This window comes from Urocitellus parryii, chromosome 4 (assembly GCF_045843805.1).
Source record: "Urocitellus parryii isolate mUroPar1 chromosome 4, mUroPar1.hap1, whole genome shotgun sequence".
NCBI lineage: Eukaryota > Metazoa > Chordata > Mammalia > Rodentia > Sciuridae > Urocitellus > Urocitellus parryii.
In genome coordinates, this window is record NC_135534.1 from 12386561 (window position 1) to 12455150 (window position 68590).

Genomic DNA, 68590 nt, shown 5'->3' on the forward strand with positions numbered 1-68590 from the left:
GTTCGAAACCCATTGTTACTGGGTTGGAAGTCCAGAGCCAAGAGCCCATTGTTTGCCTTCTTTCTCCCTAGGGTTTGTTATTCCATATCCTTCAGAATGTAGCTATAATCGGGGTGTAAGATCCAATCATAGCCATTTAAAGTACAGCCCTTTCCTTTGCCCTCCCCAGTTTTAAAATTAGCCAATTGCATAGATTGTAACCCCAAGCTCCTCCTATCAGAGCAAGGGGTAGTGCTGAGTGAGGGATCAAAACAGGTGAACGGCCCACCTAAGTATGTTTGCTTGCCAGACTTTGTTTGGTAGCACACCCTTCTAAAGAGGTAAAGTTTGCCTTGCCAAGTAACTTTTGAGCCCATGCCTGATTTCTTGCAGCACTCTGATATTTCTAACAAAAGGAAAGAAAAACACCCCCAAGAATGGACTTTGGCAAGCTGAGTGCTCTAAATTAAAAATGATTACAAGACCTCAAGGCAGCCTCAGAGCCCAGGTCTCACTGACCTTCTCCAGGCCCTCCCGTCTCTCGCCCCTTCTTCCTGCCGCCACCACCAAAAGCAGGAAGGGGCTTTCTCTGAAGTTCCCTTTTCTGTCTAAAGATAGACCCTCCAAAAGGAACTAAGTTGTCATGAGTCCCCTGCTGGGCATCACATCAACCATGGAAGATCAACTCATAGGGAAGAAGGCAGACTTTGTTTTAGACTATTATTTGTTCTTCTGAGGACTGCCCTGAGACAGCCAAAACAACACTCTACCATGTGATTCCTCCCCAACCCTCTCACCTCTCATGACCACCTTCCCCCTCAGCCCTAAGCCCCTATCCCTTTAGCCCTTTATAAAAGCTTCAGCCATCTGGCCCTTTTGGAGTCAGAGTCTTGTATTTTGTGGGACTCCAGTGCATATGTATCTAATTAAAAAGGATTTTCTTCTACAATTTTGTCTACTATCAGTTTATTTTGTAATTCAGTTATCAGACTTCAGAGGAATAGAGAAAGTTTTTTTTTTCCCCCTCTCTTTTCTATACCCAAATCCTTTCTATTTGCAGACTGACTGGCCTTTGAAACTGAAAGGCCTTGAAAGGGGCTCCCTTTACCCTATTCACTGTCACAGCCATAAGTGTCCCAGACTAGGGACACCTCTGGTTTTGCTCAAGTACAGGGTCTTCCTGGCACACAGTGCCAATAATTAATTACTGAGTATCTTAATCTATTTTATCTTCCTTCTTCCTTCCATCCATCTTTCCTTCCTTCCTTTCCTCCCATGTCCTGGACAATTGATTGAACCTAGGGCTTTGCAAATGCTACTCAAGTACTCTTCCAGTAAGTTAAATTCCCAGCCCTTTTTGTTTTATTCTGAGACAGAGTATCACTAAATTGCCCAGCCTGGCCTTGAACTTGCAATCCTCCCGCCTCAGCCTCCACAGAGGCTGTGATAACAGGTATGGGCTATCATGCCCAATTTCTTCCTTTGTCTTCTATTGCTGAATACAGGGTAATTTATAGAGAAGACGTTTACTTAGCTCACAGTTCTGGAGATTGGGAAGTCCAAGAACATGGCTTTGGTGTCTGGCGAGGGCAACCTCATAACATAGCAGAAGGCATCATACGACAAGAGAGAATAAATGTGCCAGAGAAAGGGAGCTTTTATAACAAAATCATTCCCTCCATAACCCATTAACCCACTAACCCACTGATCCTGAGGACAGTGTTCTCATGACCCTATCACCTCCCAGTGGTCCCACCCCTCACCACTGTTGCACTGAGGACCAAGTTTGCAACACACTGAGGAAATTTCTAGAAATGTAGAAATGTGTTTATCATCCCCTAGCTCAAATGCTATTCTGTTGCCAGGTCATTCAAGTGTAACCACCTCAGGTTCAAGGTCCCGTCTGAACAGATTCATTTTATTTTCCACCACATATCAAATACTTGAGGTGTCTGGCCTGTCAGGCAGCCTGTCACTCAACCCACAAGAGTTAGAAGTTCCGGCTCTGTGCCAGGTTCTGTGTGATACTACTGGACTCTGAGAGCGAGAGTAACCAGAACAACTGTGGTTTCTGAATCATGAAATTCACAATCTAGCAGAGAACCCGGATACCAAACAGTTATTTGTAAGTAAATAATTAAACAACAACAGCTATTCATAGTGGCTTGGAGAAGAATGACAGGGTGCTGTGGAGATTGGACCTCAGTCAAGAAGAGTCTGAGACGAAAACCTCATCCCATTCAAGATAGGGACTGCAGGAGAAGTGACACCTAAGGTGGGACTGAAGTTAACATTAGAGGGGTTGGCCGGGGAGGGTGATGGCGTGCTCGAGGAATTGAAAAGCCAGAGTGAGCCGGGCATGGTGGCAAATGCTTGTAATCTCAGCAGCTTGGAATCCTGAGGCAGGAGGCTTGCAAGTTCAAGGCCAGTTTGGGCAACTTAGTGGGACCCTGTCTTGAAATAAAAAGGAAAAATAAATATGGCTGGGAATGTAGCTCAGGAGTAGAGCACCCCTGGGTTCAGTCCCAATAGTGGGGCTGAAGAGAAGGTGAGGTGAGGCTGAAGGGCTGGCATGAGCCTGGTAGTACAAGACCTTGGGCAAATTTCCTCTGTCAGAAGCACTTCCCCTTATTTGTGGTCTCAAAACTCTTTCCCCTCATTTAGATATCATCAAAATGTCACCTCCTCAGAGACAGACCCCCTGAATATGATGCCTACAGTAGCCATCCCTCTAACCCTCTGTACCTCCTACTCACCCTACTCTGATTTCTCTTATATTCATAGCACTTACCACCTTCTGGAATTTTTTTGGAGGGGTGGTACTGGGAATTGAACCCAGGGGCACTTAACCACCACATTCCCAGCCCTTTTTATCTTTTATTTTGAGATAGGGTCTGGCTAAGTTGCCTAAGGCCTTGCTAAGTTGCTGAGGCTGGCCCAGAACTTGTGATCCTCCTGTCTCAGCCTCCTGAGTTGCTGGGGTTACAGGTGTGCACCACCACACCCAGCTCATCCATCTTTTGTATCTCTAGTTATCAGGACAGAGACTGGTATGCAGGAAGTACCCAATCAATATTGAATGAATGCATGACAAGCCTGGGGAAGAGTGTGAATAGATTTTTCATTGAAAGCAGATCACTGACTCTTCCATGGAGAGTGGACCAGAGCCAGGCCAGGCTGGAAATAGGATCCATTAGGATGCTATTTTATTGGTGCAGGGGAGAGATGCACTTTTGTGCATATTAACTCTTCATAATAGTTCTACAAATCAAATGACAAAACCACAACAATTCAGTTTAAAGGTGTTAAGGACTTTTGCTCTTCTAGAATCAGGTGACACTTCATTCCATAAAACAGAATAAGTGCTCCGTTGGGCTGAGCACAGGAGGCAAGTTTTATAGACAGAAAAGGACTGAAGAAAGCAAAAGCAAACCAAAATGTGGATGGATCATCTGCTTTTCTTTCAGGCTAGGACAGAGATACAGAACAATAATGATAACTGATTGGTTAACATCAGATTGCTTTAGGTCACTTTTTTTAAGGATTAAAGCAGATAGAACTCTATTATCCTGTAGGATGAAACTGTTCTGTTTAGGAAACTTAGCTATTTTCTCTTTGAATTTCTTGGAAGATCAGATAATAATTTAGCTTTGGTTTGGTGACATGGAATCTTAGCATGAGTGACTCCATTTTATTCTGGTGTGCTGGGACATAGGAGTTAATCCAAAGAGATGGCCTCCTGTAATTTAATTTTATTTAACATACCCTTGTGTCAATTCCCCTATTTTGCAGGTGAGAAAAGCAAGGCATAGAGAAGTTCATACACCTAATTATCTGTGTGGAGCCGGGGTTTGGCACACTTCCTGACTTCAGTGTCCATGGTCTTGGCCCCTATGCCACACTGCCCTTCATACCTGGAACATTTGTTCTTCTCTTCCAGTCTTTGTTTATGCTATTCCTCCTCCTGGAATTCTCTTTATTATCCTCCTTTTTTATCTGAATATAACCCACCTGTTGAATTTCAGCCCATCCACATATCTTCAGTGAAGAACACACCTATCCATCCTGCTATTTTGTTTGGATATCTTATAGGCCACAACAGTGCTCTCTATGTGATCCTGAGAATGAATAAAAAACATGAATGAATGAAAATATATATATATGTATATATGTGTGTGTGTGTGTGTGTGTGTGTGTGTGTGTGCAAGAGAGAGAGAGAGAGAGAGAGAGAGAGAGAGTTAGTTAGTTGTTAGGTGCAGGACAGGCTGAGTAAGCTGTCTGCAGGGCATGCCAAATATGTCTGCAGGATGACCTGGCCACTCAAACCCTCTGTCTGGTCCTTTATCACCTGTTTGCTTCAAGCCCAAACGCCCAAGCCCCCGCTCAAGGCTGAACACTCAACCCGCTGCTCAAAGCCAAACACTTAACCCCCTTGTGTGTCAATAAGGCAGCTTGCAGACCCAGAGACCCCATTAGATTTGGGCTATAAAAACTCCCTCCTGCCAGGCCCCCTTCTCTCTTGCTCTCTCTCTTGCGCTCTCTCTCTCTCTCTCTCTCTCTCTCTCTCTCTCTCTTGCACTCTCTCTCTCTCTCTCCTTCTCTTTCTCTCTTTTCTCCTGTGTTGCACTGCTGCAATAAAGATCTCTTGGTCGCTCGGAGTGTTGTGGTCACTTTCCTTTCATTAGTGCCGAAATCCGGGAAGAGGGTTAAAACCCACTTTTGGGTCCCTCTTCCTTCGGAAGTGCCACTCACCGACGGCCTGAACTCCATCCACCACTGGCCTTCGATTGGTGAGTTTCCCCTTCCTGGAGTCCTAAACCCAATGGTGGTGTCAGGAGGATTGACCGTTGATTGTCCGGCAAACCTCTTTGCCCACCTGCAGGGAGGAAAGCACCCCACCACAGCCTTCAAGGCCACGGTGGCCCTCAGGGACTCCTTCCTCGGGCAGATTAGACTCTTGGGTTCAAAATGATTCCCTTCCCTTCTCAGCTGGTAGTTTCCTAGCATAGGCTTTGTAGGTCTCCCTCAAAGGACTGTGGAACCTTCTGGAACTCTAGACAGAGAACTGAACATCACCCCACCCAGACCTTCAGGGTCTCGGTGGCTCTCATAAAGTTCTAGTCCTCACACCTTCAAGACTCGGCCACTAGAGAGATGCTTACCCTCCCCTTCCTCTCTCTTCCCCTGTCTCTCTCTTTCCCCTCTTTCTGGCCCTGGGAGTCTCCAGCCTCTCCAGGAGGGGTCCCGAAAAGCCTTGGCCAAGATCTCCCACTGCTCCGGCTCCATCCAGGATGACAGCTTCGACTGTCAGGATTCGGTGACGACCAATCTCTGCAGCTCGAACCTGCCACTTGGGCACTCCTGATTTTTGGCTCTAGCGGGGACGCCCCTTTTGCCAATAAATCAGTTTCCTCCTTCTCTCTTATACTATCTCTGCATCCTCTTCCCTCCTCTTTATACTACGTTTGCGACATGGGTAATGTGTCCTCTCTGCCGGTCGACTCTCCCCTACAATGCCTCTTGGATAACCTCAAAACCCTCTCCTTGACACCAGACATCAAACCCCCAAAATTGATCAATTATAGCACCCAGGCCTGGCCCACTTATCCCTTGGACAACCAAAGCAGATGGCCCCCTTTTGGGTCCCTGAATCCCCCCATTCTAAGGGATCTCTACAATTATTGTGAGCATTTGAAAAAATGGGTAGAGTTCGCTTATGTCCAGTTCCAATCCTGCTCTCTGCACCTCTTGCAAACCTCTACAAATTCTTCTAGCTTGCAAACCAACTCCCCCAACCACCGATACCCAACTTTCTTCTCCTCCAGACTCATCCACTACTTTTGACCCTGCTGATGAACCTCCACCCTATCACCAGGCTCCAACAGATCCTCACCCTCAGCCTTCTGCCCCAGACTCCATCCTCACCCCCACCTAAGCAACCTGATTTCTCCCTTCCAATTATTAGATAAAAAACCTACACCACCACCCTTCCTCAGACTGTTGCCCCTTTTCATGAGGCAGCAGGTACTGAAGGTACCCCTCCACCCACTCACTCCTCTCTTCTCCTGTCAGTGCCCACACCCGGTCCCATATTCATTCCCGTCTTCCCCTCTGCTCTACCTGTTCTGCTGCTCAAGTTTTCCTTGCTAGGAAAATCCCAAACCCCTTTCCCATTATTCTTTCACATCTCCTTCCTCATTCTCAGATCCACCAGAGCTGCTCTCAGCCCGGCCTACCGTCTTCCTCCTCCCTACCAGGCCCACAGAAAAGTCTTAACTGACCTTCTCCAGAATCTTCACCATGGCTGATTTTAGGACTTTCAGCAAAAGAATCTCTACAAAAGAGTTCAGTGTAGATGAACTTCCTCTTTTCATGTTGCCTGTTTTTACGTGGCCACTGTCTGGGAAAAATCAGCACTCCAGGTGCTGGACACCCCCTTACTAGTTTTTCACAAAAATATGTAAATAAGGCCTCTGGCCTTGAGCTGGGCTTCACAGAGATGACTACATTTCTAAGATAAGGGTGCTACCTACTGGGCTCCATAGTAACAGCTGGCAGGGGGAGGAAAGATAGGGAAGAAAAAGCTCTCCCCTTCCCAGGTGTCCTTGAAGGGTTAACTTGCCCAGAGCAGAAAAAAAAACCAAAAAACTGCTTTTTGTGAACTTCTGCAGACTGTGAACTTCAGAGCCCTTCCCCTTACATGCTTGGTGCAAAATTCTGAAACTACCTAAACTTGGGGTTCAGGGAATTAATTGATTACAGCAGAACCTGTGCCCTCTGAATCCAGCTGCAACCAAATAAAACTGTTTCCCTATGGCCTTGGCTCCTCCCCCTCGCTAGACCCCTTTTTATGTTTATGTCCTTTTTATGTTTCTCCTAATAGGACCATGTCTATTAAATTGCCTACAGAAGTTCCTGCAAGATCACATACACAAATTCACCAACCAGTCAGTCAATCAACTACTTCTTTAAGACTACCAGCCCCTGATGCCCAAGACGGAGACCTAGGACTCATGACCAACTCCTCTAACTCCAGAGACTGCCCCCACCTAAAACCCTCCCTAACCCCTTTTCCAGATTTTACAACCCCTCTTTCACGTCCTAGGAATGAGAACTACTCTCTGGCAGGTCCACTCTGCTTGTTCTGTCTGCTCTATAGTATCCCCACAAGGAAGCATCAAACCTAAACTCCCATACATCAGATGAGGAGCCACCACCCAGGCGAAGACTGGTAGATCAACTTCACTCATGTGCCTAGGCACGAAAGGCTTCACTACCTAGTTACTTTGGTTGATACTTTTTCAGGTTGTTGGATAGAAGCCTTCCCTACATCCAGGGAAATTGCCAAAACCATTGCCTCCATCCTCATTGAGGGGATCATTCCCAGGTTTGAACTTCCCGCCTCCATCCAGTCAGACAACAGTCCAGCCTTCACTTCTCAGGTTGTTCAACTAGTCTCCATAGGCCTCAACATCACTTGGAGGCTCCACATCCCCTACCAACCCCAATCCTCGGGTAAGGTTGAGAGGCCTAATAGCATTCTCAAGGTTGATCTCTCTAAACTTGCTGTTGAACTCAGGCTCTTCTGGCCGAATCTCCTGCCGTTGGCCCTCACCTGAATTCAGGCAGCCCCAAGGGCCCCCTCAGGCCTTAGCCCCTTTGAGCAACTCTATGGATGCCCTTTCTTAACACCCAAAGCTTTCCAATCACTCCTCCTCCCCTTGTGTCCTACCTGCCCTATCTCACACTTCTATGCAAACTCCTAAGGGAACATGCAGATCAGTGCCTTCCTGCGCCATTCATTGCCTCAATCCCAGCAAATGAATTGGACCCTCTTCAACTGAGTGACTCAGTCTTAATTCAGGAACTGCATTCTCAATCGTTGGAACCTCGACGGAGGTTCATACAGTGATACTTATTACCCCAATGGTGATCAAGCTTTTAGACACTCTCCCTGGTACCATGTCTCCCACCTTAAAAAGGCACCTGTTCCAAATATCCAGTCCTGGATTTCCACCACACCCACCAAACTCAAAATTTCTCGACAATCTTCTTTTTTTACTAATCATTATTCTCTCTCAAGTTTTTATCTCAAACCACAGATGCCACTTCTACATTCAAGAAACATGGCACCAGGATGACACCACCCACTCTCAGTTTATGAGTCAAAGTGTTTGTCCTTCTACTGGCTGCAGTCGGCCTGTCACCCTTTCCATTACTGAATTCAAGCCACCTCCGATACTTCCTAGAGCCCCTACGACAGGATCAATAGCTGATACCAAAGATCTCCTCCGCTCAGAAATGGTTTGATGCCTTTGACAACCTATGGCTTCAAGGAACCTTTATGGACTTTGCCCCTTCCAAGATAACTGTCTATAGCCACTGGATGTTATTTTTGGCTGCCCTGGTGTCCTCAGACCTGTCCTCTGAACATTCCTCCATTTTCCCTTCTAGGTTCCATGCCACCCATCATTAAGCAGGAAGTGGCTAGAGGACTTTACGCCGTCCCCCATGTCACTTAGAAAAACAAAAAGCAAGGAATGTTAGGTGCAGGACAGGCTGAGTAAGCTGTCTGCAGGGCATGCCAAATATGTCTGCAGGATGACCTGGCCACTCAAACCCTCTGTCTGGTTCTTTATCACCTGTTTGCTTCAAGCCCAAAGGCCCAAGCCCCCGCTCAAGGCTGAGTGCTTCGCCCCCCTGCTCAAGGCTGAACACTCAACTCCCTGCTCAAGGCGGAGCACTTAACCCCCTTGTGTGCCAACAAGGCAGCTTGCAAACCTGGAGACCCCATTAGATTTGCGCTATAAAAACTCCCTCCTGCCAGGCCCCCTTCTCTCTTGCTCTCTCTCTTGCTCTGTCTCTCGCTCTCTCTCTCTCTCCCCTTCTCTTTCTCTCTTTTCTCCTTTGTTGCACTGCTACAATAAAGATCTCTTGGTTGCTCCTAGTGTTGTGGTCACTTTCCTTTCATGTTTGTGTATTTCATATCCTCCCAGGGTTACATCCCCTGCAATCCTCCTGTCTCAGAACCAAGTTCCTGGGATTACAGCTGTGTGCCACCACACCCAGTTAACATCTTATAGATACACTATAATCATACACTATCTCAGCAGGAAGAAATCTAGAAGACAAAGTGGCAGCAAATTAGGCAGCTTTTCATTACCTTAACAAACTACCCAAGGCAAGCTACTATACATGTATATATATATGAGGCTTATTTTGGCTCATTGTTTTGGAGGTGCAAGGTCCAAACAGCATGGCACAGGCTCTGGTAAGGCTTCCCTCCTTGGGTACCACTTCATGGGTGGGAGCCAGCAAATATGTCTGCACCTCTGATCTCTCCTCCTTACAAAGAAAACAGATTTAATTATGGGGCTCCACCCTAATGATTTAATCTAATTTAACCAACTTTCCAAAGGCCTCACCTTCTTCTTTTTTCTTCTTCTTTTTTTTTTTTTTAAAGAGAGAGAGAGAATTTTTTAATATTTATTTTTTTTTAGTTTTTCAGCGGACACAACATATTTGTATGTGGTGCTGAGGATCGAACCCGGGCCGCACGCATGCCAGGCGAGCGCGCTACCGCTTGAGCCACATCCCCAGCCCTGGCCTCGCCTTCTTGACGTCGGACTTTGGGGCTTAAAATCTTGCATGAGTTTGTGAGTGTGCGCATGTATGAGAAATCATATTTCAAACATCGTGGGCAGAAAAGCCAATGACTTGCCCGAGCTGGCGGAGCAAACTGGTAGTAGAGGCAAGGCCAGAACTATTTCCTGGCTGGTGTTTGAAAGACTAGGTGTTTGAAAGACTAGGAGTTTGAAAGACTAAGAGCTCTGGCCCAGTGCAGCACGGCTCTTAAAACAAGCACTAGCGAATCGCTTTGGCTTTACGTTCCCTCTGCATTATGGGAAATGTAGTTTCCACTCTCCTTCCCGCCTCCTTCGTGCCCTGGGAGCGCTTTCCGAAAGTAGCCGAGTCAGTTCGGAAATAACCGGGCGTTCGGAGGCGGGCTTTTTCCTGTCCGGTTGCATTCTGGGAAAGGGCAGTTTCCGTTAGGTGCAGAGGGCTGAGGCGCGCCACCGGCCACATTCCCACGTGAAGCTCTACGCGCTCCTCGCTTCGTGGGGTAGCTCCCTGCTTGCTGCAGAGCGTCCCGGAAGCAGCGGGGAACCGGAAGTGGCCCGCGGAAGCTGAGGAACTAGTCCCAGAACCCAGTGTGAGGCGACTGGGAGCGCTGCGGCGGCGCCATGTCCCTGATCTGCTCTAGTGAGTATTGGCGGTGGCGGGGTCGTGTGTCGCCGAAGGCCGGAGAGCTGGTGAGAACAGGCCGCTGCGGCGCAGCTGTCGCGGCCGAGGCGGGAATGGGAGCCTGGAGGCCGAGCGCCGCCCGTCAGCAGGGTGGTCCTCCACTCACTGCGGACTGCATTTGCGCAGTGCTGCGCAGTTCACGTAGCTCCTCGGGTTTGTAGTCGCAGGGACTATTTGAGGCCAACGCCTCGTTTTACAGAGTCTGGACAGAAGGAGTTGTCGCAGGGGAAACAGATCTCGGTATAGGAAACCCGAGGACTTGTCTAGAATCCGGCTACGGTTGGCTTTGTGATCTGGATCAAGGCCCTGGACCTCAGTTTCCCCATCTGCAAAATTGAAGGCATTGCACTGGGTGTTGTCCGAGGTCACGCTCGGGTATTCGGGCTTCTGCAGTTTGCACAGATCGCCACAGCGAGCTAGAGACAGAGACAGGGCTCAGAGCCAGGTGTCTGGCTCCCAGCCTCATGCAGTATGACTAATAAAAACAGCGCACGTTTCTAAAACGCGTATTGGTTTACAACACACTTCCAAGTCTGTGGTCTCATTTTCTCTTCACAAGAATTCCCAAAGGGAGAAATAACGACCCAGGTTTTTACAAAGGAGGACAGGAAGAGGGAATTTTATCTAAGGATGCATAGCTAGTAAGTGGCGGAGCTGAGTGTTGGAGTAGGTTCTTTGACCGTGAATCCAAGCCTTTTTCACGCTGTTTGCTATTTTTCTCTCTGGTGTTTTATTGTGGCATGCGGCTGTTTTCCCTTGCTAGCTACCCATCCCTTTCTCTGTTCTCAGAATATCTCCATTAATCCAAAGAGGGGAAGGGAAACGATAAACAGAAAAGGGAATCTCATGTGTTGAAAAATGTACAGTTTGCAAAGTATTTTCACATGCATTGTTTTATTTCAGTCTTGAGGAATCTCATGGAATCTCATTTTTATATTCCCCAGCACCATCTTTTGTAAATAAGGGAACATTACCCTGGAGGGTTCATAGATTGACTCTATGAGATAATTGGACAGTAGGCAGATTAACAGGATTAAAAAAACATTTTTAATTACATACTTATTTACATATGCACAGGAGTCCCACAAAATATGAGACTCCAAGAAGTGAAGCTTATATAGCACCCTGAGCTACAAGAAAAGAAGAGGAGCTTGGGGCTTTGGGAAGGAGAACTATATGAATAAAGATTATCTTGCTGTGTAGGTAAAAATACTCAAGTAATAAAAGCTCTCTAAAGAATAGGTGACTGAGCATGGAGAAGGCCTTCGTTCACCTCTACTCATGTGATCCAGTCTTCCCTGGTTAAGGGAAGTTCAGAGAAAGACCCTCCCAGCATTTGCTAGGGAAAGGAAAAGGCTGGAAACTGGAGAGCCAGAGAAGGGCAGCAAAATGTTAGTTCTGAGCCTGCGTCTGAGGCCTTCCAATCTTCTTGAATCCAAAATACCAGCATACCAAAGCTCCGTACTTTGGGGTCTTGTTTTCTGAGCCCCAGCACTTGTGCACTCATTCACTCATCTGCTTAGATGTTTACTCAGTGTCTGCTGGGCATCTGCACTGTGCTGGAAGCCAGAGACCAGCTGTAATCACTATCCTTAAGGGGGTCACAAACTAATCTATGGAAAGGGCTGAAAATCATGATTGGCATATAGTAAACACCATGAAAATGCTTGCTCTTATTGTAGTTCTTATTGCATTACTTTGCGATATCCTTGATAATCTGTCAGAGTTCTAAACTGAGGTGAGTGGCAGAGATCTGAGTGACTTCATGTGTATCTTCATGTCATGTGCCTATCCATCTGTGTTGAAAAATGAGATGGGCAGAGCTTGTTGACTACTCCCTAGGTACCTGGCTCTTAGTACAATAATTATTTGTTGACTCTGTCAGGAGACTAACTGAACGGTTAGCAAATTGCTTCCTGTTGGCTGAGGGTGTGGATGCGGGGGTCTTATTGGGGCTAACAGCATGTGAGGAACCATAGCACATGATGAATCCCATAGGCCCAACATTCCTTTCACTCCAAGCTCACTGCCTGCCTCTCTCTACAGTCTCCAATGAAGTGCCAGAACACCCATGTGTGTCCCCTGTCTCTAATCATGTGTACGAGCGGCGGCTCATTGAGAAGTACATTGCAGAAAATGGTACAGATCCAATCAACAACCAGCCTCTCTCAGAGGAGCAGCTCATCGACATCAAAGGTGCCTGCTGACTCATCTTAGTGCAGGGCCATCTTAGCTTAGCTGGAGAGAGTAGGGTGGGGGAGCCAGCCTGGCGGAGGAAAAGATGGTAATTGTTCATGGCTAAAGGGAGAAGAGGTAAAGGAAGGGAAGAGTCCTTCACTTATGGTTCTTCATACCTGCTTTGCCTCTCTTGACAGTTGCTCACCCAATCCGTCCCAAGCCACCCTCAGCCACCAGCATCCCGGCCATTCTGAAAGCCTTACAAGATGAGTGGGTGAGTTTCTGGTTGAGAATCAATGCCTTCCCAACTTTGAAAGTATGCATCACTAGACTGGGACTTGGGGATTGGAAGGATGGCGGTATTTCTCCCAGGGCTTTAGGCACGCTAGGCGGGTGCTCCGTCATTGAGCTACACCCAGCCTTTCTTTCTTGAGGAGCAAGACGATAGCACAGTAATGGGCCTAGATTTTGTGAGGAGTAGAATAAAATTAAAGTATAAGCCTTATAACATCAGGGGCTTGTTTCTTTCGACACTAAGAGCACTAAGAACAGCACCTGGTATGTAGGTGCTGTGAAATATGAATGAGTGGCAAGTGAATGAGTGCAGCTTTGGGGGACTGTCTAGCTTATTGTCTCACACAAGGATGGTGATCAAAGTGGCAGCAGGTGACAACATTACATCTATGATTTGCTGGTAAATTAGAGAAGGTGGGGATGGGAAAGAGCTGGCTCCTTTTTCTATCCAGTATTTGGTGTGGGGCAGGAGCTCGTGTTTGTCTGCATGTTTAGGGTCACCGGATGTTGCTTAGGTCTCTTGTTTTGGTCTGTGTGGGATAGGAGGAGGTTCTCTTCTTGGGGTGACTGCTGCATGCTCCTGTTCCCTCCCACCCCTCACAGTGGCATTTCCCTCTCCCAGGATGCGGTCATGCTGCACAGCTTCACTCTGCGCCAGCAGCTGCAGACAACCCGCCAGGAGTTGTCCCATGCTCTGTACCAGCATGATGCTGCCTGCCGTGTCATTGCCCGTCTCACCAAGGAAGTCACTGCTGCCCGAGAAGGTGCAGCCTCTCCCTTGCCACCCCCCACTCTAGGCTGGTCCTGCTTTGTGCTATTCCGTTTCTAACTTTATCTTTTCTCCCAGCTCTGGCTACCCTGAAACCACAGGCTGGCCTCATTGTGCCCCAGACTGTGCCAAGCTCACAGCCAAGTGTTGTGGTGAGTGTCCCCTTTTCCTCACCAGCTGCCCGTTTGTCGTGGCAGCCCACTTAGCCTCCTTCTGTAGGTGTCTGGTGCTCTGTGCCTCTCTCACCTTCATCTTTCCTCTCTACAGGGTTCAGGTGAGCCCATGGATTTGGGCGAGCTGGTGGGAATGACCCCCGAGATTATCCAGAAGGTAAGTTGTGCTTTCTCTTGGTGGGAATGTTGATGGGCCCTCACTTTCACCATCTGCCTTGGGTGCAGTGTGAATGAAACCCCACACGTGTGGGAGTGGTGTGTAGTAGTGCAGAGCAGGGACTCTGAGCCCAGATCGCCTGGGCTTATTTTTGTTTTTTTTGCTGGAAATTGAACCCAGGGACACTTGACCATTGAGCTACATCCTTGGTCCTTTATAATTTTTATTTTGAGATGGGGTTTCTCTAAGTTACTGAGGCTAGTCTTGAACATGTGATCTTCTTGCCTCAGCTTCCCAGGTTGATAGACTTATAGGTGTGCACCACCACGCCTGACTTCTCTGGGCTTGTATTTTGATGCTGCCACTTGCAAGCTTTATAACCTTAGCTGACTTAGCCACTCTTTCTGTGTTTCATTTCCCTGGCTTCTCACCTAAGAATAATAGTACCTACTTCGGGACTTATGGTAGAAAAGATTTAATTTCTGATAAGTGTAAATTTTAGCTCTTGTTGTTATTGCAATTCTTTGTAGATATTAAACCACTTTGTGCCATGTTTCCTCCCCCCCCCCCCCCCCGTGAGGGAAACAGAACAAGGTTATCTTTATTTATACTTGAAGATCCTGAGATTCAGATTCAAAGACACAGCTCATAAGATGGATAGCTGGGCTCCTGATTCCAGTCCAGTGCTCTGTTGCACCCACAGTCCTTGTTTGTGGGGCTTGATAGTGTTTTTCCTAGTAGGTCAGCTTGTCAACATGCATCTTGAGTTCTCATCTTCATGGCACAGACCTGATCTGGGAGCTGTGCAGATCTGGTAACATGTCATTGTTCTGCCATTTATCACTTCTGTGACTTTGGCTAATGACATCACTTCTCTGAGACCCAGTTTCCTCATCTGTAAAATAAGGTCATTGACACCCACCTCATAAGGTTGGAGTGAAAGTGAAAGAGATCAGCTAGCCTTTCCCGTAGAACTGGCAGGTGGCACTTTCTTGGTGATGCTTGTGATTGAAATCCAGCATGTCCTTGTCCTGGCAAGGTCACTTATCTCACATTGAGCCTCTTCTCCTTTGTCTTCCCTAGCTGCAAGACAAGGCCACTGTGCTAACCACGGAGCGTAAGAAGGTGAGTCTTTTTCTGGAGCCAGGAGAGAGAGCTGGCCTGACATGAGGCCCTTGACTCCTTAGGGAAGGGGGTGCCTGAATCTTGCGCTTATAGCTGCTTTTCTTGGGCTTTTTCATTTTCTCAGAGAGGAAAAACCGTACCTGAGGAGCTGGTGAAACCAGAAGAGCTCAGCAAATACCGGCAGGTGGCTTCCCATGTGGTGAGTGGCTGAGGCCTTTCTAACTTGGAGATGGCCCCCCATTTGCTGTTTCTGGGGTGGGCCCACATGGGGACCAGTGAGTAGAAAGCTATTCAGACCACTGGCCCTGTATCTTGTTTGGCTGCTGAGTTGCCAGAGCTGCTTCTCCTGCCCAGATCTGGGTTTCCTAGTCATGCAGTTGAAGAGGTCGGCATCTAGGCAGAAGGCCAAGCTGAACAGATAAGGAATAGGAGTCACTCTTGATCCGCTGGCTGGGGAGGATGACTGGAGATGGGGATAGGCGAGCTGTGTGGCTTTGTGGCTTGCCTCCATTTGGCTATGACTGGATTTGATGTGGCTTTTTTTGTAAAGGGATTGCACAGTGCCAGCATTCCTGGGATTCTTGCCCTGGACCTCTGCCCCTCTGACACCAACAAGATCCTCACTGGTGAGTCTGGTCCTGGCCCAGCAGGCTGGAACTGGGAGCAGCAGCAGGAGAAGATACATGATCCTGGTCCTGTTCATGGCTCTGGGGACAGAAATACCTTCTTAGATCAAGGGATCTGAATAAATCTTACTCAGTTTTGGTCGTTGGGTCTTTTTCAGGTGGGGCGGATAAGAACGTTGTCGTTTTCGATAAGAGTTCAGAGCAAATCCTGGCCACCCTCAAAGGCCATACCAAGAAGGTCACCAGTGTGGTGTTTCACCCTTCCCAGGTAAGGGGTTCTCGTGACCATTCTTGGTCCCTCTTTCTTGAGCCATTTTCAGTGGTATGGGACCCCCTCACCCACACTATCTCCTTGGTGAAGTGGGGCTGAGGAGGGGCTCTGAATTAGAATGGGCATTAAGGGCCTGTGGAGTAGGAGATCGTTCTCTGCGTAGGACTAGCTGAAGCAGTGGTCTTCAAGCCATGGGCAGCAAGAAAATGCAGTTTTATAAAGCACGTTCACTGAAATATTTTACACTAGGAAAAGAAAAATTTTTTATGACATGCTCATAATACAAACTATGGAAAATAAAGCTCAAGACAGTCTTGACTCGGAGGTATCAGAGGAAGACAGATCAGTGTCCATGCTGCTTCATGTTGACTGTTAAAATTGGTGTGGGTTCAAACAGTTGAGAACCTTTGGATTAGAGGATAAAGGTCGCTCATGAGAGTGGATGAGTGGCAAATTGTTTATAAAACTAAACAATTCAAATTGAAAACACGTTTTTCTGCTTACTTGGTGTTAATATGTGTATCTTTTTTGAAAGTATGTTGTTAAAAGGTGGCACTTTTTTTTTTTAATGGTTGTAGATGGACAGAATGCCTTTATTTTATTTGTTTATTTTTATGTGGTGCTGAGGATCAAACCCAGTGCCTCACGCATTCTAGGCAAGCGCTCTGCCACTGAGCTACAGCCCCAGCCCGGCACTTGTTTTTATCTTATGGCTTCTAATGTCCTAAACTAAATCAAATTAATCTGTTAAGAGAGATCGTGTAAATCCTCCCCTTCTGCTGGAGAATTAACTTGGCCCTGCAATCCAAAAGTGAGGGCTACGCAGGAACATGGCCTTGCAATCCTTTCCAGATCCAGTAGCCATTAGTCACTCAGGGCAAAAGGGCAAATCAAACAAGTTCCTTTCCTCAGTGGCTCTAGCCACACTGTGATCCAGAAAGTGGAGTGGGAATCGCTCTCTGTTGCAGTTAACCTTCTTACCACTAGGTGGTGAGGCCTCCCAAAGGGCTGATGTTTGGCCTTTTACATAGTGTTAACGGTTGGTCCCCTGGAGCATCATTGTTGGGTGGATGGTTTTAGGCAGGGCAGGGCCAAGAGGAGAAGCAACTGTTGGTAGCTGTGCCAGTCTTGTCCATGGCCAAGATTGTTATGAGATATCTCTCTCTCTCTCTCTGACATTCTGCCTCTTGGCTTTCGTTTCAGGACCTGGTATTTTCTGCTTCCCCAGATGCCACCATCAGGATTTGGTCTGTCCCAAACACCTCTTGTGTGCAGGTTGTCCGGGCCCATGAAAGCGCTGTGACAGGCCTCAGCCTCCACGCCACTGGTGACTATCTCCTGAGCTCCTCTGATGACCAGGTGCGGTCTCAGCCAGTGCCCTGAAGAGGCCTGCTGGTCCCTGAGCTTGAATGTCCTGGGCGGAGAGGGCATCTTGCTAACTGCGGCCAGTTACCCAGAGCCCCAAGAATACTTCCTCAGCTGGGAGGAGCTAGCTTTGCCAGCACTTGCTGCACCAGGGTCTCTCCTCCTGAAGGACCACCAAACCCTGGGGAACCCATCTCTCATTGGCTTCTCTGTCTCTTTTCAGTACTGGGCCTTCTCTGACATCCAGACAGGGCGTGTGCTCACCAAGGTGACAGATGAGACCTCTGGCTGCTGTAAGTTGCCTCAGAGGCAGCAGGCTTTCTTATTTGCTGTTTAACATTGATTCTTAGGGTTTATTTAGTCACTCGCTCATTTGTTCTTTTAAAGACAACACTTCCCACTAACATCTGCCTAATGCCAGGCTTTACTATGCTGGGCACTTTAGAAATGTGGAGAACAGGCTCCTGACTTGCTGCTCTTAGTCTCCCCCCATGTGCTCTGACCATGTGTCCATCTCCCCTTCTTCATAGCTCTCACCTGTGCGCAGTTCCACCCTGATGGGCTCATTTTTGGAACAGGAACCATGGACTCTCAGATCAAGATCTGGGACTTGAAGGTAGGACATGGCAGGCCTCCATCTGGGGTATGGGTTTGGGGAGCTGAATGGGTGCATATGGCATCGGCCCTGGGAATGTCCTAGGGGTGGGAAAATAACTGGCTTTGGGCTAAGGTGTGATGCCTATGGTATGGAAACCCTGGGCTGGACCCTCTGCACCTGCTATACCTGCTGGCTGTCCTTCCCTAAAGGACAGAGGAGGATGTTTGAGAGGTAAGAGTTCAGTGGCCTCATTTTCTTCCTCTTGTATCCAGTGGGTGACGTATTTTAATATACCCCCAACTGTAGGAACGCACCAATGTGGCCAACTTCCCTGGCCACTCGGGCCCCATCACCAGCATCGCCTTCTCTGAGAACGGGTACTATCTGGCTACAGCAGCTGATGACTCCTCTGTCAAGTTGTGGGACTTGCGCAAGCTAAAGAACTTCAAGACGTTGCAGCTTGACAACAACTTTGAGGTGCGCCCCCTCCACAGTGCTCTTGGTTGCTTCTCATCCTCATTTATCGATTAATTATCAAACTAAGCTGCTTCTGTTTGTCCCTGGTTGCTCTATAGTTTATGTTCCCTTTACATAATCATTTTTTCTGGTTCTGGCAGGTGAAGTCTCTGATCTTTGACCAGAGCGGCACCTACCTGGCCCTCGGGGGCACAGATGTCCAGATCTTCATCTGTAAACAATGGACAGAAATTCTTCACTTTACAGGTACAGGCTGGCCCTGGGGTTCTGAGACCTTTGGGTGCCCAGGCCCAGAGGGAAGTTGGAAGCCTCCCTGGGGTGGGATCCTCTGGGTTTGTCATGAATGTGCCCAGGCAGCTTTTGAATCACTCCCTGAGGCAGGAGAGCATTGTTATCAGGGAAAGGACTTGACTGTAAGCATTAAAACTCACTCTCCCACTCCCCAGCTGCATGACTTTGGGCAAGTTACTTCCTAGAGCTATGGAAAAATTGGAATGATAATCATACACTCAAGTGGAATTGTTGAGGTTTACATGAGAATATACATAGACACAGGTTAGAACAGCGACTGGGACATGGTGAGGATTTGCTGCTGTTGTTCACTGTTGTGCCTTAGTCCATGTAGGATTTGAACAGTGAGTAAGAGAGATCTGGTCTTTGCAATAATGGAATGAGCAGTCAGTTAGGAAGGCAGGTTAGAGTGATTCCACAAGTCCTCATTAGTGGCAAGTACAGAGCCAGTGCACACTGGAGTTCCGACCTCCTCCTGGTCAGATGGCCCTGGCCTGAGACTTTCCTTCAGAGCTTAACTTAGTCATTTTTAAGAATGGGGATATTGGCATTGCTTTACAGAGTGTGCCAGCTGGTGACATGGAGGTGGCATGCATGGTAACAGGGTGCCCAGTGCTCACTTAAGTGCCGATTGAATGGTAGCTGCCATTATCTTTTTGGTGAAATTCTTGTCCTCATTAGCAGATAGTGGTCAAGAATTCAAGATACTGGCCCACACCTCACCTTCTCCTGAGCTGCTCAGTGTCTGTGCAAAGGGCTTTGAGGCCTGACGACCTGGGCCCCGTGTTTCCATTTGGAGCTCTTAGGAAGAAAGCAGGCTGGAAGCATAGAGCAGGTGTTTTAATGGAGAGTGGGTGGACGCTAAGTCTAGGGACAAGTCACTCATTACCATGAAGGTGAATTCTTGCTGGGTTTTAGGATGGATGGCCATGAGTTACCCCAGTTAGAATCAGACACACACCGGCAAACTGAACACAGTGAGTTGCCTAGAAAGCTTAGGTGAGAAGGCGGCTGGCCTTCCTTTATTCATTCATCCCAACTGAGGACGGAGTAAGTGGTGAGTAGATGAGAGCTGCCTGCCCCCGTGTCTCGTCAGCTGCCAAGAGCAGACCAGTAGTACCAGCCGGGTGATAAGGACCTGATGAAGTTATGTTGGAAGAATGTCACTAGGGGCTAGTGTTGAGGCCTGAAGAAGGAAAAGCCTTTTCATAGCTGCCTTGTGTCTCTCTCCTCAGAACACAGTGGCCTGACCACAGGGGTGGCCTTTGGGCACCACGCCAAGTTCATCGCTTCGACTGGCATGGATAGGAGCCTCAAGTTCTACAGCCTGTAGGCCCCACGCCTTCTCTGAGAAGCTGGGCCTCATATCAGTAGTGGGGTAGAATTTGGGGTGGGAGGGTGGGGGGAGGGGGCATCTGTGGGTGGGACATTCACATCATTTCACTCTGGTCTGGGTGGTGGCCTGAGAGCCATGGCAGCATGGACCACCCTCATCCATGTGCCTCTAAGCCCCACAGGAATGGACATAGGAGGAAGAGCTGTCACCCTGTAAAGGCTCAGGGTTGCAGCCCGGGGCCTCTCCCCTTGAGGTGGTGGCTGTTCTCCCCACTGTCTCAGTTCCTGTGAGACAGGGAGAGGCCGAGCCAAGGGCACTGTGAAGGGGATGGGCTTGAGGGAGCGCACAGGTTTTTGTAAGCAGTGATCTAGTTTCATTAAAAAAAGAAAACAATAAACATAGCCACCTCCTTGTGTCTGTCTGTAACAGAAGCACCCTCAGCTGGGAAGGTCGAGGGGCGGGGGGAGCACACGGCCCTGACTACCAAGAAGCCCGTCGTTCTTTCTTCTCTGCACTCTTCACTGCATAGTAGAAATAAAAAACTCTACAGCCGTTTTTCAGGCCTTGGCCTTGAGTCTCTTGTCTGCACGTGCCTGGGCTTGGCTTCCGCAGTCTAGAAGGGAGGGGTACCCAGGGAAGGCTAGCCTTAGGCTGCTGGTGAGGGGCTGAGCATCTCAGGAAGGATTTGTTTAGTTGCAGGTGATAGAAAACCTGTCCCCATTGGCTTGAGTGGGGAGAGGTTTTACTGACTGGCAGTTGGAAAGTTGTAAAGCTGCTTCTGGAAGAGATAGCAGTGAGCAGTAAGAATCAGAAGAGAAGCATGAATGGAGGGGATTAATGTAGGGTCCAGTGGCTGCTTCAGATCCAGAGGCCACAGGGGAGGAAGCCGGAAGGGGAGTTGTAGGTGAGGGAAGGAAGGGCCTGAGGCTGGAAAGACTCAGGAACAGGAAGGAGGCCACTGTTGGAGTGTGGTGACTGAAAGGAGTGGCCACCTGGTCCCTGGAGAGGGCCATCCTGATGGAGTGTTTGGGCTGGAAACTTGCTTAGAGTCGGGGAGAGAATGTGAGGGAGCCAGTGATGATGGACAAAAGGATTGTGCTGGAGGGGGAGCCAAGTAATGGGGTGTTCCCTGGAGGTTGTCCAAATTGTCGTTTCACTAGTCCTGCATCCATGTCTGCCTGGAGGGGCCAGAACGCTTAGTATATACTGAAAGCTCTGGAGAATCTTGGGAGTAAAGAAACTAATTTTTTAACCAAATTTTTTTAAAGTATTTGGCCAACTAAGCCTTTCGACTGTTTGGTCTGACTGCCTTCTCCAGTCATGACCCTAACATTCAGGCTCTGAGAGCCCAGAGGTATTGGAGCAGGTAGGAGACAGGGAAGGGGCCAGGGCTTGGCCTGGGGACACCTGGAGCTAAGCTGGACCCCAAAATTAGCACAGCACTAAAGCCATTGGATGATTTCTGGTGTTAGGTATTAATGTGCATTCTTAGGGTCTGCTTTAGTTTCCAGGAAAAGTAAGGAGGCTCTGGAGGACAGAGGTTCTTGGTAATCCCTAGGTTGGGGACACTGTGTTCACCCTAAGATTCTGAAGCCTGTGGTATGTCCATGCATAGAGAGAGGAAGCCTAGAATACATCTCTAAGGGACTGTAATGCCATCCCCCATCACAGCTGTCCTAGAAGAGTGGGGGTGTGTTGCCATTCTCCTGGCCTCTTGAGAACTTGATGTTTGTGACACAAGATACTGATGTATCTATCACCCGCCCTACAGCCGTCTGTCCACTCAAACAAGCTGCTCTCTGGACACTGCATGCACATTTTTTTTTGTAGTCTTGGGGGTGGAACCTAGGGCCTTGTGCATGCTAAGCAAGCGCTCTACCACTGAGCTAGGCCCCTGCCCCACACTGAATTTTTTTTTGTACTTGTGCTAATCAGTTATTTTGACACATACATCACTGGAGTCTAACTTCTCATTGTGGTTGTACCTGAGGTAGAGTCACACAGGCTGTGTCATCATATATGCCCCTGGGTAATGTCCAATTCATTCTCCACATTTAACCCTTAAACAACTGGCTGGGCTGTTCAGCCACCCTCAGCGGTTTCTTATTCCCAGCACACCACAGAGGGCTTTGTGCTTCTTCCTTTGCAGTACAGGGTAGAAGGCAGCAAACTGTGGAACCAGACTCCCTGGTTTAAATACAGCTCTGGCACTTAGTAGGCTGTAGATTAACCTTGGGCAGACAGGCTAGTTTGGGTTTCTTCATAAGGTGGGGCCATCATATGGACTGACTGAATGTAAGTGCTCGGAACATGCGGCACATAATAAATACTATGTTTTTATATTACTGCTGCTGCTACTGTATACTTTCTTCTCCCTGGAGTCTTCTCTCCCAAAGATGGGCTGTCCTCCAGGAAGCCTCTAGTGCCTGTTCCCACCCTGCCAGGTGAGTGACCTCTCTCTGAGGTCTGGCTCAGTCTCCAGCTGACTAAACATGTTACCATGAAGGTGTTTATGCAAGTCTCTAAACTTGATTTGATCTTAAGGATGGGACCCTGTATTTGTTGGTGTCTTTCAACGTCATGTCCCACAGCTGTTAACTGGCAGATTGAGACAGTCATCCCTGGCGGCTCAGTCTAAAGCCCAGCCTGTCTCCCTCCCTCTTTGACACATAAAAGCAGGGGGTTGGCAGACTAGTAGCAGTTTCAATTAAATGGAATGGAGAGCTGTCACCCCCTGCCACACATCTCACTTGGCTCAGCTGCCTTGGAGGTGGTTCTCTGTTGTGGGTTGGTGGGTCCTAAAAGGCTCGCCTTTTCTGAGCCCATATTGTCCAGTGAGCCGTAACAAGCTCTCTGTTCTGTATCCAAGAGCATTCAGAATTCTAGGCATTAAAGGAAGCATTAGGTGGCATAGTCAGTACTTCCTGTGTCCTAGGGGCACGTAAGTAGTCTTTGTATGCTCAAACCCCATGTCTCTCTGCTGTTGAAAGCAAGGGGCATCTGCATTGCTGTGCTTGAACTTGGAGCACTAACCAAGGAGGTCACCTGGGGGCGGTGTAGTTTCATCAGTCTCTGTGATTACCTGGAACCAGGACTCAGCTCCTCTGTCCCCCAGGACAACCCTGCCAGCAGATGGTGTCAGCTCTGTTCTGTAGATGAGAGAACACACTCAGAAGTGCCCTGGCCTAGGCAATCTTGTAAATAGTGGAGCTGGGATTTTAAGCCATCTGGCTTCCGGGACACAGTTTTTAATCCCTCCACAACCTTCTGAGAGAGCTGTGCAATGGTTAAGTGCGGGCTCTGGAATTGGAAGCCCAGGTTTGAACCCAGCTCTGCAGTGCTCAGTGATGTGTGTCTTTATGTCTCAGTTTCCATTCCTGAAAAATGAGCTCAGCTGCCCACTTGGTAGGCTGTTGAGGATTAAGTGAACTAGCACTCAGAGGCACTCGACAGTATTTATGCATCTCTCTACGCTGACCCTTGATGGCCCTCCGTGATTGACATCTGTAGTATAAAGGTTTGGCTTGACTGCCTTCTCCATTCATAACCCTAATATCCAGGCTCTGAGGACACAAGGTGGCTGGAACATATCCCAGACTAGGAAGCTGGTGTACACAGAACACAACCATGACACTCGAGTTCTCATAGGGGTGCCAACATAGGACAGGCGTACAACTGGTTTGAAAACCACGTAAATCTGGAGGGGAGCTGACAGCAGCACTTTGGAAAATCAGAAGTTCACTAGATGGACACAGGACAAAGGAACAGAATGGGGGTGACTGTTGGAAGCCAAGGAGCTGGCAGCCCGTGGCCTGTGGTGCAGAGAGAGGAGGCTTGAGATAGCAGGCTCACCAAGTCCAAGGTCCTACCTGCTGACTTTCAAAATTTGGAACAAATCCTTAACCCACATGTTGAGAGACTTACTGTGAAGCATTCACAATATCTAAGACATACCTGTACAGTTTAAAGAATAGTGAAGAACCTTGTATCCTCCAGCCAGACGAAAAATTAGCATCAGGATCCTGAGGGCGTTTCCTCAATGCATCTTTCCCTCCGTCCCCTACATAGAGGAGAAAACCAGAATTCTGAAATTGGTGTTACTAATTGCTTCATTGGGTTATTTTGTTGAGTTTTGAACTTTTTATAAATAAAATTATTCAACCTGCTTTCTTTTACTTCACTTTCTCAGTGTTTTTTTTTTTTTCCCCCGGTGGTGCTGGGGATCAGACACCTCACACCTGCTGGGCAAGTGCTCTACCACTGAGCCACACCCCAGCCCCCAGTGTTATTCTTGGTACTGTGATTACACATGTGCTCATTCACTGTTGCACAAACAAAGGCAGTGGCCTCAGAGGACACCAGGCTACTGGGACGTGCACACTGGCGATAGGAGCAGGTCCTGCGTGGCCCATTCATTCCAGGCCAGTGCCCTGGGAGGAGGGCCAGTGCGCTGTGGTGCTTTTAGGCTGCATGACCAGGAATCACAGCTCCTCCCCCTAGTGTGACCAGGGATCTAGGGTCCAAGTTTTGCTGCTGCAGTAATTTGGTGTGCCCGCCACAGCTGGATTACAGTGCATTTGGTCATGGTGGAGAAGCAGCAACCCTTCCTCTGATGGGGTCTAAGCCTGGTGGGCTGGGGTCTAAGCCTTACAAGAGGTCAGTCCCTGAGCCAGTTGGCGATGGCCGGACTCTTTGGAACCCTTGTAAGAGGCCAACTCTTTCTGGAGGGCAGACTACAAGGGATAAATCTTGGCAAGATAAGGTAAGGTTAACCCTTACCTCATTCATTATTATAAAAATAAAATCATAGGAATACACTACAATGCGTTTATATGTTGTTGATCATAGACACGAGTGTTTCTAGTTTAATTTTGTCTTTTTTGCTAAATGATAGTCTATTTTTCAGCATAGGTCTGGGTTACATTCTGACTAATGCTGATCAGTGTGTAGTGCTCCTGTCCTCGGACCCTCCCTGACACTTAGCATTTTCTGACTTTTTACTTTTTTGCCAGTCTGGGAGCTGTATAGCAGATTCTTGAAGTTTAATTTTTTGGGGGGTGGGGTGGGGTGGGGAACTGGGGATATAACTCAGGAGCACTCAACCTCTGAGCCACATCCCCAGCCCTATTTCGTATTTTGTTTAGAGACAGGGTCTCATGAGTTGCTTAGTGTTTTGCTGTTGATGAGGCTGGCTTTGAACTCTTGATCCTCCTGCCTCAGCCTCCCGGGCTGCTGGGATTATAGGTGTGGGCCATCGCATCCGGCTTGAAGTTTAATTTTAACATCCATGGTTCCAGTGAGTTTGAGCTTTTTTTTTTTTTTTTTTTTTGCAGTGCTGGGGATGATCCAGGGCCCCTCTACCCACTGAGCTAAGCCCCTAGCCCAAGGTCAAACATCTTTTCATCTACTTCTGGGCCAATTGAATTTATATTCTGTGATAGGCCTATTGGGACCCTTTGCCTATTTCTGTTTTTTTCCTTACTGATTTGTAGCATTTAAAAACAATACCTGTTTTGGATGGCAGCCCATTGTCAATAACGTGTTGCAACTGTCTTCTGGCTCATTTAGCACTTGTCATTTAGCACTCTACGATTTCTGAGGTGTTCATTTGATTCATAGTTTTATCCGAAAGAAATTTTTGAGTCTGGCTGAAATGACATCCTTTCAGATGGGATTTGCATTGGCTTCTGCCTGAAGCTAGGGATTACTTTAATGATCACCCTGGAATTGCTTTAAATTAGTCGTTGAGGTCTTTTTTTCCAGAGTGAACCTCTGAGGGTTCTCCTACCTCCTTTCCCCTTCAGTGGTGAATTGGACTGTACACGCAGGGAAGGGGAATTGTACTTCTAATTTGCCTGGTGTTTTTAAATTCATCAGCACCAAGATAGGCGAGATTCCTCGCTGCCCTCCTATTCGCTCTTACACTGAGGACTGAGCCCTCTGGATCCCAGCTTCCCCAGGAGCCTGCATCTGGACTCCCCAGCCTTTGGCAGGCTCCAGGCCTAATTTGCAGGCTCCTCCACTCAAGGAGCCAGAAGGTTAAGGTCTCTAGGATTCTGTAGAAATTCCCAAAATAGAAACTGGTTTTTCTTCCCAGGGTTCTTGCTTTTATTTCTGTCCTGTCTGCATGCTTTTTTTTTTTTTTCTATTTTCTCATGTTAGTTCACAATGGTTTAAACGCGTTTTAAAATGTTTACAACCTGGCATTTTAGTGTTTGCTTCAGAACATCGATCTAGCCCTGCTGCTGGAACAGAAGTGGGGCCTGGCCATGGAGCTGTGCTGCCAGGAGTTAATTCTGGGGGGTCGTGGGGGGTACTAGGGATTGAACTCGGGGGCACTCGACCACTGAGCCACATCCCCAGCCCCATTTTGTATATTTTATTTAGAGACAGGGTCTCACTGAGTTGCTTTAGTGCCTCCCTGTTGCCGAGGCTGGCTTTGAACTCATGATCCTCTTGCCTCAGCCTCCTGAGCCACTAGGACTACAGCGTGCGCCACCCACACCCCGCTTCAAGGAGTTCATTTTTATTGAAGTTGAGCAACAGATTGTGAAGCATTCTCTCCTCTTTATTTAAGACAAAGCACCTTTGGTGACATCAGTTTGATCCTAATGCAGAGTGTACATATGTGGGAGTCAGAGGTAGGGGAGGAGAAATAGGGGTCTACTCTAGTCTCTTAGCTGTGGCCCAAAAGTCAGGAAGAAGGAAAAAAAACGACAAAAGAAAATGAGCTTCCATGAGCAGCTCTGCTCCCTGCCACAAGTCAGCAAAAGCAGTTTGCTGTCCTCCCCGTCAGGTCTGACAGCTTGTCCCAAGGCCCAGATGCATGCTCCCTCCAGAGATGGTAACAGGGAAGTGAACAGTTTTAAGTTGGGAGATTCAGATTTTATTTTTTCTTCCCAGTACTAGGGATCGAACCCAGGGGTGCTCTACTACTGAGCTACCTCCCTAGCACTTTTCATTTTCTACTGAAACAGGGTCTGGCTGTTGTGTGGTTTTTCGCCCAGGCTGGTCTCTAATTTGCCATCCTCTTGCCCCAACTTCCCAGGTTGCTGGGCTTACAGGCGCACCACCACACCCCGCCTGGATTTTGATATCTAGGAAAGTCAGCTTAGATTGCCTCCCTTCAGCAAGAGCACAGGGAACCTGGTGCCACATAGATTTCCTGTCTTTCTGTAAATCCTGGTACAGAGGTGTTGACAAAACCTATTCATAATTTAGCTATCAATTACAAAGTTACCTGCCAAAAAATTTTGTACCTCCACACACTTGAAAGTAGAAAGCAACTGCACTGTCACAGGAGAATCACAACAAAGCAAATGAATACTTTTATGATTCTTTAGGTTGGGGGAAGGTCTTTGCTATATTCAAAGATACAAACAGGAGGGGAAAAAATTCACTGTTAGATAATCTTCTCAGTAAGATGAAAGGAAGAACCCCACAAAGAAAAGCCTGTGGGGCTGGGGAGGTGGCTCAGTGGTAGAGCACACGCCTGGTGTATCCAAGGCCCTGGTTCAGTTCCTAGAACTGGGAAAAACAAGAGCAATGGCCAATCAGTGGAAACTTTAAGAATAAGATGTTACCGCCTTGATTTGTGAATGCTCTTTACAGGCAAGGAAGGAAAGACAGACATGATAAAAGAGCAATTTGCAAGGTACAGTGGCTTAACTTCTTTATCAGAGCTCCATTTTAAGATAGCAATGCTATTTGCTTTCTGCTGCTCAGATAGGCAAAGATTTAGAGTGATACTGGTCTGTGGGGGAGCAGCCACCCACACAACCCCAGAGCCCTGCAGTCTTACGGGTGTGCATTTTTTTTAATGGTTTTTTGTTTTTTTTTTTAGATGTTGATGGACTTTTATTTTTATTCATTTTATTTATATGCAGTGCTGAAAATTGAACCCAGTGCCTCACACATGCTGGGCAAGTGCTCTGCTACTGAGCCACAACCCTAGACCCAACAGTTCCATCAGTGAATTTCTTCTGAGAAAAAAAGTATACAAAGATTGTGAGTTTATATCATTGCATTACCACTTGTTACCCAACTGTAGGTTTGGTTTCTTTCAAAAGGAGATCAGATATGTCATAGTTAAACCATCATTTAGGGGAAACATCTATTAAAAATGATAGGAAGCCAGGTGCTGTGGCATATGCTTGTAATCCCAGTGGCTTAGGGAGGTGGGTGGCTGAGGCAGGAGGATCTCATGTTCAAAGCCAGCCTTAGCAACTTAGCAAGGTCCTAAGCAATTCAGTGAGACCCTGTCTTTATTTTTAGTGTGGTGCTGAGGATCGAACCCAGTACCACTGAGCTACAATCCCAGCCCAAGAGACCCTGTCTGTAAATAAAATATAAAAAAAGGCTGGGGATGTGGTTCAGTGGTTAAGTGCCTATGGGTTCAATCCCCAGTAGCCCCCCCCCCCGACTAAAAAACTATAATTGGAAATGATGCAAGATATTTACTCTTCTGTTTTAAAAAAGTTAAGTCAGTTTGACTCCAGTTGGCACTGTGGAACAATGCTTTGTTTAAACAGAACCTCAGTGCCATTCCTCAATGCAGCTTCCTGTGTTGACTGAAATTCTGTAGAGACCTGTCGGATGAGGGGGAGGGAGAAGGAGCAGATGCTGGTGGCCCAGAACCCTGGCAGCCAGGCTCCTCCAGGCAACCAAGCCCAGAACCCTCGCTACTTCCACACTGACCCTGTAGAGTACGTCCTGGGCCCTCCTATACAAGAGGGAAGCTGGCAGGGCAGGACTGGCTGGCGCTATTCCCCAGCTGGGAAGACAAGTCCAGAGAATGAAGTTACCTAATTTCCGAGGCATGTGCCTGGCTTTCTGGTCCTCAGTGTGTCCCTGTTCTGCTGACACTGCCAGAAAAGCCCGAAGGCAGCAGTTTCCCAGCGCCGCCTCTTCTTGGCAAGCGAACCTGTTCTCCTATAGGGGGCGTGGGGTGGGGGCTAGGTGAGCCTTAGTTTGGGGTCAGGAAGAAGTTCTAGTTAGTAGCTAATAGCACTCAGTACCTGTTGGCTGTTACACACTGTTCCGAGCATTCTTAACTCATTTCATCCAATATTCCTGCGGGGATAGGTACGGTCTTCATTGTACAGGAGAAGGTGGACTCAGAAGTTCCGTAATGCACTTCATATCACACAGCTGGTAGGAAGCAGAGCTGTTACTCGGGTGGCCTGGCTTGGAATCCATTTGCCTGACCATGACCCTGAAGATGAAAAGATCAGGTAGGCCAGAGCCAGCCTGAGGTGGAGGGCCTGCGTAGAATCAAGGCCATTGCCCGACTTGAGCACTGGAGTGCCCTTTGTGCCAACTTTAAGCACATGTGCTACCAGAGGGCCCCCCAAAGCCTCTTCAGCCTTTGCTACCAGATTCTTCTCCCTATGCCCCAGCCTGAACCCACACCCTCCCCAGCCACTCCCCCTCTCCAGGTTCAGTCTGTCAGTCTCAGGGGGTCTTTGCTGGGATAAAGGCCCAAGTTATGCACAGGGAAGGGGGTTGGCAGCGTAGTCAGCATGGAGCTGACCTGTCTGGTGGCTGTGTCCAGGTGGCAGGGCCCAAAGGGAGTTAGGAGGCCACAGGAGTGAGACGGAGGTTAGCGGTCAGCAGCGTAGCCCAGCGTCCCTTAGTGCCAGGCTGGTAGACAGGGAGCTCCGGCATCCCCTTACCCTGGGGGACAGCTACACAGGTGCTCTGAGGCTGCCCCAGTCAGAACTCCTGAGGGCGATGGACAAGTCTTGTGGCCGTCAGTTCCCGCCAGGTTTCCCAGTCCCAGATCCGCTGTTTGGACTCCACCTTTCGATCTTCCTGTAACTTTGTGATGTTGTCTCTGGAATGCCACCTCTCCTTGCAGGGAGGCAGAGTCCCCTAAATTCAGGCCTGGGAGACAGTAGACACTGCCCAGGGCATGGAATATTAAGTGTTGTCATGGGGTGGTTAACCACGGGATACACTCCAGAACTGCGTCGTTAGGTGGTTTCCCAGTCACGTGAACATGAATGGTGTAGTGTCTACACCTAGTTGGGGCAGGTCAATTGCTGCACATTGCTAATGCTCCTGAGAGCATCAAGGAGCCAACTCGGAGAATCACCAGGCTGCGGTTGGAGTAACAGGGTGGGAAGCTGAGGTAGGAGGATTGCGAGTTCAAAGCCAGCCTCAGCAAAAGCAAAGTGCTAAGGTGAGCCCCTGTCTCTAAATACAAAATAGGACTGGGGATGTGGCTCAGGGGTCAAGTGCCCAAGTTCAATTCCCAGCATCCCCTCTTTCCCCCAAAAGAATTTTTCAGCTCTAGTATCTTATGGGACCCTGTCTATGTGGTCTGTTGTTGACTGAGTCATTATGCAATGCCCCCGACTTTCAAAATTGTGACCTCTGTGACAGCTGATGCTAAAAAACAGGTTTCCTCGGACAATTCTGTTCTAGATTTCGTGAGTCACTTCACACCAGCCTTTGGTAGGTTTGAAACAATGGTTTATTGGGTGCCTCTCAGACTGAGCCCAGGCCCCCCTCAGGCCCACAGACCCAGCAGCCTGCAAAACCAGGGCAGCAGCCAGCAGCAGAGGAGGACCCAGAGGAGTGGCCTTGGGTTGGAGTTCCTGCTGGAGCCTGCTGGAGAGAGGGGATGGCAAGGAGTGTGGGGCTGACCTTCCTTGACCTTGGCAATCCCACGCCTCTGCCACCACTACTGAAGCTGCCTTTCACAGATAAGGGGCCCAGGGCGAGCGGGGCTATTTCCTCACTGAGTGGAGTTACACCACGTCCTGCCTTCTCTAGGGAGAGCGCTTCCCCGTTTTGTCAGCATTTCGGGGGCCCGAGGCCTGAGGCCCCACCACAAGCCCTGGTACCTGTGGTCCTCCATCCATAAGAGTCCCAGAAGCCAATGGGTCCCGGAGAGCTCACGATGTCCACGGGCCTGGTGGTGCTATTGTGGTAACCTGAGGATCGTCGCTGTCCTGCCCAGGGAAAGAGCCATACCACGGGTTGGACTCTAGCTTCCCGGGGCCCGGCGTCAGACACAGGCCTGGCGTCGGATTAAAGAACTCTCCCTGCCCCTGGACTCACTTGCAGTCCCCGAGGCACACGTGGGGGAGCATGGCTGCAGCCTCGAGGGGTAGCAGGCAGAGGCGCTGCAGAAGAAGTAGACCTGGTGGGAGGAGAGAGACGTCAAGGCTTCGGGGCTACTGGGCAGGAAGTGCCAAGCAGGGAGGTGGTATTGGGTGTGGGGCCAAGTTTATGCTGCTGCCAGCCAGAGAAATCTGGGTGTGCTGAGTGCCACCGCTGCCCTGTGCCCACGAGGCTCAGGGTTGCATGTGTTGCTTCCCCAGTTGGGGTCCAGGCCTTTCTCCCGAGGGCCCAAGACTGCAGTAGAGGGCCCGCAGGCAGGGACCACTGCGCTGTTGGGTGGAGCCCCAGCCCTCGGCCACTCCACCACCCGCCTCTGGTGCTGAAGGGCTACAGGGCTGGATGGCTCCCTTCCAGAGGGGATTCCGAGATGGGGTTTGACCAGACAGCTGGAGAACGCATTTGCCATCCCATCTTCCTGGCCCCAGAGACTAGTAACTGAGAACAGAGGGGATGACCAGTTACCACCGCTTCCAGAAACGGGGTCAGGGGAAACACCCAAGAGGAGTAGAGGCAGGAAGTGACCTGACGCGGTGCCTATAGGCCCCACCTATGGGTGCCCCTCATCTAGCCTGGGAGCATCTCTTGGCTCAGGAGGCTGCATGCTGGCGAGACGAGAAGGCAGCCTGCCAAGGGTGCCTACCAGAGGGATTCGTCTGCTTCTGTTGTAGTAAGAGGCAGTGACGTAAAGCAATCTGTGCCTTCTGTGACAGATGTGTTGTGCAACAGCCCCAGAGTTGGAGAGTACTGTGCTGCTTTTGGTGCCATCTGTATATTAATATTCAGCAAATCTAAACAGTCTACGCTTATCCACTTTTGCCTTTTAGAGCAGTTGCCGAGTTATAAGAAACTCAGTGAACACGCTGTTTCTGGAATCGGAAGCGAGGCCATGCTAGCACACCGTGGCCAGCTCAGATTCAGAGCTGACTGCAGCCCGGCTGGGCATTCCCCTTCTTCCTTCTGGAACTATTTGTCAGTGGCTTCTGCACTGACCTAAGATCAGAACCCTGTGTCCACTGCTGTCTGCCACACTCGGTGAAAGCCAACCGCCATCCTGGGCCAGGGTGAAGGGCATCCATTCACAGGGTCCTGGGGACATTTGGAGACCAGCTTATCCCCGACTCAGATGAGGGACTTGGGTCCTTCTTACCGGGCCCCTAAGGGCTCTCTGGGAGCTAAAGTCCAGGAGAGCAAAGGTGGCGACCGTGAAGCGCTGGTAGTGAGACCGGAAGGGCAGCTCTGCCTGGTCCAAGGATACCATTTGGGTTCTGTAGCTGTCACCCTCGAAAGGACACCTGGGAGGGAGAGAAGTCAGGAGGGTCTCTGGGAGGTGAGGCCAGCTGGGAGGGAGCCCGGGGCAACTCGGTCACCTGCTGTCACTCACCCGTCTGACAGGATGGGCCATTGGGGCTGCTGGAAAGGGTTGGCACTAGGAGTGGCCCAGCACTGGTGCAGCACCAGGACCAGACCGGGGTCTGTCCTCTGCACAAGCCGGACCTCCACGTGGACCGGTTCCCGGAGCAGCCTCACCAGGGGGTAGTCGCCCTCCCCGTAGTAGGAGCTGAAGGTCTCATCTGTAGGGAGAGGGGCTGCTCTGTAGGGAGAGGGGCTGTGCCTCAGGAAACTGGGAGCAGGAAGAGAAGGCAGCGGGATACCGTACCCTTGGCAATTCGCAGCTCCAGCCGCAGGGGGCCCGACTGAGTCACGGGGGCAGGCGACGGGGGCGGGGCGATGGATGCGTGGATGGGTAGGAAGTCACCAGCGTTGAAGAGACAGCGGACATGAAGCCTGGAGTCGAGAAGGTGGGAGAAGACGAGTCAGGGTGTCCCGTTGGCCCCAAGAGGGTACCAACGCTGTGGTCACCACACGGGGCAGAGGATGGACACTCCAAGCACAGGGCCACGGGCAGTGCTGACCAGCGGGCAGAGGAAGCTCGGCGCTGCCCACCGGGTCTTTCTAGGACAGCTGGATCCAGTTGTGCCAGGCCCTACTCTAGGAGAGGATCAAGATGACAACAGGGCCTTCTGGGGCTGGCTCCTGTGGCATTCGAGGCCTTTGGAGCCCGACAGTTGGGCCTGGTGGGGAGATCTGGGCTCCCAACTTCTTAGCGACAGGACCATGAGCGAGTGGTTTAACCCAAGCCCCAGTGGCCGCCCTCTGAGGTCTCTGGCGAGGACTGGGGCCATGAGTCCTCAGTGAGAACAGGAGAGCATCGGCGTCTTGCTCGAACCTGCAGCTGTGGTGGGCCTGTCACGGTGTCTAGTGCCCACATGCCAGTGGTCCTTCATCCCCACTGCAGATGGGCCTGCACCTGGCTCCAGGTAGGTGCTGTGTAGCCATAGTGACTCCACCCTGTTCTGAAGGCCCCTCGCCCTGTCTGGCCTTGTGTCATCTTAGGGGCCCTCCTGCTTAGTCTGGAGGGGTGACAGCTGTTTTTCCTCTGGGAATCCCCGATTACTGTGCTGAATTCTGACTTATTCCAATAGCACCCAAGTCCAAGTGTCCACAGCATGACAGGAACTTCTCTCCCCACCTCCTGGGCCAGAAGGACTCTGCTTCAAGCAAAAGACACCTGGGCCCTGACCCCAGTTTCTTGCCCAACCTTCTTGGAAGGTACAGCAGGGAGAGAAGGGGATACTTGGGCATCCACATGGTGCCAAGCACAGAATTCCTACAACCCATAGTTAGGATCAGTTCTCCAGCAGGGACCAGGCTGGGGCTGGTGTATGGTCTACTGTGGTCACACAATAGCAGTGGAGGTTTAAAGCTGGGCATGACAGATTGCCTTCTTGGCCTTCTTGGTCACCCCTACTGGCATCCTGGGATGGTTGGGCTACCCGAGCCAGCACGTCCGGGAGGCCCCCAAGGCTGTTCCCCCATTTCCTTCCTCTACCACATCCTTAGAGAACTTCAGCTGGAGGTATCTGCCTCATCTGTGGCTTTTTAACCTGAGATTAGCAGGTGGCAGCAGCCTCAGCCCCTTCCTGGGGCCCAGCAGGGGACACCTTCAGGCACTGAGTCTAGTTCTTAGAGGGGTAGAAGCAGGACTCTCAGGAACTGCCCTTGGCTTCTGTCCGAGTCCCATATGCCAGGCACAGACTAGGCATTTAATGCCATTCCCTCTGCCCTGTAGGACAGGCCCAAGAGGTGATCATCTCATCTAAAGCCACATGACCGAGGTAATAGAGCCCGAATTTGACGCAGCTGGCCCCAAAGCCCGTCCTGGGCTTGCCTTAGCTCCCTCACACCCACCCCCAAGGCCTGGCCTGTTCAAGGAGGGCTCCCTCTCACCGGAAAGTGCTGTCCCGAGTGATGGAACCCTGGGGTCCCTTCTGGACGTCGAGGTCCGACACCAGCTGGTTCTCATAGATGAGCTGATCGCCAACTGCCTGAGGGAGGAGAAAGCGGGTGAGGCCCTCCCAGGGAGGAGATGGCTCCCGCCCATGTTCTCCCTCCTACCTGGACCGTGGTGCCGCAGTGTGTGAGTGGAACTCGGAAGACCACAAAAGCACTCGTCTCCTGGGTTGGGGGACAGCTGGCAGGGGCATAAGCCAGGTGGATGTTGGCTAGCGTGATCCTGCGTGCCAAGGCCGTTTCTTGAGAAATGACCAGGATGAAGTAGCCACTTCTGAAACACTGGACGGTGGCTGGAACAAAGAGACCCCAGAGGCTGATCAGGGCCTTGGGCTAAGATCCATCCAGCACAGAGATGGGGGAACGAGCTGGGAGGAGAATGCTTCAGCACTGGCCTGGGAGCCAGGAGACCTGGGCCCTGTACTGTCCCCATTTAGGCCGGTGCTGTCCTGAGTGAATCCTCTATAGATCCATTTCTCATCCACAAAAGGGTTGAGGTGGACCCTTGAAGTAAGGTCAAAGGATTAGTTATCCAAACCAGGATGTTTTAAATCTAAAGGTCAGGGGTGTGCTTTGGGGACAATTGTCAGAAGGCAGGAAGGATGTGTTATCCTTCATCGCAGGGTCTCTGCCATCCACTGAGGTGGAACAGCAGATAGCAGAGGCGCCTCTCTTGCGGGCACAGAGTCCAGGAGAGCAGGTCAGTGCTGGGGGGCGGGGGGTTGTACCTGTGTTGCCATAGTAACAGGGCACTTCCCTGGTGTCGTCATAGCAGCAGCCAGCCTGATGACAGGCTTCCCTGGAGCTGTTTCTCACCACGCAGGGGATGTGCCCAGAGACCATCTGGCACTGCTCCTGCGGCAGGTGGGCACCTAGGGTTGGGGACAGTGATGAGAGCCCAGCCAGAGGCTGTTAGGCCTCCCGTGGTCCAGAGGGCTTGTCTTACACACCAATGTAGTCAGGCTCGTCCACTTCCCAGTGGTCTGTGGTACCCCGCTGAGGCCGCACCAGGGTAGGGCCGGTAGGCCCGGGTCCGAATGACAGCGGAGCAGCAGTCAGATGGACGAAACCGTGTTCTAGGTACGATGGGGTGGGCAAGGCGTAGCCAGAGCCAGGCGAGGGGTAGCTGGAGGTGCGGAGGGGAAGCAGATGAGAGGTGGAAGGTGAGGGTGTGGTGGGCGCCACCAGGCTGGAGTCTGGAGTCCAGGTGTGGTCAGGTTTAGGGCAGATCAGAGTGGCCTCCTGGGTGATATCCACATGACCATCTGGCAGCACAGCTTCCATGAAGACCCTCAGGTGGAACCGCCCGTCCTGCAGGTGAGAGGGCCACAGAGAAGCTGGGCAAGAGCAGCCGAGACCAGGCAGCGGACGAGGGGTCGGCAAGGGCTGAGCTGATGGTGGGGCAGGGAGCTGGGTCAGATGCGGGGTCCTGGGAAGACCTGCACCCAGGAAGTGATCTCCCCACCCACCTCCCCACCCAGAGCTCCCCGACCCTTCTTGGGGTCTGGTCTCCCCTGGCCCAAAGAGGCAGGGTCCTTAGGACAAGCTTGGTGGCTCAGAGCAGCCAGCCGGCCTACCTTCTCCAGCACGTGGCAGCCTCTGTAGTCGGCTGAGAAGACGGCCAGCTCCTGGGGCGTGGAGGTGACCCAGTGGTAGCAGACGGAGCAGTTATTCACTTCAAACCGGTTCCCAAATTCGTCTGAGATGGGGGAAAGGGAAGAGGGAGGGAGAGCTTGAGGGTGCTAAAAGGTGGCTGCTGGGGCCCACGCAGGAGGCAGGTGACCCAGGACCAGCCTGGTCTTGGGCCAGCCTCTGCCTCCGCTGGTCTGGGTTCCCACGTCTGGAAGGGCACAGAGGCTTTCCAGCTGGGGTTCTCTGGCGATAGCACCCAGCAGCAGGCACGGAGACTTGGTGCCCAGAGGATCCAGGTCTCAGGCGGTGGGCTGAGAACTTCACTTCCTGTGGGCTCAATTATCCACACTGTGGACGAGGTGGCCGAGCGTGAGCTTTCTCAGGCACGCGCAATGAGGGCAGAATGAGGACTCCAGCGCCGGGTGTGTTTGTAGAAAGGACTGAGCCGTTTGCCAGGTTAAGTGGCTGCCACAGTCACCTGGGGACGCCCCCCTTGTTAGCCCGGAACAGCCAGGGCACCTTCCAGAGTGGGTGCCTCCAGGGTTCTCGTTCAGTGCGCCCGGCAAGGCCGAGTTCTTCCCCACCTTGCAGACGAGGCTCACGGAGGTCTGTCAGGTGCCCGAGAGCACACAGCCTAGAAGCTGCTTGTGTAAATCTCCATCGCAAGGCTGCACCCCCTTTTCTCCATACTAGACTGTACCCAGAGTGATTTGTAGACCAGCCACCTGGCCTCAACTGTCTGTGGTTAGAAATGCAGAGGCTAGGGCTGCCTCAACAAGATGCCAGGTGATACCTGTGCACAGTGACCAGGGAGAAGTGGCTGGTGACCAGGGGGAGGTGACCCCCCTCCCTTGCCCATCTTTATGTGTGGGGGGCTGGTCACCCCTATCGGGAGGGATGCCTCTGCTTTTCCAGCCTGGCTCCAGGGGAAGGGTCCTCCTAGCAGCAGCAGCCCGGGAGGGGAAGGGGACCAGGATTCTCCCAGCGCTCACCCAGCACCTTGAAGCGGATTGTCTGGCCTGGCCTTGGAACGACGCGCAGCTGCATGCCCCAGATCCCACAGTCATAGCTGTGCCACAGGCCTGGGAGGCTGAGCTTGGGAAACGGCCCCTGACCCAGCCCCAGGGTGGCTGCGGCCAGCAGCAGCAAGATACCATAGAAACGCCCGGTCATGGTGGAAGCTCCCGCAGTCAGGTACGCGCAGACCTCTCCAGCAGCCCCCGCTGCTCTGCCACTAGAGCAGGGGAGGACTTATATGGGGGAGGCGGCAAGTGGCAGCCTTTGAGGACAAAGGGGGCCCACCTGGGGGAATGCCCACCTGGCCCGAAGGGGCAGTGGAGAAATTCCTGCCCCAAAGCAGAGGAGCACGCCCTCCCAGCCAGGGCCCTCAGGGGCTGCTCAGAAAGTGGTCCTTGGCCAGACTCCCTGGTTCTCAGGCTCGCAGCAGCTGAGGGTTGACGCTGCTCATAGAGTGATTGTAGCTGCCCAGGGCTGGAGGAGGGGCTTTCTAGAAAAGACGAGGCTGCAGGTGGGCTAAGGGTCAGCATCCATGGCTGGGAGGTGCCCTGAAGACCTGGGGTCTGTCTCCCTCCCAAGCCCCTCACCATCTCCTTCCAGCCCAGACAGCCCCCCAGGGCATCCTGCCTGCACGGGGACCTCAGGACTGAGGGGAAGAGAAGCCCCCATTATTTTCCTCCCCACCTTCAGCTAGACCCACAGGGAGAGGGCCTTGCCCCAGGAGCTCACGGCCAATAGGGGCCACAGGTGCGTCCTCTGTGACAAGCTCTTCATGGACTAACCAGGATTAAGCCAGTTAATTGAAGGCCATTTCTGATGAGCATCTTTTTTTTTCCTTTGGGGGTGGGGACCAGGGATTGAACTCAGGCGCACTTGGCACCTGAGCCACATCCCCAGCCTTATTTAGTATTTTATTTAGACAGTCTCACTGAGTTGCTTAGCGCCTTGCTGTTGCTGAGCCAGCTTTGAACTCACGATCCTCCTATCTTAGCCTCCCAAGCCGCTGAGATTACAGGTGTGTGCCACTGTACCCTGCTTCTGATGAACATCTTAATCTAAAAATCCAAAATCTGAAATACTCTTTTTAAGTGCTGACATAAAACACTAGCGGAAGATTCTACCCTCAGCATTATGTGATGGTCACAGTCGAAACACAGGCACGTTTGAAATAGTCTTCAAGCTACGTGCATAAGATATATATGAAAAATGAATGAATTTTGTATTTACTATTGCGTTCCCTCCCTGAGATATCTTAATATAAATATGCAGATATTCCAAGATTCAAAAAAATTCCCTAAATTGAAACACTCTGGTTCCGAGTATTTGGGATGAGGCTACTCAACCTGCACTAATATAGAATGAGTGAATCAAGACGGATTCACAAAGATTTAATTAATTGTAACAAATGTGCTGAAATCATGTAAGATGCTACTTATAGGGAAAACTGGGCGTGGGGTCCACAGGTTCGCTCTGCACTGTCTTCTCAGTTTTTCTGTTAATCAGAACAGTTCTAAGGAATGGTCTATTAACCACCACCGAGGAATGGCCATCGCCTTACGGAGTTCACTACACACCAGGCTCCGCCCTGACGCCTCGCTGGTGCCGCTTATTACACGGCCTCCTCCTTTGAGGGACTTCAGGGCACTAATTGACGGAGCAATGAGCCCAGGGCCCAGCAGAGTCTGAACTCAGCAAATGCCAGCAAGTGTGGGTCATTGGAATTCGCAGCAGCTGGAGGAGCTTGTGACTCATGCCCCACAGCCTGGTTCCTGTCCCCTGCAGTTCTACCTGTGACCTGGGCTGCGTTGTGTTTTCTGAGCTTTGAGGCTGATGATCGTAGACGGCAATGCTTACCTTGCAGGGTGGACGAGAAGCCTGGAGGAGACCCACGATGGGTGTGCTAAATTGTGTGTCAATCATTCACTGTTTGGCGGTGATGAGCGCTTCCTGGGACCGGAGCCCAGCTGGGAGAGCTTGGTGGATAGCTCTGAGGGCAGAGTCAGGAGAGGCGCCAACCGGGGTGGGGTGGAGTAGGGTTATGGAAGTGTTTTTGGAGGAAGGGCCCTGAGAAGGGATGGAAGGAGCCAGTGGGTTCCTGAGTGGTGGGGAGTTTGGGGCCAGCGGTAGACAGAGGTCAGTAGACAGGGCTTCAAGAGGGGGAGCTTGCAATCCCCAAAGACCAAGTGTTCCCTCTGACATGCGGGGTGCTAATTCGCAATAAGGGGGGCATAGAGGTATTTGGACTTGACAGAGGGGAGTGAAGGGAGGGGAGGGGGCATGGGGTAGGAATGAATCAGTCATTATTACCCCGGGTGCATCGAGGATTACATGACCTGTGGAACTCTACACCAAGCACAACCAGACCAAGGAGAAGCTGTGTGCCATTTATGTATGATGTGTCAAACGCAGTCTACTGTCACGTATAACCAATTAGAACAACAACAGCAAAAAATAAAATAAAAAAAGAATTCTAGTTTGATAAAATGTATGCATCATTCTCAATTTACCTCTAATACCTTTGGCTAATGCTTGCTTATTTTATGTTTGTACATTTCTTAAGGAGAAAATTAACAAATAAAAATTGTTTTTAGCAAAAAAAAAAAAAAGGGTGGTGGTGGTGGAGCTTGCAGGAAAGAGCTGGGGGAGGGGAGGAGGCAAGGCCCCAGGGGTTTTTTCTGGAAGGATAGTCGGTATTTAAACTTTTCATGTTGAACTTTATACTTTTTAACTTAGAAAAGATTTCTTGGATGCTTTTTCCATTTGTTCCAACTTCCTCTTTCTTCCTGCCTGTTTGGGCGCATGGGCACGTGCACACACCACACACACACACACACACACACACACACACACACACTTTCTTCCATAGCATTTGAGAGCTGGCTTCCCTTTTACCCCTAATTACTTTAGTGTGCTTCCCCACACCCCCAAAACCGTGAGTAACCACAGTGACACTGTCCAAATCAGGAAATCAGCAGGGGCATAAACTCAGTTGTCTAACTTACAAACCCAGCTCAACCTTCAGCAATGTTCTGACAATGACTTTTATAGCAAAGGAGAAGTTTTTTCCTGGTTTGGGATCTGATCCAGGCTCAAGAGTCTCTTCTGCCTCCTCTGATCTGGGGCCGCCCTCCCTCCGCCCGGGGTCTCCTTTGTCTTTCCCGCTTGACATTTTTGACCATTCTGTGGGACAGTTCTCGGGCTCTCCGTTTGGGTTTGCTGGTGTTTGCCTGTGTAGATTCAGGCGGTGCACTTGGGCAGTGTCTTGGCTAACGAGGGCTCCATAACAGACTCCGAGGTCAGGCAGTGTAAGCAGCAGGTAGTTATCTTCTCACGGGTCTGGAGGCTGGAAATCCACAGTCAAGGCATCGGAAGGTCTGGTATCTCTGAGGCCTGATTCTCTGGTTGTGCCCTCACATGATCTCTCTGCTTGTGCACATGCTGTGGCTCCTGGTGCATCCAGACTTCTCCTTTAAGAACACCAATCACCCTTGTGGCCTCTTGAATGAACTCTTTAAAGGCCCTTTCCCCAAATAGAGTCGCATTCTGCGGGAGGGGATTAGGGCTTCAATTTATCAATTTGGGGGACACAATAGGGTCTACAATGCAATGTTGTGTCCTCCTCAGAATGTCCTCAGGAGGGACCTCACACCAGTGTGTGCTGAAACTCTGGCCACAGGTCAAGGCAGTGGGAGTCCAGGTTCCCTGTGCTGACGTCCTGATGTCTCTGTAATTTAGAGTGTCCTATGGGAGACACGTGGTGACCGTGTGATTTTCCCGATCCATTCACTGGCCAGAGTGCTGGTTGCCAAGTGGCCATCTCTGGCCCCATCCCTCCTTCCACCCTGTGAACTGTGTGTTGTGGAGGGAGGTCCCGTGCTGAGATGTCAGGCACAGAGACCTGTGTCCCTTGCTTAGGAGCACAGTGCCCTGGGAGTCACTTGCCTGTTGTTTGAAGATAGGGAGGAGAGTAGTATTGGTGGGAAGGAATTAGGGAATGAGAGAGGTGTCGCCTAACTGACCTCGGGCCCACGGACAGCACGTCTCCCAAGGCCCTGGAAATGGGCAGCTGGCTCATGGCCAGGGGCAGGAAGATGCTGCTGTGGTTTGGACCTTAAATGGTCCTCTGAGGCCACTTGCCAAAGGCTTGGCTGTCGGCTTGCAGCATGGGCGGGGCTGAGCCTTCAGGAGGCAGGACCTATGGGAGGAAGTGAGGTCACTGGGGACGTGCCCTTGGACAGAGGCGGGACCCCGGCCCCTCCCTCTCTCCCTCTGCTTCCTGGCTACCTGTGTGAGCAGCCTCCCTCCCCACGGGTCCCCACCGCAGTGTTCTGCCTCGTCACAGACCAAAACAATGGAGCCAACCAACTGTGGACTGAAACCTCTGAAGCCAGGAGCCAAAATAAGTCTTCCCTCCTGAGAGGAGACTTTCTCAGGCATTTTGTCATAATGGAGGCAAAGCTGACCCACTCAGAGGCCTTTGAGGAAATGACACTACCCCGTCCTGGAGAGGGCACTGGGGACACTCATGGGTACCAGACCCCCTGGGTCTGGGAGGGATCCCAGCTCCTCCACTCACCTGCTGGAGACCTTGAATGTCACCTGCTCTGTGACATGCTTTCCTTGGGGCTAGTGGCAGTATCTAACTTAAGGTTGCTGATATTCCTCCCTGAGTCGCTTCCTAAATCTCAGCCTGCTTATTCCACTTTCCTTTTAAACCTGATTCTTTTAATTTTTAAAAGCAGGACTTCAGCCTCTTAATCTGAAACACGGGCCTAAGAATGATGATGCTGGGAGGTTTCAGTGTCAGTGCCCACTGTGTCCTCTCAGCCCCACCTAGGGACAAAGGGAGGGCACCAGGGGAGGCCCAGGCAGGGAACAGGTCACTTAGCTCAGTGGCCTGCAGAGTGACCAGGGAAGTCCCAACTGCGTACCACGCAGATCTTGCCCATGGCAGAGATGTTTCCGGAAGGCTGGGGGTGCACACTGAACATCAAAGGCAGCTCTGCTTCTCCCGCAGGGTACAAAGAACCTCAGAGAAATGCAGTCAGCTGGGATGAGCTGGGCGCTGGGGCTGGACCACCTGGCTCTGAAATCTAGCTCCTCTGCTCACTGGCTGAGCAGCTTTGGCCAAGTTACCTATCCTCTCTGAGCCTTAATCTTCCTCTCTGCAAGTAGGGACAAGAACAGTATCTGCCTCAGTGTCGGGGTAAAACTCGCTAGTGTATGACAAGTGCTTCGCGGGGCTGGCACAATGCCTCTCAACGTTAGTCTGACTATCTGTAGTGGGTTCCATGGTGACCCTCAAAAACACATGCCCATTCCCTAACCCAGGAACCCCTGACTGGGACCTTATTTGGGAAGAAAAATTAAAGGGCTTTACAGATGTAAACGAGTTAAGGATCTCAACATGAGGTCACCCTGGATTGTCCGGGTAGGCCCTAAATCCAATGACAAGTGTCTTATGAGAAACAGGGGAGACAGGGAAGCCGGGACTGGAGCCACCTGACGCTGGGCGGAGGCAGAACCCTCCCAAGAGCTCCAGAGGCCGCCTGGCCCTGGAGCACACCCACCTGAGACTGAGCGTGAAGTCCAGGGCCTGCCCGGCGCTCTGCCTCTGCTCTCCCTTCCTACCATTAAGACATCAGCCCTGGCTGTGGCCAGTGTGGGTGAAGACAGCCACAGAACTGCTCCAGGCCCCGGGGAGCACTGGGCGCAGCCAGCACTGCTCTGAGGACCTGGGGCCATGGGGTCTGCACGTGGACCCTCCCATAGGCAGGGCCTCTGCTTGGCCTTGGAGAAAAGGAGATCAAATAGGAAGGATGTCTGCTGCTCATCGAGAGGGTGAGAGCAGCTGGTGAAAGGGGCCTCCAGGGAGGGCCAGAGTGGCCGCAGACATGGTGACTTAGAGACGTGGGAGGGTGGAGCGAGAGGTAAGGTCTTCCTGAGACAATGGGCAACGCTTCCGTGGTTAGGGTTTTGAAGGATGCATAGGAGTTCACCAAGAGGCCAAGGGAAGGACTGAGATTCCAGAGCAGGGAGCAAGCAGCAGAAGGGCGCGCAGGTGGTAAGTGCTGGGGGTGACGCAGCAGCAGCAGCAGCAGCGATGCAGGTGGGGGCCCAGGAGGGGTTGGCGGGTCGTGTGAGGAGGCAGGCTTCCTGTGGCTGAGGTTGGCATCAGGGAACCCACTTGTGCCCCCACAAAATATCCTGTGGGGTCCTGTGGGGCTGCTCCTCGGCTGGGTGTGGGCACCTGAGGGCTCCGGCACTGGGGCTGGTGGGTGCCAGGCTCCTGGCTGCTTCCTGCCCTGGGCTTCACTTCCTCCTTGGCTGACTTCTCCAAGGGGCCAGAGAGGAACTGAGATCCTTGCTTCCTAGGGCAGGGCCGGGCGGCACAGCTGGCCCCGGGACGGTCCTGTCTTGGCCTCTGTGTGCACAAGACGCACTGGTGCCGAGCGCCCCTCCTGGGCCCACACACGGCGGTCTCAGAAGGAGCCTGCAGGACGAGCAAGGTGTGTGTGAGTGCACGTGTGTTAGTGTGAGATGGTGTGGGAGTGTGATGTGTGTGAGTGCTGGTGTGATTTTGTTGAGTTGTGTATGAGCAAGTGTGTGAGCGTGTGTCGTATGTGTGGTCATGTGCATGACTGTGTGTGAACAGTGTGCGTACTAATGTGTGAGAATACAAGTGTGTGAGTGTGGCTGAGCGTGCATATATCTAAGTGTGTATATTTGTAAGTGTGTGATGGTCCATGTGTGTGAGAGCATATGTACTAGTGTGAAAGTGTGCTAGTGTTTGTGTGTGATGGCAATAGTGTGTGTGTGAAAGTTGTGTAGGTGGATGTGATTGTGTGTGAGTGTGGGTGCATGAGCATATGTGAGTATATGTGTGTGAGCAAGTGTGCATGAGTGTGAGCATGTGTATTAGTATGTGAATGTGTTAGTGTGATTTTTTGTGTGTTATGTGAGAATGTGAATAGTGTGAGTGTGAGAGTGTGTGATTGTGTTAACAAGTTTGTGTGTGAGAGGAGTGTGTGCATGAAGGTATGTGTGTGCATATGTGTGAGCGTGCATGAGTGTGTGTGAGTGAATGTGTGTGTTTGCAAGTTTGTGAGTGCATACATGCATGTGTATATGTAAGTATGTGTGTGTGCATGTGTGCATGAGTGTGTGTGTGAGAGTGCATTGTGTGTAAGTGTGTGTGTGTGTGTGAGACTGAGTGTGAAGGCTTTCCAGGGCAGCCTGGCAAAGGCCTGGGGGGAGAGGGGCTGGGCAGGTGAGGTGGGGGAGGGGCTGGGCAGGTGAGGTGGGGGAGGGGCTGGGCAGGTGAGGTGGGGGAGGGGCTGGGCAGGTGAGGTGGGGGAGGGGCTGCGCAGGTGAGGCGGGGAGAGGGCGCAGGGGGCTGTTTGGGAGCAGGGCCAGGGGACGGGGAGCCTGGCTGTGGAGCCCAGGTCTGCGAGCCGTCTCCTGCGGCGGGAGCTGGTGCCCTTGCAGGATGCCCCGGCCTCCGCTCATCCTGTGACTTCAGGCTCTGGCCTCCGGGGAGGTTGGACTGCAGGGACTGCAGGGCCCTGGAGGTGGCTGCGCCTTTCTCCAGCTCTGAGGGAACACTGGACACAGGGCAGGGCAGGGTGTGGTGGGGCTGAGGACCTGGCCCCCAGCCCTGGTCCCCAGCTGCTCACAGGAGCCTGGTGATTGTGGCTCGTGGGCCCAGCCCTGCCCCTGCTTGGGTCAGAAGGCTTCCTGGGCCTGAGGCCCTGGCTGACCAGCTTCCTGCCCCCTGACCTATAACCCCAGGGCAGCTCTGGCTGGCCAAGCCCACGATGTCCCCAAAGCACACCCCTCAGACAATTCCGAACTTGTACTCGCCCCGCACTCTGCCCGGCTGGGGGCTGAGCGCCTTCTCCTTATCACCCCGTCCTCCTGGGGGACGCAGCCTCAGAGGGGCGCTCGCTCCCAGGCCCTCGGCTAAGAGGGCTGTCTGACCAGTCCCCTGCCGTCGGGGACCAGGCCCAAGGACCCCCAAGACCTCCTCCAGGTCTGGCCTTTTGTTTCCTTCTGCAGTCCTGGGATTGGGCCGGGGCCTCGCGCCTGCTTAGGCAGGTGCCCTGCCACCAGGTGACACCTCCAGCCCTTTTATCTCTTATTTGGAGCCAGGGTCTCACTTCAGGCTGGCCTAGAACTTGCGACCCCCTCCTCAGCCTTCGTGTGACTGGGGTCTGGCTCAGAGGTTCCGTCTCGGTGTGGACTCTGGCCTAGCAGCAGCGGCTTCCCCAGGGAACGTGACAGAAGTGCAAATTCCCGCTCCACCTGGACCTTCGGGGTCAGAGGCCCGGGTCAGAGGCCCAGCAACTGAGGCCCTGAGGGGGTCCTGCTGCCATGGGAAATCAAGGTCTGTGCTGTCAGAGTTTGCCAAGGCCCTGGTCACCCTCCCGGGACTCCATGTGGGGACCCATCTAACAGTCTTGGTGGCCTCCTGCCCCCAGTGAAGGCCTGACTCATCCGTGGCTCCATTGAGGCTCCGAATGCCTTTTCTCCTAGACTCAGGCTGAATGTGTGTTCCCTGGTCACTCGGAGCCATCTGTCCTTTCCACCCAGCCAGTGAACCCCCACCCAGCACCCCCCCTGCTCCAACACCCTCACGAGACTCTTCCTCTTGGACTGACGGGTGTTGGCTTTTGGTTCCTGAAACCCCGACCTCGGCCTCCTACCCACCCAATGGGTAGTTGCTGTGGGGCTCAGGGCTTTCAGTGTGTGTGCAGGGGCCATTTCCACCATGGGAGTGCAGCCAAGGGCCCCAAAGCCCCTTGGGACATGAAGAACAGGGTGCATGCCCTTCTTTTCTTCAGAAAATGACTCAGGGCCCTGCTCACATGTAATATTTATTTTTTGTTTGTTTACTTATTTTAGTAACTAGTAGAATTTAGTAACTTTTTTGTTTGTTTAGAATAAGTTGTCCTCAGGGATGGCTGGGAACCAAGCCATGACAATGATTCCAGGATTGGAAACAAGAATAGAGAAGTTTCAGAGGAAAAAGATTTTAGCTGGAAATGAACAAAGGGGCTGCCATGAGAGGTGGTGCGGGATGTTCACTGCACAAGGGTGACTAGTTGGAGGAGTCAGGAGATGGCTGAGATCCAGAGAGAGGCCTGTGCCTCATGTCAAGCCTGATGCCCTAGGGCTGAGATATTTCTGTAGGGGAGAGGGGTGGTTATTTCTTATTCCACAGAGCAGCCTGTGCTCCAACCCCAGCACTCGGGGCTGGTACTACGCAGAAGGAGTATCTTTTAAAATTCACATCTTGTGGGTGCGGTGGCGCACGCCTGTAATTCCAATGGCTCAGGAGGCTGAGGCAGGAGGATCACGAATTCAAAGCCAGCCTCAGCAAAAGCGAGGTGCTAAGTCTCAGTGGGACCTGTCTCTAAATAAAATACAAAAAAAGGCTGGGGATGTGGCTCAGTGGTGGAGTGCCCCCGAGTTCAATCTCCGGTATCCCCTCCACCCCCGCTGGCCCCTAGGTTCACATCTTACTGCCGTGAAGTTCCTCACCTCGTCACGTAGCTAGGAAGAGGCAGTGCCAGATGCAGACACTGGCGGACTGGCTACAGGGTCCTCGGGCCTCACCACCATGGGCCGTGCCTGAATGGCCTTCTCATGGATCAGTGGTGGGGACAGGGATGGGGGCACTTCCCCAAGGTGGGTGGAAACAGCCACCTGTTTCTCATGAGGCTGCAGGGCTGCAGGCATCTGTGTTTGGAAATCCGAGCCTCCCTGGCCCAGGGAGAGGCCGGATGAGCAAGGTCCCTGCTGCTTCACCATCGGGGCTGGGAGAAGTGCTGTCCTGCTTATCCACCCTCCACCCTGTCAGGCTGTGTGCCAGCCCAGGCCTCAGTGGGACACCCTGCATTCTGTCCTGACTCAGTCTTGACATGTTTTTTTGAGCATCTGCGGGCTGCTGTGAAGAAAGGGTGTCTGACCCCCAAAAGCAAAGCAGAGGGTGAGGTCAGGGAACGATGAAGCGCAAACTACAGGATTCAAAGTTCTCTTACCCCAGGGCTTCCAGCCTATTCTAAATGAAACCCGGACAGCCTTGGCCTCCAGCCTATGCCCATTTCTCCCCCAGGGGGGAAGAAGCTAATTTCTTCGAGCACTTGCTCTCTCCTCTAAAAAAATACAAAAAGGGCTGGGGATGGGTCAGTGGTGGAGCCCCCTGACTCCCCTGGGCCCGCACTCGCCTCTGCCTCAAAGCAGACACTGCTCCTGCTCACGGGTGACAATGCGGGGCTCAGCAAGGGGAAGTGACCGGCCTCTGGCTGTGGGTGTGGGGCCAGCGCTGGTGGCCAGGCCTCCCACGCTCCTCCTATCCCCCTGCTTTCCTGGGTCCCTGGTGCACAGGCACCCATGCCACTTGGGGACCTTCCTCTCTGAGGACTACGGTGTCAGAAGAGAGCGGTCCAAGGAGGGTGGAAAGCAGGGCAAGGCATAGTCCTCATCCTCCTGCACGCCGTCACTCCAAAGCACACCCCTGGACATACAAGCCCCCACTTTGCTGCACACAGTGATGGCCCCATGCACACTCGCAGTGTCCTTGGGCTGCAAAGACTCCTCCATAAAGGACCGGGTGGAGCAGGGGCTGCTGGCAGATGGATGAATGGTTCTCCATCAACAGCGTGAGAGCTCAATCTCTGGCTGTCACTGCCTCCCGCCCCCAGACAGACACACAAGCACACGCACACACGTGCGCGCGCACACACACTGGAGCTGACAGCTGTTTCCTCCCTCAGCCTCACTCCTCCCCTCCCTCCGCCTGCCCTGCACCTCTGTCTGGCTGCTGCTAGGAGCCAAGTGCCTGCAGGGCTGGAATCCTGTGCTGCCTCTGTGCCCAGGTAAGGAGGCCACGGGCTGGGCAGCCTTAGTGCCCTCTCTGGACCCACAGGAGAGGGCAGAATTTTACCAGAACAGAGGGCTGCTACAGGATGGCAGAGGAGTGAGTTCACGAGATGTGAGGGAACTTGCTGCTCAGAGGGTGGAAGGAGTCAGCTTTCTCAGGCGTTAACTAGAGGCCAGGCGCAGTGGCAGTCGTTGACCTGGGGGAAGATGGCACCAGCAGGTTTGAGGTAACTGCCCAGGTTTGCCCAGCCTGGAAGCCAAGGAGCCTGGAATCAAGCCCAGGACTTGGACTCCCCAAACTTGTGTTCTTGGGCCCCTGCACCCCAGGACCCCAGCTGCTGGGACGGAGGATGGGGGCTGTCTCCATGCAGCCAGAGGGACCCAGGTAGATGGCTCCAGAGGGCCCAGCAGGACTGTGCTCTCCAAGCATCCCGTGGGACTCAGGCAAACATTAGGGCTGAGAGGGGATGGCATGCACCGGGTGCGCTGGGAGAAGAGTCCCAGCCCCTGCTGCAGCCGAGGACAGAGAAGCCACGCTTCTCTGCTAAATGGGGTCTCATGGGGTTATTGGGAGGTAACTGCAAACTAGAAAGCTTGGGAAGCAGCACCATTCTCAGGGCACCCAGGCTAGCTCCCTCCCCACCCACCTGCAGAGCTCAGCTTCAAGGGACCCATCTCCCAGGGAAAGTCTAGTGTGGATCCCAGGAGCCCAACCTGTGAAGAGCGGGATCCCTGGAGGGAGTGGATTTTCTCACCCTCTGCCATCCTAGCCGGCCAGGTGTTGGGCTGGGAAGAGGAGCACTGAAGGCCATTGCTCCCGTCTTTCTCTTCTTTCCTCCTTCGTCCCTGTCTTAGTGCCACACTGTTGCTCCTCTGTGTGGCTGTGCTGCTTGGGTGGATTGGCGAGTTTTTCAAACACTCCTGTCTCAGTTTCCTCATCTGGAAAGTGGCAGAGACAGAGCCTAGCACCTTTCTCTCAGAGCCATGAGAAAGATGGGCACCTATGCAAAGGACCTTCCAGGGTCCCTGGAGTGTCATGAGTGCCCAGCGCAACTGAGCTCCCATGCCCTGCTCTGTCCCCTCTCCGCGGCAGGGAGCCTCCACCCCAAGTCAACCCTCCTCGATCTCCATCAGCTTCACCCGAGTCTTCACCGGAGGGCTCTGGGATTCTCTGAGGCTGTGAGCATGTGTGGCTGGCTGTGAGCATGTGTGGCTGTGTGCTGTGTCTGTCAGATTCTGGCTTCTCCAGCGCGGGGTAGTGACTGGATAAACAGCTGCTGGGGGGTGTGTGGGTGAGTGAGAAAATGAACAGGGATGGGTTTCCTGGGATTGGTAGCATTGCTATGACTGCCCCTAGGAGGAGGGTTTGTTTGGTACCCTGGGGCCATCGGGTGGGTCCTTGTGCCCAGCTCTCTCTCCTCTTATCTCATTTCCTTTCCTACTATCAGAGGAGGGGCCAGCTCTGCTTTTTGCGGTCAACACACCCAGCCAGCCACCTCTGTGTGACCAACAGACTCCGGAGGACCTGCAGAGGCAAAGCCTGGGGTGCTGGGGAGGGCTGGTGGAGACTCTTCCTCCCACCCCCTTTCTCTAGGTGGCTGCAAAGCTCCTGCACCAAATGGGGGCTGTGTCCATCCACCAGTGCTCTGGGGCAGCAAAAAGGAATTCTGCACGGCCTGACCTCCATTAACCACAGTTCTGTGGACCAGGCCTTTTTGCATATTACCTCATGAGTTTATTTTATTTTTATTCTGATAGCCCATGAGTTAGAGATAGTTATGAGGAACACCCACGTTACAGGGGAGGAAACGGGCTCAGGAAAGTTCAATGACTTGCCCAAGGTCCCACAGGGAGCAGGTGGTGGAGCTGGGATGTTGGTCACTCCAACTTTGCTCAATGTCACTGGTCCCCAGTGGCCCCACCTATCACATTGGCAGGTCACCTTATCTCTTAGCAAGGTTCCCAGGGCTCTCTCTGGTTCCTAGGGTGTCCCAGCTCGGCCAGACTCAGCGTGTCCTTCTCCACCACAGAGCTCCGTCATGTTGGCCAACACCACCCTGAAGCCACTCTGTCCCATCTTGGAGCAGATGAGCCAACTCCAGAGCCACAGCAACTCCAGCATCCGCTTAATCGACCATGTGTCTGTGCTGCTGCACGGGGTGGCCTCGCTGCTGGGCCTGGTGGAGAATGGACTCATCCTCTTCGTAGTGGGCTGTCGCATGCGCCAGTCGGTGGTTACCACCTGGGTGCTGCACCTGGCGCTGTCTGACCTGTTGGCCGCTGCCTCCCTGCCCTTCTTCACTTACTTCCTGGCTGTGGGACACTCATGGGAGCTGGGCACCACCTTCTGCAAACTGCACTCTTCTATCTTCTTCCTCAACATGTTTGCTAGCGGCTTCCTGCTCAGCGCCATCAGCCTGGACCGCTGCCTGCAGGTGGTGCGGCCGGTGTGGGCGCAGAACCACCGCACGGTGGCCGTGGCCCACAAAGTCTGTCTGGTGCTCTGGGTCCTGGCTGTGTTCAACACCGTGCCCTATTTCGTGTTCCGGGACACCATCCCGCGGCTGGACGGGCGCATCATGTGCTACTACAACGTGCTGCTTGTGAACCCCGGGCCTGACCACGACACCACGTGCGACTCGCGCCAGACCGCCCTGGCGGTCAGCAAGTTCCTGCTGGCCTTCGTGGTGCCGCTGGCCATCATCGCCTCAAGCCATGCGGCTGTGAGCGTGCAGCTTCGCCACAGGGGCCGCCGGCGGCCGGGTCGCTTCGTGCGCTTGGTGGCGGCCATCGTGGCCGCCTTCGTGCTCTGCTGGGGGCCCTACCACATCTTCTGCCTGCTGGAGGCGCGGGCGCACTCAGTCCCTACGCTGCGGCCGCTTGTGTGGCGCGGGCTGCCCTTCGTCACCAGCCTGGCCTTTATCAACAGCGTGGTCAACCCGCTGCTCTACGTGCTCACCTGCCCCGACGTGGTGCGCAAGCTGCGGCGCTCGCTGCGCACAGTGCTGGAGAGCGTGTTGGTGGACGACAGCGACCTGGGCGGCTGGGCCGGCAGCCGCCGCCGTCGCGCCTCCTCCACCGCCACCTCGGCCTCCTCCCTCTCGCTCGCGGGCCGCCTCGCGCCCCCGCTCCGCCCCGGGCGGCTCCTCCGCTGGCTTCGAGGCAACAGCGCAGAGCCTTCGCAGAGGGACCGGGCACGATCCCAAGACGAAAGGGGACCACTGAACCGGGCGCTGAGCACCACCTCGGATTAGCCCAACGGCCTGCGCTGCCCGGAACTCAGGGCTCGGACCTGCTTTCTCCCCAAGGCAGAGGCAAGGCTCGAATTAAGCGTCAAGACTACCGCAAGGCCTCGTGAGCGCTCAGGAGTCAGCGTTTTGAAGCACCCTGAGTGACTTAAGTTTTTTCAGAAACGACCTGGTTGAAACCGGGCTTCTCAAACCTTGAAGTGCCTATAAGTCACCTGGGATCTTGTTAGTTTATTTCAGTGGGTGGGGCGGGGCGCGGAGATTCTGCTTTTCTAATACTTCCCAGGCAGTCACCAAGTGCTGCTGATCCAAGGACCACACTTGGAGTAACATGAGGCTAAACTCAAAAGACTTTTTAAGACTAGCAGACAGAGTCCCAATGGTACAACTCCCTGGAGCCCAATTTTACCAGCTGATGTGACTGTGGAAGGCTAGGGTAGGATAGTTGTACAAATTTTTGGAGTAAAATGAGAAAGGTTTGAGAAGCACCATTCCAGATTAAGGCCTTCAGGTTAGGTACTCAGCCAAGGTTTGAACTAGATGCTTTCTTCTGCAAATCTTCAGGATTAGCTTCATGGGGTTCAGGGAGCTTAACTGTGTTAACTCTGTTCACTCCATTCCTATTCTGAGAGCACATCTAAGACCTACCCAAGCTACTTAGTACTGTCCAGAGCCCCGGGGGTGCCATGGTCAAGTGCTTGGGAAACCTGGGCTAATCCAAGTCACTGTGCATTGTTATTGGAGGTCTAGCCTTTGGCATCTGAATGGACACAGCAATTCACAGCACATGACATTTTCTAGTGAACCTGACCATGGCATCCTGAGCCCTGGACAGGACTGGCATCCTACAAGATGCCCTTTGGACAGTTAATCCCAAGGTCTTTGCAGCACCTGCCACCTGCCCACATGGGGAATGGGGAGCATCACTTTCAATGGATGCACAGGTGGGGCAGCTTGTACCTCTGTGTAGCACTTCCACGGCATGGTCCCTAATGCCTCTGCCCACCACGGACTGGAGGGCAGACTGCTGTGCCTCAGTGCCGCACGCCAAGGACTGACAGCTGGTGCCAGCAAATATTTGTTTGGTTGGCGGAACATCAGTGGAAGAGCAGGGATGAGAAAGTCTTTGTGATCTTGGTCCATTACTCCTGACCACTGAAGGCCGGGGCCACCAAGGACCAGGGTGGCCAGCTGTTAATTCTGGGTGCCAGGCAGGGCAGCCCACAGCATGTGCACTGCAAACTGGATAGCCAGATGTCACCCTGTGTGGCCTCCTGCTCCTGCTGTTTCTCAGCACTTTTCACACCAGACACACCACACACTTGACTTGCTTACGTTTTTCCCATCAGAATAAAAGCTCCCGAGGGCAGGGAATTTTGTCTATATTCCCTGGTGCCCAGAATTGTACCTGTATACCAGAGGTATTCAATAAATACTTTTGTTGTAGACCAGATGGGCACGGCTTAGATCTGTGGGACTTCTGCAGTCTGGTATAGGAAAGGGGCTGCTAGAAACTGACTCTGCTTCCTGCAGTCTCCCCATTTTAAACCTTCAGTGTTCAAGTGGGGAGGAGCTGGATTCAGTTTGCTGGAGTTAGCGGGGTGCAGAAGTAGCCAAAGCAGCCTCTGGGAAGGTGTAAGGGACTTGGGTTCCTGATTGTTGGCCTCCAGGCATGAGCTGGACCCAAGACCCTCAGACAGGACACGTACTGCTAGGTCAATGAGAAAGCAGACTTTACTGTTCTTAGTCTGGAGGTTTTTGGAGGATGGGGAAGGAGAGAGGACTGGAACCTCTTCCCTCCCCTAGGCTCTGCCCCCAGAGACATGCTCAAGATCCCTCAAAGGCCCAAGAGTCCTGTCCAGGGTGGAATCCCTGTCTTGAGGCCACAGAGTTGGAGTGCTGGCTCCAGCAGAAGTGTCTGACTAGTGACCCGAGAGGCCAGATGGCCATGTCTGATGTGGTTGCTGGTCTTGGAGGGCCTTGGCTGTCCTGAGTTCAGACCTTGGCTGCTGGCCGCTGGGGTGGCTGTTTCTGCAGCAGGGCTAGCGTGTCCCGCTTCTGAATGGAGCGCAGCTGCTTCTTCTTTGCCCGCTTGAGCTTGGCAGGGTTTCGGATCTGGGGGTGGAAGGAGAGTCATCAGTGTGCTGGTAGGAGCTTCCCTGTCCCTGTGGGAGAGGGAAGCCACCCTGCAGGGGTCTGGGATCACAGCAGGAACAGACATGGGCAAGGCACCTCAAAGGCCTCACCTGGCCCAGCCATGTCTGCCTCAGCCAAGTAGCCGGGGGACACTTACCACTTGGACCACCTCAGCCTTCCGCTCGTTCTCCAGGCGTCGCCTCAGGTTCTCAGCCCGGCGCTGTTTCTTCTCCTGGAACACACAGGGGCACACGGGCAAGGGAATTGAGGTTGGGAGCTAAGGTGGCCCAGCAGAGTGAGGGCTGGTCAATTCCCAGTAAGTGGGGGAAGGACTCCCATCTGGGCTCCGTGCTGCTTCTGGTGGTGAGCATGGAACCTGGGGACCAATGGGAGGGCCAGGAGAGCAACATCGTGCCATGGGCCTGGCATCCAGACGCCCACTGTGCTGGAAAGTCTGAACCCCACATTAGAAGGAGGGTGCCTGGACAGACAGCTGAGAAAGGGCTTAGACAGGAGGACTGCCTCCCTCGCTGGAACTTTGCACATGCCTGGAACAGGCTGTTTACCAAACTGATCATCAGCTGTGAGGGAGGTGGATCCCCCATTCCCACCTTCCCAGGGTCTCCCTCTCCCCCGAGGCCTAAGTGCCACAAAATGTGAGGCCTGGGCTCTGTTGGTGTCCCCAGAGGTGGGGCTGGAAGAGCTGAGCTGCCCAGAAGAGGCTCTGAAGGATCTGGCCCAGGTTTGAGTCTTGACTGCTACTGGGGTTGGGACAGTCCAGTTCCAGAGCATGGGTCCTCCCTGGACACTGGAGGAAGACAGCTGTAGTTGCCAAGCCCCAAGTTCACTGCTTACTGCCTGTGTGACCCTGGGTGAGGTGGCCTCAGATAACTGCTAAACAGGTAAATGCCTCAACTCCCCCATATGGAAAGCAGGGCAGCCACAGTACCCTGCTCCTCAAGGTGAGTGGACGAGTGCATGCGCAGATTTTAGACAACACCCTGCTGTGAGGACACTCACAACCTAGATGGGGTCTGTCCTGGAAATTAAGCCATGCCCTTGACTATGCAGAGGGTCCCCTGGAAGGCCCAGGAAGGGACATCAGCTCCCAGGCTGCTGCATGGTCAGGTGCCTCTCTTGGCTTTGTCAGCTTGGGGTAACAGGATGGCCTGGGCCCCTGGGGAGAAAGGAGAAGTGAGACTTGGGCTCCTGCGGTATCGGGGGAGGTATGGGCTGGGGCTGAGGAGAAGGCAGCCGTCTTGCTTAAGAGGGAGCCAGGGCTGCGCAGGAAGTGAGGTAAGACCTCAGCACTTGGAGGTAGCCACACTGTCCCTAGGGCCATGCCACAAGCTGACCTGGGCCAAATCAACAGGTAGGGTGAGTTATCTGACCCTGGATCAGTGCTTCTCCTGTACCCTGAGGTCACCCAATGGGCAGGATCCCCAATAACTCTGGTGTTGGGGGACAGCACTGCTGCCCAGTGCAGCCACCACCTGGCTTTTCTGGATGCTGCCCGTTGAGTGCCCTCTTCATCCCTACTGGGGAGAGGCCTTGGTGATGTGGGTGAAGCTGGGACCTTTTACTGCCTGGAGACTGAAGATGTGAGGTGTGAGCCTCTAATGGACATTCCTGGCTCTGGGATGAGTGACAGGTGTGGGGACTGTCCAAGTGCTGTTGTGTGGAAGTCACTTCTTGAATGACGCAGCAAAACTGGGGACAAGATTTTCCAATGTGTAGGCCTTTCCCTACTGAGCAGGTCCTGGGGAAGGGACCCTGATCACATCTCACTGGATGCTCCTACCACTGGTGAGGGCCTCCTGGGGTTTCTTTCTGGACTCTTGCACCCCACTTTAGAGCCTCCTGACCATCCTTGACCCACAGGCCCAGGCTGAGCTGGATGACTTATTGCACTTCCCCACCCTGAGGGTCGAAAGGGGGGCCCTGGGGCTCAAGGTCTCTGACTGTCGGCCTTGCCTGGCTCCTGCGTGCCTTACAGAGGCATGCATGCTCAGCCCCGGAGCTGCAGCCTTGCCTGGCTGGCCTCTCACCTGGCGGCGCTTCTCCTTCTCCTCCTGCAGGTGCCGGGCAAAGTCCTTGGTCAGTTTCCTTTCCTGTCGCTCCTTCATCTTCCGCTGCCAGGATGTGCGCAGGGGCTTGTCCTGAACCATCTGGGAGAACCTGGAGGGTTAAGCAGGGGCTTGTGGGACGTGGGGGTGACTACTCCTGCCCCACTGCCCTCACTCTGGGCTCTGGGCCTTCTTTTGCCGGGGGAGAACACCTGCAGTGATGGGCGCTTACTCCCTGATCGAGTTAAGCAGGGGGTGGCCGTCCTGCTTCCCAAGGTGAGGCTGGGCAGGTGCCTCTCCCCCTGGCTGGGACGCATGAAGGGAGTGGGCATTAGGGGATTTCAAGGAAGTCAGGACCTTCTGAACAGTGGCGATGTTTTTAGAGTCATAGGAGAAATGAACACTCTCCAAGGAGGCATCCTGTGGGAGCTCATGGGCTTTAAAACATTCTAGGGAAAACAGTGAGAGAAAACTGCCCAAGACAAAGGTCCTGAGGCCAATGAAACGCTGAGAAGTGTCAAAACTGGCCACGGGAACACGGGCTCATGACCCTATGCTCTCTCCAGGTCTGTGTGCTCAAAAATCTCCATCATAAAAAGCAAAACAAAGCGAGCCTCCCAGCTCAGTCCTCCTCCTGACACTATTCACTGTCCCTCGGGCTGACTGGCACTTTTCCTTTTATCCCCAAGGCTCCTCTGCAGAGCCTCACAGTGGCCTTCCTGCTCCTTGACCAAAGTCTTCTGAAACAGTTCCCGTTTCCCCACGTCCACTGTAGTGTGCCCCAAACTGTTCCAGCCTCTGAAGGCCCATGTACATGCTGGGCATAGTCCACTCCTGTCCACGGGAAGGGTCAATACAGTTCTTCTGGACCATTCTCTCCCCTTCCACAGAGTCGGGCACATGTATCCCAGAACTCGACTCCAGGCCCCTCCATGCAGAGCCTTCTCACTGCAGTGCCAGCCTCTGGCCCCAGCACACCCTCTCCCGCTCCCTCTCCCAGGCCCAGGGCCTGCTGTTCTGTGCGCACTGCCTGGGCTCCTCCCTGGTCTTAAAGCTGGGCTTTCCAAACTCGGGTATGAGAATCCTGAAAGGATAAGGTGGGGGGATCCTGGAGTCACCAGAGCCACAGGACACAGTGGTGTTTGGGGAACTTTCTGGGATGGGGGAAATGCTCCACACCTGTGCCGTCCAGTATGGGAGCCTCCACTCACAGGGCTGCACAGCACCTGCATAGCTTGGGGTTAAGAAAGTAAATGTAGATTTCATTCAACTTTACTTTAAATAGTTATATGTGGCTGATGGCTTGTGGGTTGGGTCAGTCTATTTCAGAGCATGGGTCCTACCTGGACACTGGAGGACAGGCCAGCTGCCAAGCCCCAAGTTCACTGCTTACTGCCTGTGTGACCCTGGGTGAGGTGGCCTCTGAGACTTCATTCTCCCACACGGAGATGAGCATTGTGCCCTGAGCGTGTAATGGAAGTCAGCTGGGGCCACTGACCTCCTTCCCTGCTCTACCTGCTCCTCTTTCCCCTGTGCTGGGCCCACCCACTCCTGCTCAGTAAGCTCACCCTCTCCCAGGGGTGGCCCCAGTGCCAGGACCCCAGTTCCTCAAGCTCGACTTGCTCATCACCCTCTTCCCACTGCAACCAACCTCCTCATCTGGTTCTGTGTGGCCATCAGTGGCCCCTGTCATTCTCCTAGACTTTCTGGGACAGGGAGGTGGGGCAGTACCACCAGCCACTTCTCCAATCCTCCAGCTTCAAAGCCTGTCTGACTGTCCACGACTCATTTAGCCTCAGTTTCCACAGACATAAAACAGGAGTGAAAATGACACCCGCTCCATAGGGCCAAGGTACAGATTAAATGCCATGACAGGATGTCTGTGTTTGAAAGGCTCTTCCCCAGCCAAGCCCCTCGGAAGAGCACACTGTCCTATATAATCAGGGCTTGGTGATTTTTTTTTTTTATCCTAGGTGCAAATAACTGTAACAGATGACAATGGGCGAAGACTTCACTGCTTTTATCAAGTAATGGCTGGTTTACTTGCGTCTGCCTCCCTACTGGAGATGGTGGACAATGGGAAATGTCTGTTAAATGAATATGGGACTTAGGTGATTGCTATAGGGGAGATCCATAAGGACCCCGGGAAAGAAACCATGAAAATGACCTCTGAGGGCCTGGTCTCACCCTCCTGGGATCTCAAGCATTTTTATCACATTCTGACTTTGATCACCTGTTGGTTGACACCTGGAAGGCCCAGGAAGGCCTCTCTCACTGAAGAGAGCTCCTTTCAATTCTGGGCCTCAGGGTTACACCAGGGTAAAGGCAGGGCCCAAACACATAAAGAACCCCATCCCTGCCATGCCGTCCCCCATTTCACCTCTTCTTGGAGCGGTCCTTCCATACTCTCCCGGATTTGGGCTTCCCCTTAGGGATTACAGGAAGCTCCTCCTGCTCCTTCTTCAACTTCTTGGATGCTGGGGCCTGCATTGAAGATCCATTTCGCTTCTTTGCACTGAGGCCGCCTGTCACCTTCTCTCTAGATGAAGGTGGCTTGCTTGGCTCCTGCTGGCTCCCAGGGGAGTCAGGTGCCCTGGGCGTCAGCTCCTGTAATGGTTTTGAGGGTTCCGGACCCAGGGCTTGCTGACCGGGGTAAGGCTCTGGTGACTCTGCGCCTGGCTGCAGCTGATGTGGGGGGGATCCCGGGGGCAGCTCCTCCTTACACTGGGTCACCTCTGAGTCCAGTTCTCCTCGGTCCTGGGGGAAATTCGGTGATTCCTCACTTGGCTTTGGCTGAGGTTGACGGAATTCAGGACTCGAGTCTGGTTGTCTTGGAGGTGACTCCAGGCCTGGCTTTTGCTGATGCTGGGGGGACTCTGGGCCCGGCTCTGGCTGTCTTCGGGGAGACTCTGGGCCCGGCTCCGACTGTCTTTGGGGGGATCCCAGGCCTGGCTCTTGCTGTTGCTGGGGAGATTCTGGGCCCGGCTCCGGCTTTCTTCGGGGGGTCCCCAGGCCTGGCTCTTGCCGATACTGGGGGGACTCTGGGACCGGATCCGGCTGCCTTCGGGGAGACCCCAAGCCTGGCTCTTGCCGATGCTGGGGGGACTCTGGGCCTGGCTCCGGCTGCCTTCGGGGGGACCCCAGGCCTGGTTCTTGCCGATGCTGGGGGGACTCTGGGCCCGGCTCCGGCTGCCTTCGGGGGGACCCCAGGGCTGGCTCTTGCCGATGCTGGGGGGACTCTGGGTCCAACTCTGGCTGTCTTCGCGGGGACTCCAAGTCTGCACACCGCGGCAGGCTGGGTGATCCCGGGCTTGTCTCCCGCTGACGTCGGGGAGACTCCAGGCCGAGTGGCTGCACATTCAGAGTAGACCCGGGCTCCCTCGTTTCTTCTGGGTTCGACTCGATCTCCACAAGGGCCCGTCTCGCCCGCGAAACTGAGGCGAGACTCCCGGGGGCTTCGGGCTTTAGGCCCTCCAGCCTCCGGCTGCGCCTAAGCGGCGTATCCATAGCCCAGCCTGAAAGTTTCCAAACCCGAGTCCACGTGAAGCCTCTGCCGGTGGCGCCTTCCTATGACGTCAGAGACGCCCCGGCCGCGCCGGGCTGGAAGGGCTGTTTCCGGTGAGGCCGTGTGGGTGTGGGGCGGGGAGTCGTCTGCCAGGAAGGGGCGGGGCTTAGCGGGCGCCTGCGCCATGCGCATGGGCTGGGCCGAGACTCGCGAGTTTTTTGAAGGGTTTCGCCTTTACCTTCCTGGCGAACGTCGTTTTCTAGGGGTGAAAGGAGAGTGTGCGGGCAGAGAAGGGAAAGGGGCAGGGGACCATTTCTGGTGGAGAAGAGCATTGGAAAACGGTTCGAGGAGCCGCTAGGCAAGGCTGGATGGAAAAGCCGCCAACTCCGTGCAGTTGGCCGGCGCGCCCGGTCTGTTCCGTGGTGATTCTGCTCAAGCCTAGTGCATCTGAAGTGGCCCTGAGGGTCCCCGGGGCGGGAAGCCTCAGTCACACCGTTGCCGCCTTCTCCCATCCTCTACTTAAGGATGCAGCCAGTGGCCGCCCCTTGCCAGCACTGAAGCCTTTATGAGGGCGCTGGCGGAACCGTAAGAGGCATCACCGTTGTCCCCGGGCACGCCGGTGCCATGGGCATGCTGCACACCCTCCCCGGTCCCCCTTCCTTTCTGGAAGTGTGTGTGTGTGTGAACCTGCCTCCCCTCCCTTCACCTGTGTTCACTTGTAAATGCCGGTTTGTTCACTAAGCTTTGGGGCCTCACCAGTGGGCAGGCCTTGCCTTCTGGACCTCCCAGTTGCCTAGAGAAGACTTTGGGGACAGGGGTTACCTAAGACCCAGGAGAGAAGGCTGGATGGATCCCCAGCCTGCTGCTTAGGAAGAGTGTCTTGGAGTTGGGCCAAGCTCATCCCAGATCTTTCCAGCATTTATCCCAGGGCTCCCCCGACAGTACATTCCAGTGGCTTCTTTGAGAGGCCCGGGAAGTTGTCCAGGGACACTCAGGGGTTAGAGGGGGAAGGCCAGGCAGACAGCCAGGGGGTCTCAGCACCTAGCCCAGCTCCCAGCTGCTGAGTCACCTTGCCAACCCTGGAGCAGGAGTGTGTGTCAGGACACTTCGGGACATCATGGCTGCTGATTTGGGAGGAGCCAGGGATGATGAGGACCCATACAAAGGTTCCTGGAGGATGGAAAAGTGGGTTGAGAGTCTTGACCACCTCTCACCCCCACAACATACCAAATGGTGATTGCAGCATGAGTCCTTCCTAAGGTGATGGCATCTTCCCATCTGCCCATGTTGTCAGAAATGGAGGAACCCTTGGGCTGTAATCATGTGTCCATTCCTGCCTCCCTGGCCCCTCTCTCATCTCTAGGTACCTTGTGTTCCTGAGCCAAGCAGATCCCTGCAGAAAGCTTTGCCTACCTCAGTGTCCCTTCCGCTGCAGAAGTGTTTCAGGGACCTCCTCACCCAGCTCTTCCAGCTCCCCAACCCTCAGGAGTGAGCTCCATTGGGGTCCTTAAAGTTCCTGCCCCTGATTGGAGACTTGGATGGTCCAATACTTAGAGCCATGCCAGGGTGGGTTGCCAGGGTCACTGCTGCTGTCACCTGCTCTAAGCCTGTTCTGTTTTCTGACTCTTGTCCCCAGCTGGAGGGATCACTCACAAATGCTGGCACAAATCCCAGCCAGCCCTGCTTAAAATACTTCGGGGGTAATCTCAAGTTCCCACCAGGATAGTGTGAGAGAAGGAGTTGTGTTTTTGGAGGAGGGCTTCAAGTGTCCCTGAGACACGTGTGAAGGTGAGACAGTCAGCTTCCCCTCCCCACAAAAAAGGACAGATGCTCTCCTGGAACCTTAACCCAGCCTGTCATCCAAAGGGTGTTTTTCCTGCTTTCCAACCCTGAACTCTAGCCTGTTACCCATTAAAAAGCACAACATGTGTTCTTCCCTATCCTCATTCTCTCAGTCACCTCAAAAACTAGTGTGTCCAATGGAATAGTACTCAGCCATAAAGAAGAATAAAATCATGACATTTCCCGGTAAATGGATGGAACTGGAGAATATCATGGTTAGTGAAATAAGCCAATCCCAAAAAATCAAAGGCCAAATATTCTCTCTGATATGCAGATGCTAACACACAATAAGGGGGAAGGGAAGGATGGAAGTTCACTGAATTAGACAAAGGGAAATGAGGGGAAGGGAGGGGGATGAGAATAGGAAAGGCAGAAGAACGAATGAGACATAACTCTCCTGTGTTCACGTATGTACACACGACCAGTGAGCCTCCACGATAGGCATAAGCATGAGCATGGGATTTTAATTAGGATAAGTTTTACTCCATGTGTTTATAATATGTCAAATGTGCTCTACTGACCTGTACATCTAAAAACAACAACCACAAAAAACAGACAGGTGTGACCCTAAAGCCAGGGTGCTTTTGCCTTAATGTGGCCAGTGATAAACTAGCGAGAGAGGGACTGTCATAGGGCTGAAGACAGCTCTGTCGTGGGGCCCGGAAGCTGGCGCTGAATGTCAGTGTTTTCTTTACCCCACCCTGTCCTCTCAGCAGCTGCAGTGACCCCTCCTGTCAGTGAAGATGAAGGTGCAGGATGCAACCTCCCGAGGACAGAGGTGACCTTTGGCTCTCAACGGACTGGCTGATGGCTGCTCCCTGCAGGTGCAGGTGTTCACACAGGAAAAGCCCATGACAATTCCTAACCCCAGCCCACCTCGCCCCTTGCCTTCTCTCTTTCGGGGGCCAAGCTGACCGCTCCATCAGTGGCCTCCATTCTCCTTCAGGTGACCCTGGTGACAGCCTCTCCGGGAGCTCGTCCTCCTGGTTTCATTTCTGTTGCTGGGGGCACGGAGCTTCCGTCAGTGGTGCTCGGTCAACCCCAGCTGTGGGGGCTTGAGCCCAGAGCCCGCTACTCCGCCTGACCTGCTCGACATCACAGCAGGCATGGTTCTGCAGACTCCTGGTCAGAGGAGCCTGGTGTGGCCTTCCTGTTGGGATCCTGTCCCCTTCCTCGCCTTTGTTTCCTGCTGTGCACGTCTCTGAGAGTGGTGTTCTCTGCCACCGCGCAGTGACCCCAAGCAGGGTTGAGCCCCAGTTGCCCATGAAGGTGACCTGGTCATTCATATCCCCTCAGGCTTCCTCCCTGTCTCTCTCTCCCACCCCCTTATGGGTGCCTGGTGGGGTCATTTTCCTGACAGACTGGTTGCGCCCCAGTCCTTGTTTCAGAGTTGGCTCCTGGAGGAGGCAGCCTGCCACACTGAGGCCTGCAGGGCTCAGATACGACAGAGCAGTGTGGCCACGAGGCCTGTGCCTCACTGGGGTCCTGTCCTCACTCGGGCCCCATAGCCACTGGCAATGTCCCAGTTGCCAGAGACATCCCTGCTGAGGAAGTCCTTATACACCTCGGTCCTGGTCCTGCCAGTGGGTGTGGAAGTTAGGGGTTTGGGTTTGCAGGGGGGAGCCCTGAGTTCCAGGCCCGAGCTGCACCTGTCTCTGTGGCCCCTCTTACGTCACAGCCTTCCTGGACCTTCAGTTTCCTGTTCAGTAGGATGGGGTGGTCACCCCTGCCTGCTGGGTCCTACGGAGGACCCATTTACTCCATCATCCAACACTTAGGGAGCTCTGTGCTGGGGCCAGTGCTCCAGGGGACTGAAAGGGCACCCAGGAGAGGCCAGGCACATAGTAAACGCTCAGTTAATGGTGCTGGTGACACACAGGGGCCCTCTCCCTGCCCATCTCTCTGGTCTTGGTGTAGGAACACAGGCCCTTGACTTCCTGGGACTTTCAAAGCCTTTCAACATTGACTGTCCCTGGCTCAGTGGAGGGTCAGTGGCTCAGAGAAGATCACCTGATCCGTATCGTTGGCCCCTCTGTGGGCACTGGTTTCCTTCAGTCAGCAGATCTCACATTACATAAATAAGCCGGTATTGCTGACTCAGCACAGCACAGTGTGTGTGACACCCCGTACCTCCTTGTTCACACACCAGGGTCAGGGGAGCGATGTGGCAAATGAGGCCACGTGAGGGCAGTTGCCAGGCAGCTAAGTGTGGCACTCTGGAGCCATCATCCTGGCTCCCCAGTTGCTGTCTGGCTTTGGACAAGCACCTCACCCTTTCTGTGCCTTGATTTCCTTACCTGGGTCACAGGGACTTATTGTATTTCTGGAGTCAGACAGTTAAAGCATGTATCCTATTTTTTTCCACTTATTTGCTGTGTAACCTTAACCAGCATCCTAGCCTCTCTGTGCCTCCTTCTGTAAAATGGGAGCAATGACATTAGTGCACCTGCCTCACGGGGTGTTTGTGAGGAGTACCCGAGTTTGCATGTGTAGACAGCTTGAAAGCAGGCTGCTTTGTCTTCCGCTCAGAAATCTTTTTAAATATTTAAAGACATGTTTCCTGTAGCTTTTGCAGAATTGTCTTTTATTGGGCTGAACATCTCCTGTTCCTCCAGCTGTCCCTCCCAAGTCAACACAATAAACCTTTGGGGAGAGGCCAGTTCTCCGTGCTTCCAGAAGTGGTGCCCAGGCCTCCCTCAGGCACCAGGGTTGACTGCCCCACAGACAGCTGCTGGCTTGGCACCTTGCTCCTCCCGTCCCTAACTGTGGCCAGGTCTCCATCCTCCTCCTGGAAGCCAGTGCCCTGTGGACATCTGGCTGAAGCAGTGGATGACGGTGTGGCTCCCCCCACTGCTGGGCTGTCCCTCCGGGTCCTGAGCTGTTGGCTTCTGCAGGTGGTTCAGGCGTGTCTGTCCCTACTGAGTTTTGCTCTGAGCTCTCTGGGGGCCCAGCACCCTCCTTTGTTCCTTGCTCCCCTTCCTCTTGCTGATGTGACAACTGCTTCAGAGCACTTCAGGTCAGGCCTCCTGAGAAGGTGCAGCAGGACAGGGGTGACCCTGTCAGCGCTGTCGTGAGAGCTTATCTTGGAGGCCCATCTCCCCTGTGTGTTGTGAACAGCTCGCTCTGAGTTTCAGATCCTTGAGAAGATTGGGGAAGAGACCTCAGCAGAGGACAGGGGGTAGGGGAAGAAGGATGGGAGTGGCCCTGGGGTCCCTAGGGTCCCTGGGGTCCCTGGATGTGAATGCGTCCAGCTGTGCTCATGGGGTGCCCCCGGATGCAGAGCCTTAGCAGAGCTCGCCTGCCTGCTGCTGCTCAGGACCAAGGAGAGCAGAGCTTATCTCCAGATCTTCTCACGGCATCTGCAGATTTTTGCTAAAACAGGAAGGTTTTAGCAAAACCCTCCATGTGGTGGGGTGCCTGTGCGTGAGACAGATCCTCCTCTCTCCTCGGCCCTCACCAGCCCCCTTGCAGGTTCCCCGGCCCTGAGCCATCCAGGGAAGGGAAATGGACCCCTGAGAGGTGAGAGGTGGGTACGCTGTACCCTATCCCACTCTCATCCCGCTAGCAACGCTCCAGCATCGGAAGCACTTGGGGGGGGGTTAAAGCTCCCACCGCAGAAATTAGGATTTAATAGGTTTGGGGTGGGGCCGCTGGGATGGAAGACCTTGGTTGCCAACCTGAGGGACACCTGGGAAATTGGTATAGCCTGCTTCTGAATGGGTCAGTAGAAGGTTTCCAGGGACGATAGCATGTTGGCCAAGGAATGGAGGGGAGAAGCCCCGCCCTGAATGTGGGTGGCATGTCCAAGAGGCAGGACTGAAGGGGAAGCTCTCCAGGCATGCGTGAGCCCCAGTCTGCTCGAGCCGGTGTGGGTTTTGTTGCTACTGTCACCCACAGACATCAGGCTCCTGGACTTGCCCCGGTGACTCTCCAGGGGGCTTCCAGACCTTCAACCTTGGTCTGGGCTGCATCTTTGGTCCCTCTTGTTCTGAGGCCCCCAGTTTCTTGGACTGAGCAGCTACTGATTTCTGTGGTTTTACAGATGGCCATTGGGGACTATCCAGCCTCTAATTTTATACCCATCTAATATATCCCCTCTGATAATTGCATATGCATTCCATTGGTTCCGTTCCTCTAGAGAGTCCTAACACAGCCAAACCTTTCTGATCAGTTTCCGGGTGCTGCTGCTGCTGCTGGTCCACGGACCACACTCTGGGGAGCAGCCACCTGGAAGGGATGGCCAGCCCCTGAGGAACTGTGATTCTTTGCCTTCCACACAGGATGGGGGCTGAGCTCCCTATTATCTTATTGTTTATTTAGTCACCAAGAAATTATGGACTGCTTACCCTAGGACAGGCACTAGAGGGGAGCAGGGAATGGGGCCACCGTGGCCCCCACCTTGATGGAACTCACACCAGCGTGGGGGCTCAGGTATCAAATCTGAAAACTGTCCTTGGGGTCATTTGGGCAGGAATTATTTTCCCTAATGGACAAGTGAGCATCACCGAGAGGTGACATGACCTGGTGAAAGCCACCCAAGTGTGATGGCCGAACTATTGAACTTGAAATGTGGACCCTATTCCCTGGCAGTGAACCACCTCAGCTTCATAGGGTTGGTGTGGGATGGGAGAGCTACAGACCCTGTTTACATGTTGCCAGAAGGTGACATCTGGGCACTTCATCCTTATGCATAAGCGACAGGCAGACACACACACACACACACACACACACTCTCTCTCTCTCTCTCTCTCTCTCTCTCTCTCTCTCTCTCAGTTCCTAAATCATGGACAATTACAGAGTTTCACCATGAGCCACTTCCCCTCTTTCTCCCTGTTTATTTACCCCTTTCCTCTCATTTCCTCTAACATTTGGCTTCTTTAGAGCTCTGGTCCTCCTGCCGTGAGATATCTGCTTCAGCGATGGCCTTCCTCCTGATCAACATGGCGGACTCATCTCCATGGCCACCCCTAGAGATCTTGCTTGGTAATCAAGGAGGAACACACCAAATCATGAGGCCCCTTCTTTGAACCATGGACCAACTTGGTCCCTGGTGTAATAGTGAGGATTTGTCGATCCTATCGTGGGAGAAATCTCTGCTGTCTCCACCTCACATGAACTCAAACCAGCCCCAAATGTGACCTGTTGGTCAGATAAGCCTTCCTCTAAGGCAGTAAGTAGTCTTGCTACTCTTCTTCTCATGGAACCCCCAAAATGCCGAGGCCCCTCAGGAACAGGATGGAGGGGCTTTGTGGAACCCATTGGATCAACAGGGCTCATACTGGATCCCAAATGCACTAGGCCATTGTAGAAACAGACATGATTTCCCTGAAAAGCACCTAAATCTCATGTTTACACACTGAAAAACGTATCATTTATGTAAGTCTTAAGGACTGAGATGATAACCAATATTGATGAGAGAGCTTTTATTGCAGTGGATTTAAAAAAAAAACACCATAAAAAGTACCAATCCCACCAGTACCTTAAATGATCAAGATTCTTGCCAGCATAGCTAGCTAATAAGGAGTCCATTTCCAGGTATTCTCTCATGACCTTGTTTATCAGAGGTGGAGAGGTTTGTCCAGGGACAGTAATGATGAGTGGCACAATTATAGCTTGAAGCAGATTTCTCTGCTTCCAAACTGTGTTGGGTTTCACTCTCATCCCTCTTTCTGTGCATGATCTGAATTGAGAATACGTTCCTTCTCTGGCCCATGCCTAATTTTTCTATTCTACGAAAACAAGCCAGATTATCAAGAGAAACTTTCACAGGGGGCAGGGGCTGATCGGTCAAAGTGACTTGTTGCTGCTCTTTCACTTTCTGCTCAAAATGAAATATCACACAACACTCAGATATTATCACCTGCCGTTTGAGTGTTTTTTAGCACTCTACTTTCAAGATGACTCTGGGTAGATTTAGATACCGACTTTTTGGGGATGAGACATGGGTGATGGAGATCTCATTTTCCAAAGTTGTCCCCATGGCATGTCCATAGTCTCTCCTTCCCTTGAGTGGTGGAGTCTATGTCCCTTCCTTCTCCAACTAGATGGATCTTTGTGATTACCAAGAGGGCGTGGTAGAACTATGGTTATGTGACATCCAAGGTTAGATCGTAAGGATGCCATGAACTTCTGCATGACTTTGGTGAGATGCAGGCTCTTGGAACTCAGCTGCCATGTTGTGAGGAAGTCCAAATCATTCCGCAAGAAGAGACCCATTCTCTGCCCAGTGTGAGTGGACATGTTCCTAGATGATTCTAGCCCTCACTCATCAGATTCCCACTCCCAACCTTGAATCTGGGCCCAGCAGAGGCTTCAGAAACTGCAGAACAGAGATGGTCTCTCCCTATCCAAGTTCTATGCCTCAAAACTCATGAGTAAATAACATAGTTACTTCACATCCCTAAGTTTTGGGATTGTTACTTAGCAAAAGTAACTGATAGAGAAAATATTTGCTAACCGTCAAGTATCTGTCTCAAGAGAGGAAGCCTGAGGTCTTTTTGCACCCTTTCCTGGAGCAAATATAATGGGCAGAGATGACATCCAGTCCCAGTTCTGTCACTTCCTCAGAGCTGCATTGGATGGGCATGCCCTCCTTTGTTCTTTGATCATTATATATTAATAATTCTTCTTGCTTCCTTGTTTACTGTCCTTTCCCCACTGTCTAGAAGGTGAATTCCCTTTGGATAGCTTCCCCCCGCACCCCTGTTTTATTTGCTCTCCTCTTCCTCAAACCTAAACTTGAGCAGTTGGTACTTAGCCCTTGATCAATAAATTACGGTCAAGTGAATGAATTGAGGTGAAAATTTACTTGGGTGCAAGTGTTGAAAATGATCCCTGCAGAGAATTTTGTTAACATTACCATGTTCTGATTATTTTGAGAAAATAAAATTACTTCCTGCAGGGAGATATCTGCTTCAGTGATGGACATAAAAGAAGTTCACCTCATGGTGGGAATTTCCTGAGAATAATAAGCAGAAGTTCTGAGTCCCAACCTTTTTTTTTTTTTAATAAAGAAAAAAAAATAGTCGTTAAAAGTATGTTGTGTGTTGGGGGACTCCAGGCCAGTACTGAGGATTTTGTTCAAGGAATTGGTTCCTGGACTCTCTCTGAAAGGATTTACCATCAATCAATGAGCAAATACAACCACACTTTCACATGTCCCCTGTCATGTGCTGAGTGTCACGGGGATCACCAACAAATGCCAGGTGCAGGTGCTGTCCTCCAGCTCCATGGGGTTCAGTTGGAGAGAGAAGACAACGTCTGTATTACCCAGTGAGCCAAGCCAGACCTGTGGTGAGCCTGGCAGGCTTCCTGGAGGAGGCAGATGGAAGGGGGTTGATTGACAGGCTAGTACAGTAGAGCAACTTCCTGAGCCAGAGGTGCATGGAGAGGCTAGGGAGACTCATCAAAAGTGTCAACTCGGTTTCCACCTGCAGGTCTCCCATAGCAGGTGGACAGGAAGCAAGTCTTCCTTTTGCTAAAACAGGAAATTCCCTTACATAGAATGAGAATCTCCCCGCAGTGCCACTCACTCTACCCTGTGGGGTATTTTTGTGATGTGCATGGCAAGTCCCTGCACCCGAGGGCCCGCCTGCCCCTGAGACTGAGACCGTCCGGCTGCAGTCCCTGCCCAGGGCCCTGTGGGGCAGCCCAGGTTCGGAAACCCATCAAGACAGTTGTCAAGGGCTGTTGGCCAAGAAGGGAGCTGCCAGCTTTAAAAGGGTCTCCTCAGAGGCTGTTGCAAAAGAAAACCACGGAGCATAATGGGGCAGCAGGGTAAGCCAGGTGCCCGAGTCTGAAAGGTACCCGGAGAGTGCTTCAGTTCCCCCTGAGAG

At 52.5% G+C, this 68590-nt stretch overlaps 4 protein-coding genes across 5 annotated transcripts; 2 read left to right on the forward strand and 2 right to left on the reverse strand.

Annotated features, from left to right (window-relative positions):
• Positions 1 to 10014: 10014 nt before the first annotated feature.
• On the forward strand, positions 10015 to 19992 carry Prpf19 (pre-mRNA processing factor 19). Its single transcript, XM_026407548.2, has 16 exons — positions 10015 to 10242; positions 12331 to 12480; positions 12660 to 12736; positions 13379 to 13520; positions 13604 to 13677; positions 13793 to 13855; positions 14939 to 14980; positions 15105 to 15179; positions 15531 to 15606; positions 15765 to 15874; positions 17081 to 17236; positions 17466 to 17535; positions 17773 to 17858; positions 18147 to 18317; positions 18458 to 18563; positions 19844 to 19992. The coding sequence occupies exons 1-16, from the start codon at positions 10224 to 10226 to the stop codon at positions 19939 to 19941; spliced, it is 1515 nt and encodes a 504-aa protein (XP_026263333.1). The 5' UTR covers positions 10015 to 10223; the 3' UTR covers positions 19942 to 19992.
• A 4553-nt stretch (positions 19993 to 24545) lies between these two features.
• On the forward strand, positions 24546 to 52619 carry Ptgdr2 (prostaglandin D2 receptor 2). Of its 2 annotated transcripts, none has more exons than XM_026407603.2 (2): positions 24546 to 24706; positions 49989 to 52619. In XM_026407603.2, exons 1-2 carry the CDS (start codon positions 24557 to 24559, stop codon positions 51210 to 51212), a joined length of 1374 nt encoding a protein of 457 aa, XP_026263388.2. In that variant the 5' UTR covers positions 24546 to 24556; the 3' UTR covers positions 51213 to 52619. The 2 variants fall into 2 exon arrangements, with proteins under 2 accessions (XP_026263388.2, XP_026263391.2); XM_026407606.2 differs by lacking the exon at positions 24546 to 24706 and adding an exon at positions 47874 to 47954.
• On the reverse strand, positions 29981 to 37230 carry Zp1 (zona pellucida glycoprotein 1). Its single transcript, XM_026407520.2, is given in 14 exon segments — positions 29981 to 30071; positions 30472 to 30509; positions 30512 to 30555; positions 30795 to 30902; positions 31012 to 31093; positions 32222 to 32366; positions 32456 to 32645; positions 32732 to 32859; positions 34363 to 34460; positions 34531 to 34718; positions 35154 to 35297; positions 35376 to 35736; positions 36003 to 36124; positions 37050 to 37230. Coding segments are annotated over 14 exon segments (1920 nt in total).
• Positions 52620 to 52922: 303 nt separating the features above from the next.
• Ccdc86 (coiled-coil domain containing 86) lies at positions 52923 to 60494 on the reverse strand. The gene is made up of 5 exons (XM_026407642.2): positions 60327 to 60494; positions 57789 to 59172; positions 55391 to 55520; positions 53500 to 53574; positions 52923 to 53321 (listed from the first exon to the last, which is right to left on the reverse strand). Exons 2-5 carry the CDS (start codon positions 58913 to 58915, stop codon positions 53202 to 53204), a joined length of 1452 nt encoding a protein of 483 aa, XP_026263427.2. The 5' UTR covers positions 58916 to 59172; positions 60327 to 60494; the 3' UTR covers positions 52923 to 53201.
• Positions 60495 to 68590: the final 8096 nt, after the last annotated feature.

Coding starts and splice junctions, on each gene's coding strand:
- Prpf19 (XM_026407548.2), top strand. Junction 15,607..15,764: donor CACCAACAAGATCCTCACTG/GTGAGTCTGGTC, acceptor GGTCTTTTTCAG/GTGGGGCGGATAAGAACGTT. Junction 18,564..19,843: donor AGAAATTCTTCACTTTACAG/GTACAGGCTGGC, acceptor CTCTCTCCTCAG/AACACAGTGGCCTGACCACA.
- Ptgdr2 (XM_026407603.2), top strand. CDS start 24,557: ATGGGGTCTAAGCCTGGTGGGCTGGGGTCTAAGCCTTACAAGAGGTCA. Junction 24,707..49,988: donor ATAAATCTTGGCAAGATAAG/GTAAGGTTAACC, acceptor TCTCCACCACAG/AGCTCCGTCATGTTGGCCAA.
- Ccdc86 (XM_026407642.2), bottom strand. CDS start 58,915: ATGGATACGCCGCTTAGGCGCAGCCGGAGGCTGGAGGGCCTAAAGCCC. Junction 55,521..57,788: donor AAGGACCGCTCCAAGAAGAG/GTGAAATGGGGG, acceptor TTAACCCTCCAG/GTTCTCCCAGATGGTTCAGG. Junction 53,322..53,499: donor AGGCTGAGGTGGTCCAAGTG/GTAAGTGTCCCC, acceptor TTCCACCCCCAG/ATCCGAAACCCTGCCAAGCT.